This window comes from Schistocerca gregaria, chromosome 4 (assembly GCF_023897955.1).
Source record: "Schistocerca gregaria isolate iqSchGreg1 chromosome 4, iqSchGreg1.2, whole genome shotgun sequence".
In the NCBI taxonomy this organism is placed as follows: domain Eukaryota; kingdom Metazoa; phylum Arthropoda; class Insecta; order Orthoptera; family Acrididae; genus Schistocerca; species Schistocerca gregaria.
The window spans coordinates 52447088-52519176 of record NC_064923.1 but is presented as its reverse complement, the minus strand read 5'-3'; positions in this window follow the sequence as shown (position 1 = coordinate 52519176).

The following is a 72089-nucleotide window of genomic DNA, read 5'->3' as shown; positions in this document are numbered from 1 at the left end:
TCTGACTGTGAGGAAATGATCGTTGTCATACTTCGTCATAGTTCCATATGAAATTCGCGATTCTTCGCCACTTTCGTTTCTGATCATTTCTCCCGTCGTTTTTCCCTGTTGTGGTAGATCAATTGGATATTGTCCGCTGTAACTTTCGCCTACCCTTGCGTAGTATCGTTGGAGTCGTAAGCAATAATTTTCTTCCATCGGTTGTGAACGTGTAGCTGAACGCATTGCACTGTACTCTTCGCGACCTGGCTTTCCATTGTCACGTATTGGTTGGGTATCTTGTCTGGCTAACCTTGACGCTTCATTGCACGATCCAAACTGTCTTGAAACATACATTTGTGGTTCCGCATGTGTTTGTGATGACGTTTGTTCATCAAGAAATTCGAAACGTGTTTGTTGCTGGGCAGGCTGTCTGATTTCACGTACGTTACTTTCCGCCTGAGATTGGAATAGCAAATGCGTAATATCTTCGTTAATTACTTGTTTTTCCGGTGCTGTTACAGATACGAATGTGGTGTTCGATCCTGTTCACTACGCTCTTCAATGGTTTGCAACAACTCTGTTCGCAATTTCTAAAATTGTCGCTTCGTTTGCGCTTCTATTTTGACTATACGTTTATCATATCATTTCAGCGCTGCTTTTGTGATACGTTTGTGTAACACACTGTTTTCAACTATTTCACGCGCTGTACCTGCTGCTTGTCTAGTAATTACGTTTATCTGTTTCTCTAATTTCTTGACTTCTCCCTGGGTGTTGTTACGTAATGTTTTGATCTCGTCCTGAATGTCATTACGTAATGTTTCTACGTCCACTTGTACCTTGTCAATGTCTGTTCTCAATTGATTGTGACCTGTTATTAAGTTTCCTATCACTTCTCGAGATTCTTTTGCCTCGTCTTCAATATGACTTAGGTGTAACTGAAGTTTTTTGTTTTGTTCCTTAATCTCACGCATTTGTCTCGTGGTTTCTGCAATTTGTTTCGTCATTTCTGCATTCTGAATTTTCATTTGGTTCGCAATGTCTTTATTTTGACTTGTCATGGTTTCTGTCATTAATTGTAATAATTCTGCCAGATCGGTGGGTCCTATTGCGTTTTCTTCCCACGTCCTACGCTTTGTGTTTTCGCCCAAGTGTTGGTTCGCAACTGATTGCACTGAACTGTGCTGTGACACGTTTCTGCTCGCATTCCTTGTACTCTGTTTTGAGGTAGCTCTGATTACTTGTGCTATGGGTTCTACGTATTCAAGACGCAAGTTAGAATCCTCATCGACTGTCTCTCTACCTTCCTGCTCCTCTGTCGTATGCTGACCCTAGGTTTTCTGTGCCTTGGCGTACATTATCCTCGTTATGGTGCGTTATCTGTCCTATTTCTCGCGATACTGCATCGTCTGTTGTACTGTCCTCTATTCTCTGTCTCATGGTGGGAAGGTACGACATACATTTAGGCATTCTTGTGTTAGTCTGTGGTATTCCATTCGCTCACTCGTTACTCGTATTACTTTGGTTAACTTGATGTCACGATTTGTTCGGAGCTATGTGACATACTACTAGATTTGCTTATTATGTCAGGGTTTTCATGGAAGATGTTGGATTTGCCTGACACCTTACACTTGTGGTTCTTATATGAAATATATTTGATGGCAGTAGATCCATTTTGCAGTCACCTTCAAATGCTGGTTGTCTGTTCTCAGTTGCGCAACTGAAAAAGAACGTTGTTTCCCTCTAGTGATTTCGATTTGAGTTCCCGAAGCATCTCGGTAATACTTGCGTGTTGTTCGGACCTATCGGTACCGTGACAAATATAGCAGCTTGCCTCTGAAATGCTGCGGTGTCTTCCTCTAATCCTACCTGGTGCAAATCCCGCATTAGTGTCTTACATGCAATCTATTTATAGATCACCCCCACCTTCCTAAAATTCTCCCAATAAACCTAAGTCGACCATTCGCCATCCATACCACAGTCCTTATATTCTCATTCCATTTCGTATCGCTTTGCAACCTTGTATGTAGATATTTAATCGATGTGACTGTCGAGCAGAACCCTAATAACGCTATGTTTCTGTATTAAGGGCTTGTTTTTACTATTCATTTGTATTAACTTATAATTTTATACATTAATGATAGCTGCCATTAATCTCACGAACCAGAAATTTTGTCTCAGCCATCTTGCAACCATCTACACATCATACACCGCAGTATCGTCATCAAACTGCGCGGACTGCGGCTTACCCTGTCTGGCAGATAATTTATGTACATAAAAAATAACAGTGGTCCTATCCACTTACATACCTGTGAACCTATTCCGCACGTTTGCGCCTTCGATAACTGTCTTCAGTGTGGCAACGTGTCAAATGCGTTCAGTCTATCTAGGAATACTGAACCCTCCTGTTGCCCTCCATCCATGGTTCCCATGATTTCATGTTAGAAGAGAACAGGTTGATTTTCGCACGAGCAACGCTTTCTAAAACCGTGCTAGTTTGTGGGCAGAAGCTTTTCCCTTTCAAGGAAATTTATTCTATTCGAAATGAGAATATGTTACAAGATTCTGCAGCAAATTGATGTTAGAGATATAGGTCTGTAATTTCGCGGGTCCGTTCTTTTACCTTTCTTATACAGAGGAATCACCTGCGATTTTCTCCATTCGCGTGAAACTTTGGGCTGGGCGAGGTATTCGCCATATATGCAGGCTACGTGAGGGCCCAGTGCTGTAGAGTGCTTTTGATATTCTATAACAAAATAATGTTCATTGCTGATGGTGGTAGATGGCGGTCCATGCCTCCAGGCACAAGGTGAACTCGGTCGGTGAAGTGTGCTTGAATGAGAAGCAGCCTCTCATCATGGCCAGCAGCCGGTGGACGGGCCAGCTAAGGATGAGGATATCATGATTTTACTGTTTTTTCCTACTCTCTGTATTCATAAGTCTTTCGACTGACTTGATGCAATATTCCTTTTCACTTCGTGAGACAATTTCGAATTCCTCAGTAGTTAATGTGATCAAAAAATTTTTCAATAATTACACATTGTCACAATACTCTTCTAGCGAATATTCCACTGCCAAATAAAGTATTCGTCCATGACTTTACAAACATCCCTGTCACCTTTACCCCCTCCGACGATTTTCCTTATTTATTTCTACGTAAGTCCCTTCATTCTCTGTGGAACGAGTTCACATTATTTCAAAATTTGTTAATTGTCCCACATTTCAAATATTTCTGCTGCATTTTTCACACGATAAACTTTTCGCTTGCATAAGGGTTTGTCCTCTAGATTCGCAGTTTATTAAAAATGTTACTTGCCACGCGGGGTAGCCGCACGGTCAGGCGCGTTGACACGGTCCGGCTGCCCCCGTCGGAGGTTCGAGTCCTCCCTGGGGCATGGGTGTGTGTGTGTTGTCCATAGCGTAACTTAGTTTAAGTTAGGTTAAGTAGTGTGCAGGCTTAGGAACCGATGACCTCAGCCGTTTGGTCCCATAAGACTTTATCATAAATTTATAAATATTTTACTTCATTTCCTTATTAAGCATTTTTCTTTATTAGGCGTCAATATATGGCAAAACTGGAAAACATTGTTTGAAGGAAACTACCAAGCTATCGACCATCGACTCCATTAATCTATGTGTCACATGTTACGGTGGCTGCGAGTCAACCACATTCCTCCAATCAGCAGGGTTTCCCAATACATTTTTTACTTCTTTAAATCTTCAACAAATGAAGAGTTTATTTCAATAGTTGTACAAGTCCATTTTCATTCGTTCTGAGACTAAACAAAAATGGACTTGTACCACTATTGAAATAATTCGTCCTGGGAATGAATAAAAATACACTCGTACCACTATTGAAATAAGCCCTTCAAATGTGAAACAACTTTGGGAATTAGCAGTAGTTACTCATCGGTAAAGAAAACTAGGGTTCAGTCGTCAGAGACGAAACACTAACTAGTATTGGGGAAAGAATCTGTATGCGGCCTTTTAGGAGGCACCATAGCGGCATTTTTCGGAAATGTTACTTGAATTGTTCTTGGTGAATAAAATCAGTGACAGTTCGAGCTTCAAAATTTTTTTGTTTGTATACAGACATCTACGTCCCGAGTTTTAGGACACTAATCCCATCTCAAGGTGCTTTACTACATCCCACTAAACTGTAAAAGTTACTAAAAAGATTAACAGATTTATCCACTAGTATGAGAGTGCCTGCAGCGGATTTTTCGGAAAACCTGAATCTGGTTGGCCAGAGAAGTAATTGAGCCGCCGTCCTCCTGAATGTGATCCCACTGTCGTAACAATAGGGCGCCCTCGCCAGTAACGTTAAGCATCAATTGTTCTTAATAATTTTTCAAACTAATCACAGTTATTTGTCATTACTGATATTTACCATGTACCTACCACGGTGTTTCATACTAAGGGCCAGCAATATTCTCAACGATATGAAAGACTCTTGTTAGGAAAATTCAGCCACATGTGGTTAACAACGAAGCGTCACTTCACATGTTAAAATGCGATTGCAGTCAAAGTTCACAGATTTGCACAGCAGAAACTCCTTGCGGAATACTTTAAGAGCTCTTCCACTGTGAGAAAATTCGTATAAAAGGTGAAAGGAATTTTGTAGTTACACATCCCGTCAGCAATGAGGTCATTAGAGACGGAACACAATCATCGACTGGGGAAAGGTCGTGACATTTTAGAAGCTATCCCGGAATTCACCTTCATGGAAAAAAAAATCTGGATGAGCGGGCAGCTGTTGGAACCATCTTTCATAAGAATACGAATCATGTGCGCTGATCTCTGACCCACTTGAATCGACAAATGTTTGCTGTGCGATGTATGATATACTTTTTGGTTTTCAAGACATTGACAGCTAGGAATGTCTTAAGACTCTGTAGATGCACTGAACTACGAGACAATATTCGTGAATGTTTCGAGGAGGACAGAGTTCAGTGCTAAATACTGCTTGCTTCTTTGTCCGAAATTCATCCTTTGATATATTTCAATAACAAATTCGCCACCTTCCTCGTCTAGTGTGACAGTATCTGGCTTCATTACAACATATAAAAATTAAAAAGAGACAGAAATCAACATTTTAGAGGCTGTGTGGCCGGCCGCTGTGGCCGAGCGGTTCCAGGCACTTCAGTCCAGAACCGCGCTGCTGCTACGGGTGTAGGTTCCAGTCCTGCCTCGGGCATGGATGTGTGTGATGTCCTTAAGTTAGTTAGGTTTAAGTAGTTCTAAGTCTGAAGGACTGATGACCTCAGATGTTAAGTCCCATAGTGCGTAGAGCCATTTGAACTATTTAGAGGCTGTGTGACACGAAGGTTAATACTGATATTAAAATCTAGCTTAATATATAATCCTGCGCAGTACAATGAAAAGGGAAGGTGAAATGAATAACTGAATACTACTGCGATAACCAGTAGTTGTATTTTCCCTTTGGTAGGGAGCATAAACGCTTCGTGTTCAGAAAGTGACAATATTTTCATCTAGCGACCATCTGATGCCTCAAATCACGTTTTGTCATTACTGGGTTCCACGCATTTCCAACACTCAATACGTGATATGTTAAAGAAAGAAAGAAAAAGGAGAATAGCAGAACATGAGGAAACTACATAACATAGCAAATAAATTTCTATTCAACAAAATCCCCGTTTTTCTTTATTTTTAAACCGACCATCGATGATTAATAGGTAATAAGTTGAAACTGGCAATAATGTCATTAGACTGATCTGATGTTGATATAGTGTACAATAAATAATAATAATACTGTGCTTACCAAAGACAGCATGCATAGTTTGTATGAGTGTGTGAATTGCTTGTTTTTAACACATTCGTGGGATTAACATTGCACTATGTTGCAAGCTGCAAAAGATACTGAACTTAACTGGTTAAATAATACAGAGAACTAGTTGTCAAAAATGTAGCAAAATCGTAAATAAGATGAGAGAAATCCAAGGAAGAAATAGGCAAATGAACTGACTTTGTCGTAACCTAACTGCTGAAGATGAAAAAACGATGAGGTAATGATGGAGTAGGAGAACGACAAGGGCGGCTAAGAGGCAATCTGTTTGAAATGGAACATTGATAAATAAATTGATATAACGGATTGAGTGGGTCAATGCGCTCTTTTGCATGTCAGTTCTCATGTTCGTCAATTTTATAAATATTTTATGTCATTGCACGGTGGTAATAGGTCCGATAAGGTAATTCTAATGAGAGTATTTGTACTGAGAGCTCAAACTACTTTTCACTTGATTGCTATGCGTCTTGGGACCTGTATGTGGTCTTGTTTTCAGTTTCCTCTGTTACTTCCCTGAGTGACCTGTTGCAAGGACGCGGCACACTGCGTTTCAGGTGGGGGGCTGGACTTCGCGAATACTGAGAGGGTCGGACATCAATTGGAGGGACGACCGACGTCGGTCGAGTTTCGCGTATTGCAGGCAGGCCGAAACGACATTCGAGCGGCCTGAGTGTCGCCGCAGTTTACGTCTTTACCATTCCGGCGCGTCTGGAACGAAGACTGCCGGCGACGACTGTCTGTATTGTCCTCATAATTCTAAGAACACTTGTGGACCATGCCCTGCTGGGCGCGACTGTCTGGCGCCAGATGGGCGGTGGTCAAGGCAGGTTGTTTTCGTAGCCGGTCAAACCACAACTTCATTCTCCCGAGCTAAATAGCACAGGCTTGACTGGTCAACTTAAACTGAGTCCAGTTTACGTCATAAAGGTCTGCTCGACATTGGAGGGAACGGTAACTATTGGCATGAATGATGTTCTGAGATGTTGTTGTTGTCGGCTTCAGTCCTAAGACTGGTTTGATGCAGCTCTATCCTGTGCAAGCTTCTACATCTCCCAGTACTTACTGCAGAGCACATCCTTCTGAATCTGCTTAGCGTATTCATCTCTTGGTCTGTTCTTGTCTAAACTATTTATCGTCCACGTTTCACTTCCATACATACCCACACTCCATACAAAGACTTTCAGAAACGACTTCCTAACACTTAACTCTATACTCGATGTTAACAAATTTCTCTTCTTCAGAAACGCTTTCCTAGCCATTTCCAGTCTACGTTTTCTATCTTCTCTACTTCGACCATCATCAGTTATTTTGCTCCACAAATAGCAACACTCATTTACTACTTTAAGTGTCTCATTTCCTAATCTAATTCCCTCAGCAACACCCGACTTAATTCGACTACATTCCATTATCCTCGTTTTCCTTTTGTTGATGTTCATCTTATATCCTCCTATAAAGACATTATCCATTCCGTTCAACTACTCTTCCAAGACCTTTGCTGTCTCTGACAGAATTATAATGCCATCGGCTAACCTCAAAGTTTTTGTTTCTTCTCCATGGATTTTAATACCTACTCCGAATTTTTCTTGTGTTTCATTTACTGCTTGTTCAATATACAGATTGAGTAACATCGGGGAGTGGCTACGACCCTGTTTCACTCCCTTCCCAACCACTTCTTTCCTTTCGTGCGCCTCTACTCTTATAACTGCCATCTGGTTTCTGTACAAATTGTACATAGCCTTTAGCTCCCTGTATTTTACCCCTGCCACCTTTAGAATTTGAAAGAGAGTATTCCAGTCAACATTGTCAAAAGCTTTCTCTAAGTCTACAAATGCTAGAAACGTAGGTTTACCTTTCGTTAATCCTTCTTCTAAGATAAGTCGTAAGATCAGTGTTGCCTCACGTGTTCCAACATTTCTACGGAATCCAAACTGATCTTCCAAGAGGTCGGCTTCTATCAGTGTTTCCATTCGTCTGTAAGGAATTCACGTTAGTATTCTGAGACAGTGTGGGGAAATTTTGATATCAGCACTGGATGCTGGTTCGCGGTTTTCGAGGGTAGTGGCGAGATCAGTAATGTTGGCTTGGCTCTTGCATTACACGGGTGCAGGGCTTTCGGGATCTGATCTTCGTCGGAGTCGCATTTTTTCAGCAGAACTTAGAATTTTCCGACAGCCTTAGAGGCCAATTGCTGAACAGCAGAAGTCGGAGCCTACTTAATCAGAACGCTGCTTACCAACGAAGTGGTGCAGGTTTCAGGTCTGGTACAGTATTTTGCGGCTGCAGCATTGTAGCACCTATGATTTTTATACTGAAGTCCTCAGCGGCACGAGCGCTCATTCTGTTACAAGCCCACCTTGCTTGTTTCTCCATGTGATCCCATTTGAGCTCTCACTACTAATCGCAATACTGCATTAGAGTCGGGGGAGTAATATTTGACTCATTAGGACCTCAACTCGTTATCGTTAATCTACTGCATCACAGAGAGCAGGAACCCCATGTTCTCGAGCCCTTATTCTCATAATATTTCAGTACAACCTACCTTTTAGCCTACTGTCTCTATTGACAATCAAGAACCTTTGTGTTCTGATTTATAGTAAATCACATTGTAGTATTTAATCCGCATATCATTTCATAGCTAGATGTAGAATCCCATTTCCTGTCGTTTATTATGATAAACTTCCCCTTTTTTACTGAGTAGATAATGATTTTTATTAAATTATTGTCCGGGTGCACTCCTTATTTTACCAACTAGCAGGGTCCACCACGAATTCCTTTCGTTACAGTTGTGCACATAATCAATAAGGTGGTAGGTAAGGAGGGGTCGAATGCATGTCCGGTTCTTATGCAGAATGCGACTCAATTAAAGAGATAAAAACCCTTCTCCACCCCATTACCTCGCATAATATGGCGACCCTTGCCTCAGTTCTTTCCTGTGAATGTTGGGACGCTGTCAGGACTTGATCGATAACATTTTCTGATTAAAGAAAAATATCATAATTAATTTCCTCGGCTGTAATCAGATTTCGAGCTGGAAATTTTTTTGCGCTGGGCATGTAATATCCAGTGATTTTGTTCATTTACATAGTAATTTCATGTTGTTTTGTTTGTGTGTGTCGGTTTATGTGTGTGAGCTCTGTACCACATCACATTCTGTTGAAATTGAGAGTGTTGCTTTAGCATTGAAATTATTTTGGAGGGGCTGCCTTATCGAATCCTGCCTCGGGCATGGGTGTGTGTTATGTCCTTAGGTTATTTAGGTTTACGTAGTTCTAAGTTCAAGGGGACTGATGACCTCAGATGTCAAGTCCCATAGTGCTGAGTCATTTGAAGCGTTTTGAACGAAAACTTCCGGGAAAATGGAGGCTCAGTTTACCTAAAAATTTGGATATTACAATTTTATAACACGCTACCAATATCTTGGCCATTGCCAGTAACATTAGAATTAATGTGCGAGCATATCGAGGGCACGACAGTTGAGGAAATGGGCGGAGTTGCATTTATATTCCCAACGTACTAACAATTCACCGACGCGTTTCTCGGAACGTATTCGTCGCGTGAAATGCAAGACCGAATAAAACAGGAAATCATTTTGTGTCCAAATCTGGAGGCGTGAGGATACAAGAGCCCCAAGAACCTCTTTGAAGCTTTAATTAAAAACAACCAATTTCTTGATGTGGCACATAGTGATGGTGAAATAATTAAGTTCCGTGTGCGAAAGTGCCAAGCAACTACGAGCAAGCAGTTGTAGGATTGTGCTGATCGAATATTGAAAGATTCAATAGCCTTCTGCGCGAATTGGAATTAATTTTTTGAAATAGAGGTCGAAGGAAAGGACAAGATAACGGTGTGTAGATAGTGATTTTTATTAAATTTTTGTGAGTTTGCACTCATTATTTTCCAACTAGCAAGGTCCACCATGAATTCCTTTCATTACAGTTCTGCACATAATCATTGAGGTGGTAGGTAAGGAAGGGTCGAGTGCATGTCCAGTACTTATGTAGAATTCGGCAAAATTAAGAGGTAGAAACTGTTCTCTACTCTGGAACATCACAAGATAGAGATGCCTCTTACAAAACCATGTACGTAAGTCAGGCTCAGATTACAGACGTACTAGTGTGGATGTTCCATGACAAGATGTACAAGACAAAAAATTGTTAGTTGTGATTCGACTTATTGCTGTGCGATATTGTCCCAGTTTTCTACCACTATTTCGTGTCTGTTAGTGGGCGTATTTGCACGAGACGAAAGTTTTGCCGTTTCTTTGCTCTGAAAGGGTGCTGATGATATGGTCTCTTAGATCTGGTTAGTCAGCAGAAAGTGGTCACTGAGTTTCATTAGAAGGGTGGAGCATCCCCGGAGAGTTAAGCAGTGTTCAGGGAAGTGGTACCACGGCCCACTCTATACTTTTCTTGACGGGAGCCGGAGCCTGTCGTCATCAATTGCGGGGACTGCGGGTCTGCTAGTGCTGTCCTCATACAATAACTGAGCATGAGATATTTGACTTATCGATATGGATAACAACGGGTCACCCTGGCGCCACCAGAGCAGCGTGGAAAGGTAGGCTACTTCTGCTCTAGATTGTTGGTATATTCAATCAAATGAGCCCTGACTCACCCTCGATGCGAGGAGATTGACATGTCGCTAGCACACTGCTGTGGCCAGAATCAAATTCTTGTTTGTTATTGTGCGTCTTGTATGTCTAGAGTGGGAAAGTCTTTGTCATATTGGCAACTGCATTGAGTCGTCCCCTCCGTGTAGAGTTTTTTGGAAAGTTGGCAAATGGGCTGTTTGTGTCTGGGCCCCCTCTCCGGTATTGACCTGCGCACCTTAGCAAATTTTTGGGGAAACGTTAGTGTTGCATTTTCTGTGGTACAACCCATACTCCGAGCTGCTCAAATCTTGTTATGCTAGGAAACTTGTCTTGCCAGTTTGATTATAATTTTTTCTATCTTTTCTTTGATCACCACTGAATTCACGAGCTTCCCAGATGGTGCGTTTTCTCCACAGAGCTTTCCATAAAATGTGGTAACTTAATACAGGGTTAATGTCACTTTGTGTTATTCCTATTGAGGTTTTTAAAAACTTCGCTCTCTGCCAATTTAATTCGCTCTGTGCACATCATGAGGAGCAAATGAAAATCTATTATACTCAGATGGGACTTACATTTTAAGGTACCTTAATTCTCCAAGACCTTTTCTGTGGTTAGGCGTCCCACAAATAACAAATATAACTTGTTGCCTACCTAAAATGTTCTTCTCACAGTGACAGTATACCATCACGTTTCCGATAAAGGTCGGATTATAGCCTATCGCGATTGCGGTTTATCGTATCGCGACATTACTGCTCGCGTTGGTCGAGATCCAATGACTGTTAGCAGAATATGGAATCGGTGGGTTCGAGGGGGTAACACGGAACGCCGTGCTGGATCCCAACGGCCTCGTATCAATAGCAGTCGAGATACAGGCATCTTATCCGCATGCCTGTAACGGATCGTGCAGCCACGTCTCGATCCCTGAGTCAACAGACGGGGACGTTAGCAAGACAACAATCAGCACGAGCAGTTCGACAACGTTTGGAGAAGTACGGGCTATCAGCTCGGAGACAGGGGCTGCAGTTACCCTTGATGCTGCGTCACAGACAGAAGCGCTTGCTATGGTGTACTCAACGTGAACCTGGGTACACGAATCGCAAAACGCCATTTTTTCGGATGAATCAAAGCTGTTTACAGCATCATGACGGTCTCATCCGTGTTTGGCGACATCGCGGTGAACGCCCATTGGAAGCGTGTATTCGTCATTGTCATACTGGAGTATCTTCCGGCGTGATGGTATGGGGTGCCATTGGTTACACGTCTTGGTCACCTCTTGTTCGCATTGACGGCACTTTGAACAGTGGATGTTACATTTCAGATGTGTTACGACCTGTGGCTCTACCCTTCATTTGATCCCTGCGAAACCATACATTTCAGCAGGATAATGCACGACCGCGTTTTGCAAGTCCTGTACGGGCCTTTCTGGATACAGAAACTGTTCGAGAGCTGCCCTGGCCAGCACATTCTCCAGATGTCTGACCAATTGAAAACCTATGGTCTATGGTAGCCAAGGAACTAACTCGTCACAATACGCCAGTCACTACTCTTCATGGGCTGTGGTATCGTGTTGAAGCTGCATGGGCAGCTGTACCTGAACACGCCATCCAAGCTCTGTTTGACTCAATGCCCCGTATCAAGGCCGTTATTACGGTCAGAGGTGGTTGTTCTGGGTACTGATTTCTCAGGATCTCTGCACCTAAATGGCGTAAAAATGTAATCACATGTCAGTTCTGGTATAATATATTTGTCCAATGAATACCCGTTGATCATCTGCATTTCTTCTTGCTGTAGCAATTTTAATGGCCAGTAGTGTACAACCGAGTTAGAGAGACGCACCACTGAGTTTCACAATATGCAAATGTAGTCGGCTTCTGACACATTTTGAGCAAGATAATATATGCCACTTCTAAGTCTGCTCTTATCAGTTTTAAAAGTTTTTGGGTATGTGTGCGCGGGACACCCGGTAAACAGCTGAAGGCGCCGGCAGCGGCCAGAAAGAAGCGCGCGTGTAGTAGTGGCGGAGCATGAACCTCTGCGGCCGACACCTCCCCGGCCCCGGCCGCTCCTCCTGTGAGGACGCGCCTTTATTAAATTCCGCGGCCTGCGGCGCGCCGCCCCCGCCCTGCAGCCCTGCTGCGGTCCTGGCGGCGGTCCGCCCCCGCTGGCCGCGGCGGCCATTCTCTTTGAGGAGGACGCCTCCCGCCTGCTTTGATGGCTCACTCACTCCCGCCGACCCATATGCGCCGCCTCCGCACGGCGCTAATGGCTTCTGCCTCTGTCACCAACAAATTCGGATGTCCACTCCCGGGTCCATCCACCACTGGAGGAAGCTTGACCGCCATTCTGAGTGTGTACAGCCAACATCGCAAAAGCTACCTTATGACCTTTATATAAGTACTCACCTTCATCCCCATACACTTTACTGAAATGATCACTCCAAAGGAATCCTTCGGTTAAATTTGGAGAAACAAACATCAAACGAGTTCACGTAACGCCCTATCTTGGGGTACACATGTATCAAAAATTGAATTTCCACGAACACATAAGACTCAACGCACACCTAGTTCATATATCAGCCGATAGAGGAGAATATTGGATATGGGGACTCTGATTTTAGTTTCGATTGTGCACACTAGAGTCAACAAAAGTAATAGATTCAAATGGTTCACATGGCTCTGACCACTATGGGACTTAATAGCTATGGTCATCAGTCTCCTAGAACTTAGAACTACTTAAACCTAACCAACCTAAGGACATCACACAACACCCAGTCATCACGAGGCAGAGAAAATCCCTAATCCCGCCGAGAATCGAACCCAGGAACCCGGGGAAAGTAATAATATGTTTTTCTTAAAATTGAAACGCCCCCTTTGAAAAATTTTACATAACTGTGCTTAAACTGACACACAATAGTTTTTAGCGTAACGCAATCTGACTTTAAAAAAATCCCTACGAAAGAATGGCCCTGACTAACATTAACCTATACGTTTCACAAATCACTTACCTCACAAAAATCTTCGTTACTCAAGCTACTGCAATACAGCGAGCGACACTACTGCCAGCTAAATAAAAGATTCAAACTGCTGAAGGCACTAACTACTGATAGGCATAGTTAGCAAATGAAAGATTTTAATAGAGAAAAAACAATGTATTTACCTCTCTAGTCATAATATATATAGCAGTTCATGACACCAATTCTTACAAATTTCAAAACTGCGCCATCTCTCTCCCCACGTCCACCACTGCTGGCGGCTCACCTCCAACTGCGCAACACTACGCGCTGTTGGCATCCAGCTGCCGCTGCCCAGCACTATAATGGCGAGTATTACAACAATGCCAACCAGCCACAGACTGCACACGGCACAGCCAGTGATTTTCATACAGAGCGCTACGTGGCGGCGGCGTTACCAACTAGAAAAAAACCTAAACAGCCTACTTCCGTAGCCCTCATGCTCCCCACAAAAAATTTACAAATTGTTTTGGGCAGTGGCCAATACAGATTTGAAAATTTTTTTCATAATTACAATGACAAAGAAATGAAATGCACACACTTATCGATACAATGTTGGCCAAAAACTAAAATTTTCTCACAGTCCATAAAGACAGTCCTGATCATTCATCAAAGTAAAATAGCAGTGTTTTTCTCAGAGACTGAGCAATAAAAGAAAATGCACACAGAAGTAGTGAATTTCCATGCAGTCTTGAAGAAGTAGTGTTGTCCTTCCAACGGAAAGACAGTGCTGACTCTTGACATGCAGACAGATAATGGGCCACAACAGAGCGAACCCACGGCAGAGTCATTCGAAGTTTTTAAGAATATTGGTAATTAGGTCATCACAGAGTAGACCCCTTGTAGTCCTGGTAGAGATTACGATATTGGTGGGCCACCAGAGATGCAGACCCACTGAAGACCTTGTAGAAATAATAGTATCGGTGGGTCGTCAAAGGTGTAGACCCACTGTAGTCCTTGAGGAGACGGCCAGCAGCCATCTGTTTGACTGTGCAGGCGCACAATCACCATTGAAGTGTCTTGCAGATAATATAGCAAGTCCATAACCACCACTTGTGCACTCACAAAAATTGTTTTTGAAATGTTCTACAACCAGCAATGCTGTTATCCAGTCCCTTACTGAATTATTAACACACGTGCAAACACTATCAGTCCCTACTTCTCACATATTGTCCATATACTATGACCAACAGAAACGTGTGCAGTGAAATGTAATTTACAAGTTACTTAACTTGATGAACTGGTGTCAATTACAATTTTATAACATGAGAATACAATAACAAAGGTACAAAAAAATATTATTAAAGAACATAATAGTACAGATAACATTTGCAGTAATACAGGCTTTACAAAAGAATTGAAATAACAAATACATCAGTGTTACAGGAATTATAACATAAGTACATACATAAAAAATCAGAATAATTATTGAAACATCAACTTCACACATTAGCATTAAAATAAAAGAGAATAAATAATGTCTAAACATCAGAAAAATTCTACAATGTAAATATTATTAGCTAAACACATAAAGACAGGAAGAACACAAATATACAAGAGTACACAAACACATAGCGGAATAATAGAAAGGGAAAGGACAGGGTTTGTTTTCAGTGTAACATTTGGTACTGCAGTCCAACCCAAAACGTCATTCTGTAGATTTTTCGTCTTATCTCAACATTTGTTTCCACCAAAAATATCATATTCAAGCATGCTTTATGTATTTTGTACACATCCTCTTTCAAAAATAGTTTTCCTCCACTGTACACTACTTTTTTGGCCAAATCATTTTCTTGTAGCTTCTCAATGCATTTCTCCCAATTCCTCATAGTTAGTTTCTTATTTAGTCTACCCCCTCTTAACCTAACTTAAACCTACTGAGCTAAGATGCTAAACTAAGGGACGAGGCAATGCAGCAGCACAAAACAATTAATACAAATAGCAATGATAAAAAAAATGGAAATTGGCAAAAAAAAGGCAGCAATATTACAACTAATATAAGGCAATGCGCAGCAAACAAGAAAAAATAAATCAGTAGTAAAACTGGCTTAACAGAGTAATGCAAAGTGAAATTTAGTAGGACTATGCCTAACAAACAGCAGCAGAAAATGCAATAACTTATATCTAAACATGACATAGCTCAAGCAGAAAAAAATATTACAGTAAAAACAACAATGCAGAAAAGGGAGATGTCAATTCACAATTAATGTCTATATAATTAAAGTGGTGCACCACAAAAATTTATTGTAAAAAAATATTACCATATACTTGAAAAGACAATTCTGTATGCAATTTCTGTGAAGGGAAATGTCTTTTTGTGCTACTTCGTTTTTTTAAGTACATCATAAAGTTATTATTTACTGGATCTGAAGGCATAAAATATTTATATTAGTACATCCATAAAATTTATTTTAACCAATGCTTCAGTGCAGTTAGAAACTAGATATTAAACAAAATGAGTAAATAAATGCATAAAGCATGCCACATGGCATTTCTCTCAACTAGCAGGACAATAGCCATGAAATGTTTCTCGTCTTTTCATTAGGCATTTTAGTAAATATCATAAATTAAGAGCTCCACAGTGTAATCATATGTTTTCAAGTTTGGGCGTGTAGTATATGCGATGCTTTCTACAAAGGAATCTCAATAGCGAGGATAATGGCCTCTTTTTTTTTTCCTCCACCTGTCCCTCTGACAGGCACACACTAATGGCTTTCTTTTGTCAGGTGGTTGTCGCGCAGCTGGGTGCCCACGACGCATTACATGCAGGTGGTCACTTAACTGTCTTATCGAAATATTTACGACACCAGTTTCCGCTACAATGGCAGTCTCATATAAAAAAAATTCACAGGTCAACAATTTGCGTTACAAATCTGTAGGAATAAAATCATTTAAATATAATTGTGTCCAAAAAATTTTCGCCAGCATAGTGATACATTCACGCATATACACTCATTTCATAACTCTTAAAGTACGATTCTCGGTTTCCAACATCTTTTTTCACAAATCAGAGTCCCTAACCACTACTCTTTATTCCTTACCTTATTCGTCGACACTTCTTCAATAATTCATCATAACAGATACATAGCATAGTCAAATAATTCATATAGAATCAGCTTATTGACCATAAACATACCACAACAGCATAATACACATAGCCATCGTAATAATATCATAACATCTCAGTCAATTCTCAAAAACGTTGTAGCTTCCTCCAATAATTTAAAAATCTAAAAAAAATTCTCTGCTCATGTCAAGTGTCATCTGCCTCAAATGTACTTTAAAAATCATGATCCCATACCAAATACATCATTCAAACCTCTCATAGTATCATAATGGTTCTGAAAAAATATGAACAGTTCACAAAGTACAGACGAAATAGAATTTCACAAGTGTGAAGTTATCGACCTGCGTAATTGCTTAAATATGTGTCACTGACGTAATAAAAAGATGTTTGTTTCTCTATCAAATAATCAGATAGCTGTGTAATTCTGTGTTAGAGAAATATGGTACCGATGTGTAAAGTTGTATAAGCAAATACCATATTAGCTAGGGCTCCTTGTGCTTGCCAAACACATGGTACACAAAGTAAGCGTGTACCCCCCTGAGGATAAAAGCAATTATCATGTGATTACGTCGGTAAGGAACACTGGAATTTTGCTCAAGGTTAGCTTATGTTATTTTCTCTGAGCCAGCCGGCGCACTCGGCTGCCTGTGGTGCGAGTCATTGTCTGTTTCTTTGTTGGCGCGCGTCGTTATTGGGATTAGGAGACCTAACTTCTACAAATTCACCTTCCCGAGAGGGTCCTGCTCTGTCTGAATCCCGCCAGTTCAGATGCAATTCAGGTCTGTCGTTACGATCATATCGTCTGTCGTCATGTCGGTAATTTATGTAATTAATTTTTTGTCGGTCACGTAGTGGAGAATTTCTCCCTGAATCGTAACTGCGCGCTGGACCGTTGCGTCTGCAGTTACTCCGTCTCCCTTGATAATAATTATTTTGGTCCCCGTATTGACTGTTTCTCTGATTGCCTCTGTGATATTCATTACCGCGGAGAGGTGACCTTTCCCTGTAAATATTACTGCTCTGCCAACGGTTGTCATACGGATGGTGTCTGTTTTGGTCACGATTTGTATTGTGAGAATAGCCTTGTCGTGTCCAGTTATTATTTCTTTCATCGCGGAATTGCAACGGATGTGACCTGTAATTGTTGTGTTCCTGTTTTCGCGTTCCGCGATTGTCAGTGTCAATTTCTAATTCTTGTAAGAGTCCCTGAAAAGCTTCAATGTCGTCTTTGCAACGCCCTGCCAAAATAATATGCCGTAAATGTTCAGGCAATTTGATTAAGCAAATGCGGATGAGTTCTGACGGGCTGTATGGGTTTGACAGGTACTGATTCTTGTGCAACATGTCTTCAAAATATTTCACAAGACTGGAAAATTCAGATTGTTCGAAATGTTTCATCATCATGGTGCCATGTTTTACTCGGTCTTGTGTGGCTTGGGACCAATATGCTGAGAGGAAGGCATGGTAAAATTCTCCTTCACTGTGGCAATCGTGAATTACCGATCTCATTCTTACAGCTGGTTCATTCTCTAAGTAGCCACACATAAATTCTAATCTGTGCTCTACTGACCAGTTGGGAGGAAAACAATGAGAGAATTGATGGAGCCACGCTTGTGGATGAATGTCGTTGCCAGAATTCTTAAATGTTTTGAATTTACGTGTAGTAATGAACAGCTTATAGTCAAAATCATCATGTCGGCGGGTCGCATATCGGTCATTGTTACGTAGTTTCGGCGGTTCCATCTCAAAATTCGGTGTACTTTGCCAATTTCTTTCATAATCTCCAAAGTGCCCTGTGTTGTTATTTTGTGGCAGTTCCGTATTTTTATGTCCCTCTTCCTGTATTGGAGTGCGAGTGTCCTCTGAAATACGTAATTCTTGTATTACTTGTGTCAACTGATCTTGTACTTCCCGGATTTCTCTTTGGTGTTGCGTATTAATTTGATTCTGATTTTGTTTGATTTTCCTAATTTATTCGAACTCTTCTGTGTCATTAAAGACTACCAGTTTTGTGTCATTCAGATTATCATCTACCTTCGTAGATAAATTATTTAGCTGATCCGAAAGTTCAACTACTTTCTCTGATAATGAACTAATGTCCTCCATGTGTCTTTCTGAACCAATTTTCAGAGTATCTACTGTGTCCTTTAAGTTTTCTTGAGTTTTTGCAAGTTGCGTAACCGAATCGGTGGATGCAACTGAGTCAATTTTAGCTTGCAAGGTCTCATGATTTTCATGAACAATTGTTTGCAGTTCTTTTATGGCTGCTTCGTGATTCTGTAATGCATATTCATGCCGCGAAAAAATAGGTTGGAAATGCTAACAAATTTGTGTTTTTACGTCATTACAGACTTTTTGACATTTCGATTCGATTTTATGTAATTCAGTAGTTAAATCTTCACGTGTTTGTTCAAGCGTATGTTCCACTGAGTCTAACTTTTGAAGCTTTTGCTCCATTGCATCTAACTTTTGCTGTGTTTGTCTCTGATTTTGTTCCATTGTGTCTAACTTTTGAAGATTATGTTCAATTGTGTCCAACTGTTGCTGTGTTTGTCTCTGATTTTGTTCCATTGTATCTAACTTTTGAAGCTTTTGTTGTGTTTGTCTCTGATTTTGTTCCATTGTGTCTAACTTTTGAAGCTTTTGTCCCATTTGTTGCATTAATTGTAATAACAATGCACTGGTGTCTGTAACATGTTCCTTAGTGGTATTCGGCAATGCATTTGAACCGGCAATATTAGCAGTTTGAAAAACAGAAAATGTGTCTTGACTTATTTGAGAAAGCGGTGAGGACGCAAAACCTGAATGTACAGTATTTCCTAGATTGTGTCCTGTCGTTTCCGATTCCTGACGCGAGCTGTTGCCGACCGATCGATCGATAATGCTTCCCTGTTCACTAATTGTTTCACTGTCTAGACCATTATTTGCAGCCCGCTCCATTTCCCTATGCACTATTCCCAAATTACTACTTTGAACATTAGTTAATTCATTACATGGTGGCGTTAACATACTGCTTTCGTCTTCACTGTCATTTCTCAGTTTACTTTGGAGCCTAGTATTACGTTTTTCACACGCCATTATTGTCACAATATTTCACACAACAACACAGAAAAACACAATTCGAAGAGCAAAAATAAGAGAACACATTAACATAGCACTGAAAATAATATCTAGTTAATTGCAAGCGCAGCTGCGAAATACTTGGTGCAAATCTACATGTATGCCACAACTGTTTTACTGTACAACAATGAAAGACTACAACTACAAAGGAAATTCTCTCTATGATTACGCGCTAGCAATAAATAAAGGCTACACTAACTGCACAAACTACAAGAAAAAATCAGAAGATTCCAGTGAGGTATCCTTGGCTAAGGGTCGACATATGAAACGTCCCCTTTGAAAAATTATACATGACTGTGCTTAATCTGACACACAATAGTTTTTAGCGCAACGCAATCTGACTTTAAAAAATCCCTACGAAAGAATGGCCCTGACTAACATTAACCTATACGTTTCACAAATCACTTACCTCACAAAAATCTTCGTTACTCAAGCTACTGCAATACAGCGAGCGCCACTACTGCCAGCTAAATAAAAGATTCAAACTACTGAAGGCACTAACTACTGATAGGCATAGTTAGCAAATGAAAGATTTTAATAGAGAAAAAACAATGTATTTACCTCACTAGTCATAATATATATAGCAGTTCATGACACCAATTCTTACAAATTTCAAAACTGCGCCATCTCTCTCCCCACGTCCACCACTGCTGGCCGCTCACCTCCAACTGCGCAACGCTACGCGCTGTTAGCATCCAGCTGCCGCTGTCCAACACTACAATGGCGAGTATTACAACAATGCCAACCAGCCACAGACTGCACACGGCACAGCCAGTGATTTTCATACAGAGCGCTACGTGGCGGCGGCGTTACCAATTAAAAAAAACTTAAGCAGCCTACTTACAAACTGCTGTAGTATTTTTATAAAGCGTTATTAATGTCTTTTTGTCTATAAAATGTTATAAATGTGTTTTAGCAGTATGAATGATGCGTGACCTTGGTTTAAGGTTAATATGAAGATAACTGTTTAACGATTTATGTAGCAGAATTTGGTGTGGAATCTTTTCGAAGAAGTATGGATATGGACAAAGGGGATTTTTGTAAAATAGATTTGTAAAGTATGTTTATGGTAAAGGGAAAGTTAATTCAGGTATAAATAACAATAGCAAATAACTTTACGCATAAGCAAAATTTCACCATATTAGATAATTACATCGGTAAAAAGTGCAGTCGTTAAATTCACTATTTTGCGATTGGTTAATGATGAAAAGCGCGGAATGACGTGGGAGAATGTTGTTTTGCTATTGGCTATTGACCAAACTGACCAATGGTAAAGCAATATTCTTCGCGCACCTTTTCCCTGCTGGTAGAGTATTCTAGAGAGGAGTCGGAGCCTAGTCATGAAACAGTTCGGACGTGTGTAGTAGTAGTTCCGATGGAAAAGATAAGTTGCTGGATCTAGCAGTGTTTCATACATCAAAAGTATTGTAAAGTGACGGCATAATTATTCCGATGGGTGTGCAGGAAGTTCGGAATTTTTAACATAATTTTGTGACGAGAAAAGACATATCTTCCGAGAGGCATATTGAGCAGGTCGGTGGCTAGAAACTGTGACTGCATTTGGTACCGACGGATTTAATATTTGGAGAGCATTATCAATCAAAAACAATCAGTAATTTTGTAGCTATTACGTTGTCGGGAAATGCAACACCACAAACTTGCTAACGTGATAAAAGCGATTGCGAGTGACTAGCACGGGCTTGGCAGTTATACTTCAGAATATATTAATTGAGGACAAAATTTCCAACCTTTCATTTGTGTGAAAACTTTCTCCCGAAACGTAGATTAGTGATTTAAATTGAGGCCTGGTTCACGTCGAAGTACAGTAGGTTTCACTCGGCTTTCCTACTGATGATCTGCTGAGACAATGTTCACAGGCAGGCGCAGGTCCGTCATAAAGGGACAGAAAGAACCGCGCCACCACACACTTTGAGCTCTTCGAATCAGTACTCAGCTTCGCAGCTAGCACGTGGGCACATAGACTGAGCGTGGTCACCAAGAAAGCACCGGTCGGACGAGGGCAGAGAAGTGTCCTACTTAGGCTATCTGGAGTCTTCGGTACCACCTCAGCGGATGCACTGTGTGTGGTTCTCGGAATATACCCCATAGATATCACGATCAAATACAGAGCTGCAAGGTACTGGTTAAAGGTGGGGAGACTACATAAGGTACACACAAAAACCGGTGTGCCGATAGAGACGATACGTCACCTTAATAGTTGGCGTATGGATACGTGGCAAGGTGAGTGGGATGTAAGTGATAAGGGACGTAGACTGCACGACTTCCTCCCTGACATAAGGGAGCGGTTGAGAATGAGACATATCGATCCCAGCCGCAGTATGGTACATTTCTTAACCGGACAGGGACCTTATTCCACGCATTAAGCCGCATGAGTCTGACACCTACATGCACATGCCGGGAAGAAGGTTCCCCAGAATACACTGCCTTTCTCTGCTGGCAATACGCGAACAATAGACATACACTACACTTAGACCACACAGATACGTACATAGATATATATACAGCAATAAGAGATGAAGAACAATGGGCACAATTAAACGCACTGCCAAACAGTATTTAAAAAACAACACATGAAGCGTACATGCGGACACGACATTACAGACTTGCTTATGTGCAGCGTAACAACAATCTCAAGAGGGTGGACAGCGATACCCACAGTGACAGCAAAAATAGTGACAACGAGGAGGAACAGAAGGAGGAAGCTGAGAAGTGACAGTAAATTAGCATAAGGTGCTGGCGATCTAGCCAAGAAATTACCAAATGCTGTACATGGATGGGCACCTAAAGTAGTTAATACATAGGATTAGTGTAAGTAGGCTGTTTAGGTTTTTTTATTTGTAACGACACGTAGCGCTTTGTATGAAAATCACTGGCTGTGCTGTGTGTAGTCTGTGGCTAGTTTGCATTGTTGTCTGCCATTGTAGTTTTGGGCAGTTGGCTGTTAACAGCGCGTAGCGTTGCGCAGTTGGAGGTGAGCCGCCAGCAGTGGTGGATGTGGGGAGAGAGAGATGGCGGAGTTTTGAAATTTGTAAGACTGGATGTCATGAACTGCTATATACATTATGACTTTTGAACACTATTGAGGTAAATACATTGTTTGTTCTCTATCATAATCTTTCATTTTCTATGCCTATCAGTAGTTAGTGCCTTCAGTAGTTTGAATCTTTTATTTAGCTGGCAGTTGTGGCGCTCGCTGTATTGCAGTAGTTCGAGTAACGAAGATTTTTGTGAGGTAAGTGATTTGTGAAAGGTATAGGTTAATGTTAGTAAGGGCCATTCTTTTGTAGGGATTACTGAAAGTCAGATTTCGTTGAACTAAAAAATATTGTGTGTCAGTTTATGCACAGTCTTGTATAATTTTTTAAAGGAGACGTTTAATAAGTAATAAATAGGATAAGCAATATTATTTCTCTACTAATAACCATATGTGTACGTGTGTGTGTGTGTGTGTGTGTGTGTGTGTGTGTGTGTGTGTGTGTGTGTGACTGGCGGTAAACGGCTCGAAGAAACTGTGGTGTCACCGCCAGACACCACACTTGCTAGGTGGTAGCCTTTAAATCGGCCGCGGTCCGGTAGTATACGTCGGACCCGCGTATCGCCACTATCACTGATTGCAGACCGAGCGCCGCCACACGGCAGGTCTAGAGAGACTTCCTAGCACTCGCCCCAGTTGTACAGCCGACTTAGCTAACGATGGTTCACTGACAAAATACGCTCTCATGTGCCGAGACGATATTTAGCACAGCCTTTAGCTACGTTATTTGCTACGACCTAGCAGGGCGCCATATTCAGTTACCATTGGTATAGTGAATTATGTACTGTCACGAGCGATGTTCATCATTAATGGATTAAAGTTAAGTATTCCACCATCTACGTCCTTTTTTCTCAATTCTAATTCCCTTGTCATGTTCCAGACCTCACGCCAGCCTGCGTGAGCTGAAATGCGTGCACTTCGGCCTCCTTTAGTAACACGGTGTTGGCTCTCCTGCCAACTACAACAGAAACCATTCCGAAGTATTCACCGACAGCTACATTCGGTGATGATACTAACAAATCTCTCCTCTATCCTATCATCTTTTTATTTTCTTCTTAAGAAACAACAAAATTTTATTTATATTTCAACCTTAAATTATTGTTGTTTTAAAAATTATCATTCTTTGTAAATGTTGTAGATAAAACAACAGAAAAGAAAACTCTGAAAAGATGAAATACGAAAATTGTAAGATGTACGACCTGTTTTAAACATCAGGTACCAGGTCTATAATTTGGCAATAAATAAATAAATAAATATTCATCCCCAATTATGTAGCTAGTAGTCACTTAGTCACTAATAACATAGGCTACCACAGGTGCATACACGGTCGAGTCATATTAACGGTTAGCCGTGGGTGACCTATTGTTCCGGCCATCGTGTATTTTAAACCCTGTTTTTAACTTACATCCACCTTACTATTTTAATTTAAATTACTATTGTCACTGAGTTGCTGTTTTCCTTACCGTGAGTGGTGTTAGCAGTGCGTATCATTATGTCCCCTCTCGTAGTATCTTTGCTTGACTGCTATTACTTCCCGGTCGTTGTCTGTCGTAAGTGAGTTCGGGTCGCGAGTTCTCATCTGCCAGTCAGTTGGAACTCGTCTGTAGTGCAGTCCGGACCTGCCAGTCGGGGAGTTGCAATGCGGCACTAGTACAGTCGGGTTGGAGCAGCAGTGAGGTCTGCGTCGACATGGCTCGCCCGGTCTTGGTAGATCGTCGATTGGTCGTCCTACCGGACGACGCGTTTTGGCTCGCCGATCGTTTATGAGTCGGCTGTGTGTGTGTGTGTGTGTGTGTGTGTGTGTGTGTGTGTGTGCGTGCATCGACTCCCGATATGTCTTCGTGTGTTCTTAGTTGCTGTTAGGTATCGTTCATGTCTGTCAGGTTATGTGGTTGCGTGTGTCGTTGGCGTTATTTCCAATTACGACTATTTTAGATGTTGTCGGCATTCTTCAGGAGTCGGTCGGTTGCTACGGACCAGGGGTGTTACCCCCTGCGGTGCAGTCCGCTGGGTCTGCTGGCGGTCCCTGCGCAGTGTCGGAGCGTGCGTGGAGCTGTCCGATCGCTTCGAGCTTCGTGGTTCACCGACCCATGACGTCGAAGTTGAGTAGTGGTTTCAAGTACCCAAGCCACGTTCATCTGCGTTGTGTGGTTCGTTTAGGTGGTTTGCTGTTGGGGAGGTTTCCCTGTGAGCAACAATGAGTGTTTTTATTGCTGAAATTTAGCCGCTGGTTGATTACGATTCCAGTGTGCCAGCCGAATTTTCTGCCTTGTAGCTGTTAGTGTTCTGGTTACCTGCTCTGGCCACTAACGTAATTTCAGGCAATCTCCTTTCCTCACCTAGTGTCGCTGTCCAATACAGTGTGTAGTTTTGACAGCTTAATACATATACATATTTGACTGTGGACAGTTACATCCGTAAGATATTGGTGTGTGAGTTGTCATGTACCGGTTGGATCCAATGGATCAAGTGCAGTTAGGCTCATCACCTGTCTCACCTAAGTGAACGAGGGTGGACCGACCCCTGGAGGCTTCTGAGTGCTGTTGGCTTTACTGTCTTTCTCACCAGTGTTTAATTGTGTGTTTATAATCTATCATAGCCAATGATAAAAGAAAAATTCTTGGTTTTACTATGTTTCATGTGAGTAAGTTTAAATTCTGACAAGTGGATATTTGCTGAAAAGTTATTGCCATTGTGTTGACTTTTCTTTTAGTCTGGTTTCAGACTTATGGCTTATGATTTAAATTATTTTAAATTGTGGAAAATTAATTTTGGACCTTCAGCTTTGGATCCTTATTCTTAAAATCACCTTTCAAGTTTAATTATTGCGGTCTTCTGCCTTCGAAAGTTATGGTAATTTATTTTAAAATCTTGAAAATTCTATTGTGGGCTTTCAGCCATTTGTATTGCATCTTGTTTGTGGTTTTCTATCCACCCTTGCGTTGAAGCTTTCAGCCTATCTGTTCTATTGTCATTGTAACTGTGTGTTTTCAGTCACTTAAAATTTACCTTGTTGATTTTTTAAGTTTCTTGTTTGGAGGCCTTCAGCCGTGAAAGATTTGGGTTCTGAAACTCGTAGTTGTAAAGTTCGGCTGTGTGCCACTTTGGTTATAAATATGTTATTAAATTACAATATATTACAATTTTAAGGTGAACTGACCCCCAAACTTATTTGGCCCTTTGCACAACCATAATCACTTCTGCCCAGCGGGTTTAGTGGGCGTCTCAAACGTGATCACCTCTGATGTTGGACGTCATATTGCAGTGACGACTAGCAAAAGGCAAGGGGCAGCACTAGCGGTGGAGGGTTTATAAATCATTTCTGGGGGACGTGGAAGACAGTGCAGTCTTTGTCGTAATCAGGAAACGGAGCGATTAATCTGACGTCCAGTAGGGTGTGATCATCGGGTTTCGGGCCAAGCTTTCAAAATGTTGCGTGGCGGCATGGTTAAAATATACTCTTAATGGCAGAAAGCAGCCATTCAGAACTGGCGCCGAAGCAACTGTGGTGCACGACGGTACATTCATGACAGGGCAGAACGTCGCTTTGGAGAAGATCTATACTGGCGAATGGACGCTGAGCAACTGACCGCCCAAAGGAATGAAGGGGCTTTCAGCAGCGTCTGCTCAACGATCGTTGCGGCCTTTGCAGAAGACACCTGGTGTATGCACCAATGCTGACGGCTGTTCATCTTCTATGAAGTCTGCGATTTGCACGCCAGTACCGTAAATGGGCATCCACTGGGTGGAGGCACATAAGCTTTTCAAATGAATCTTATGTTCTACCACACTGAAACCAAGCACCCTGCACCAATCATTGGAGGCTTCAAGGTCGGAGGAGGAAGCGTTTCGCCGGCAGCTGTGGCCGAGTGGTTCTAGGCGCTTCAGTTCGGAACCGCACGACTGATACGGTCGCAGGTTCGAATCCTGCCTCGGGCATGTATGTGTGTGATGTCCTTAGGTTAGTCAGGTTTAAGTAATTCTAAGTTCTAGAGGACTGATGACCTCAGATGTTAAGTCCCATAGTGCTCAGAGCCATTTGAACCATTTTTTAGGAAGCGTTGCGGTCTGGATAATGTTTTCGTGGCCTTTCCTGGATGATCTCGTCATTCTAGATCTATCAATAATGTATATGTTCAGTCTAGCGAGCATTTCGGAAATGCAAAACCCGATTAAATTGTCTACCAGTTGTGATTCCAATCCTCAAGTTGAAACCACAAATGTCAAGTAGAACTGCTAAAAAGTAAAGTTGTTTGTTGTTGTTGTTGTTGTTGTTGTGGTCTTCAGTTCTGAGACTGGTTTGATGCTACTCTATCCTATGCATGCTTCTTCATTTCCCAGTACTTACTGCAACCTACATCCTTCTGAATCTGCTTAGTGTATCTATCTCTTGGTCTCCCTCTACGATTTTTACCGTCCACGCTGCCCTCCAATGCTAAATTTGTGATCCCTTGATGCCTCAAAACATGTCCTACCAACCGGTCCCTACTTTTTGTCAAGTTGTGCCACAAATTCCTCTTCTTCCCAATTCTATTCAATACCTCCTCATTAGTTATGTGATCAACCCATCTAATCATCAGCATTCTTCTGTAGCACCACATTTCGAAAGCTTCTATTCTCTTCTTTTCCAAACTATTTATCATCCATGTTTCTCTTCCATACATGGCTACACTAAAGCTGCATGCCCTCAGGAAAAATTACGGCTGTAGTTTCCCCTCGCTTTCATCCGTTCGCAGTACCAGCACAGCAAGGCCGTTTTGGTTATTGTTACAAGGCCAGATCAGTCAATCATCCAGACTGATGCCCCTGCAACTACTGAAAAAGCTGCTGCCCCTCTTCAGGAACTACATGTTTCTCTGGCCTCTCAACAGATACCCCTCCGTTGTGGTTGCACCTACGGTACGGCCATCTGAATCGCTTAGGCACGCAAGCCTCCCCTACCAACGGCAAGGTCCATGGTTCATGGCGCGGGGGGGGGGGGGGGGGGGGGGGGAGTAAAGTTGTTATAAAGTCCCAAATATTTCATTATTTGAGGTAGCTAGAACCACACTCGGTAAAAGTTCCGTAATACCGTGTAACACCTCACCCAGCCTTGATGATGGCCCCATTTCGACGAAGGGACGAAGAAGGCCACAAAGTTCTTCTGGTATGGCATGCCCAGCTGAAGGCAGTTAATTATCATAGGACACTACGGAGGTACAAATTGTGGGGATGTTGATTGCTATATTTCACCCAGTTGTCCCAGTAAACCCAGACATTTCACATAGGATTAAGCTTGGATGATTTAGAGCGAAAATAGAGAGCTGATAGGATGTCTGAATGTCTATGTAAACAGAAATGTAAGCGTGCAGGAAATAATACATACATTGAAGGAATCCACTTGCAGAAGAATTGCGTCAAAAATGTAGTACAGTCTGGGAAGTGACATGCAAATGATCCTTCGCTGAGTGACAAAATATAACAATAATTCAAATCGATGATAATGCAAGGAGACCTTGCTATAATCTTTCACGTCAACGTTAAACTCAGGTTCGATCTGTATGTGTATAGAAACGACGCAATAAGAGGGGGTAGGGGGGGGGGGGGGTTTCGAATGAATAACTTCATCTCACGTCTTGACCAGAGTCATTGTTATATGTGTGCATGAGTTGCTGACGTAGACGCGATATTTTTATTACCATGCCAATCTGTTTCTGTGTCGAACGGCTGCTGTCAGGCTTCATCCCCGTGTTCTGCAGCTCTGAGATGATGATCTGCGCAGCTTAACTCCTCCAGTCTTACACACTCCCATTTTAATAGGACTGGAGGTATATCCACTGACTAGTTGACATTACTATGTTCTAATTCTCATCAAATGGGCACTCATCAGCTCCCAATAATTTCACGGCGTCTGCTGGCCGCAGTTATTAGCTTGCTCGAGGGGTGTCATTGTTGTATTTGGAAACTGAGATCAGATGAAGGAAATATGGTCGAGTGCTTAAAGTTCCAAGGAAGAAAGACCATCCGATATTAAATGGAAATGAACACTCAGTTGATAATAGGGTGTCACGCCTTTAAAACGCCAAGTCAGAAAGTTTCACGCAAAAGCGTGCAGAAATCAATTAACATAGACATGCGAATTCCCTGAAAGGAATCACCTTAAGACTCTTGAGTTACATCAGAATAAACTAATGATCCTTGAATCACAGCTCCACAGCGTGGACTTCGGATACTCTGACTGGTCGATTCATCTTACACCTCCAGCCCAACGATTGAGCCATCAGACCGAAAAATCTGGCTCAATGAAGATCGTTCCTCATACTCTCCAAACTGATTGCTCACTAATCACGAGGCTGCCTCCACTTAAACATTTTGTTAATTTTCACCTACTCTATCTCCCAGGGTGCTAAATTTCCCGTTAAATGATATTTGTCACTGTCAGGCTCAGTTTGCACTCTCATCCAGTGAAAGATCAATGACGGATGTGTAGCATGGGTTCTTCTGCGTCGTTCTCACGCTGGCGGTTCCCACTGGTTGCTTATGGTTCCTTACCGACATACATGAAGAAGTTTGTTTGAAAACCACTAACGAGCCTTTCAGGTGTCTCACTGAGTTTCTCAGATGTCAAGAAAGCTACAGCTAAACAAGAAGTCAGCTTTTTTGTAACGGAAATGCCTGTAGGCCTCAGTTGAAGTTCCCCAGACGCTCGGAACCAGTCAGTCTTTAATTGGGGTAGTCTTTCAGGGCAAAGCAAACACAGCAGTTAAACCGTATCAGTCCAACTTCAGCGCCTTTCGGGAAAATGTCACTAAGTCCACGTGCGGCTAAGATGAATCGTCCTCAGCATCTCGCAGCGAAGTCTTGCCAGCCCAGCGAGCACGGCGTTACACATCTTGCTGGACGGAAGTGTCCACAGAATGCTCATCATGAAGAAAAGACAACACTTTTCCATTAACAATGTCGAAAGACGCATCCCATTTCCTATCCACGGTAACCTGAATGAGTGGTGCGGAAAACACCCCCATAATATGACAGAAGCACCTCCTGTCTGAGCTCTGCCTTCTGCACGCTGTCTAGATAGTTCTATATTTATCTTGACAACATAATATGTTTGTCTCTGCTATCCTGTACGTTCACACATCTTCATTTGTGATATGCTATACTTGCAGCAAGCGCGGTCGGAAAAAGACGCGATATTTGTACTGAAATCAGAGGAATCGTTTTAGTATTTCGTATATTTTTAACAGATAGACTAGAATGGTGTTTAAATGCCTTCTTGACACCTATTTTGGATTGAGTGATTCGCTACATACCGCTTTTACACGATACACGAGGAACTGTTGCACATGAGGACGATGTGCTGTTAACAGGAAGACGTATTAATGCGTTTCGTCACGAGGAAATGACCGTTAAAAAGAATAATGTGTAAGCAGGAGTACTTACTCGTTCACATCACAATACAGTCTTACATCGTTAACCCAGATTAGCGTCCAAAGAGGCCCTGAAAGTATGAGCTGACTCCAGGCTCCAGCTTCAAACTTGGTCCGCACAAGCACACTATCAACGAAAATATTTTCGTGAACAACAGCGTACACTTTACCGTTACTGAAACCTCTAATGATTCCGGTTTAATAAGCAGACCCCTACTTCAGAACTTGAGTACTGCTGTGTACTAGTCTGCGAGATGACTTGTGTCGGAATGTGACTGTTGGTCTAAGTGTGTTAAACGTGCGTCATTGGTACACTGCTGAAAATTTAAGCCACAACACTCCGAAGAGTGGGATTTCCAGCCGATCATTACATAGGAATTTAACTTTTTTTACTTTACTGTGCAGGTGATTAGAGTTCCCCTGCGACTGCACAGTGCAAGTGATAGTTACAAAATATTCATTATGTACATAAGAAAAAATTACGCAGCAGATTTCTCATTCAGAAATCGCAATTAACTGTCGGTTGTCGTGAAAAGAGCATGTTATGCTTCGTCTCACAACGAGAAACTTGTACTGCCACGTGTCTGGATTCGAAATTGGAAGGATCTTGGTCTAAAGAGACTATATTTTATCGTTCACCTACATTCCTGCTCGTATTATTTGAGATCCCAATACTGTCATCCGACTGTGAAAACGATGAGTTCAGGAGGGCCATACTCAACACCGTGCATCGTCCCAAGAGTCCCTCACGAAGTGCACCCGAGGGAATACGGACTACCTGATCAAAATTTTCCGTAAATGTATTTGTGTAAATTAATACGGGTTCTGTCCAACCTTCGCCTTTATGACGCCTTGAACTCTACTGGGGACACTTTCAACAGGGCGTCTGAACAGCTGCGGACGACCAGTTGCTCAGTCATTTTAAAGAGGTAGTGAAGTTGGACGCAGTGGTCTTGAGATTAGTCGACGTCTTATATCATCCCAAAGGTGTTCCATTGGGTTGAGGTTGGGACTCTGAGGAGGCCACGCCACATCAGGAACGTTGTTGTCCACAAACCATTCCCTCACCGCTGCTGCTTTATAACAGGGTGCATTGTCGTGCTGTTACACTCAGTCATTTCCTCCGAACTGTTGCTCACCGTAAGTAGTATAGAATGCACTTGCATGTGTTCCTACCCTTCTCGGTTTAGCATTTTGTGAAGCGCGATAAGATGATTACGCCCTACGTACGTAAAAATCCCCCCATACCGTAACACCACTTTCTCCATACTCAACTGTTGGCGATACACATATGGCAGGTGTTACCATCGAAGTCAAAGACGCTTTGTTATCAGGAGGTGCAGCGAAGGGTGGAATAGTGTGATCCTGTAAAGGGCTGGGTCGCTAATGAAGCCTCATTCATCATCGACAGTTTTGAAGGTGTTGCGTATACTGTCTACCGGACTCCAGGTGCCAATTACTATATGAACAACAAAGTAGAAAACGAGTGGAAAATTTTTAAAGTACAACTTCTTAGCTTCATATCTCGACCCTGCGGAAGAGCGGACTAGATTTAATTGTAATTTCAGACATTTTATATCTTGGAATTTGAAATTTCGATGCTGTGGATGTTGTTTAAGTTATTTTAGCTGTTGATTACGGAAATAAGCATTATACTTTGATGTTTTGTTACGTCGCATGTACAATGGCAGTTTCTTCCAAAGTAGTGATTATCTCGATACTCCTGTGAAATCTGTTGGTCCATTAAGCTTGAACACATGTGAGAAAGTCTAATTTCTTCTGTCACGTTTCCCGTTTTCTAATACATTGCCTTCAACGTTCAAGTGATTTGTTTGCATTAAAAGAAGCCACTGCCATTCTGACAGTCCTTGTCTGTATTCTTCTCCTCACGTAAAGTGTAGTGTGGTGTAGTGTGAGCTTTAACCGAAAGCGGTTTTTGGAAGCAAAATTGGGTCTATAACTATCCTGGTAATTTCCGTGACACTTCAAACGTGGCACTGAAATGAGTTATTAAAATAAAAAAGTTCGTGGTGGGTCGCATCAAATCAGTCAGAAGAATGAAGATTCCTTTTCCTAACTTCCCACTGAAGACACATTGTAGAATCTTGATGTGATATTTAAGGATTTAGTTCGTGATCTCTTCAAGATGTTTGCAGAAGTCTTCTGTTACCTACGCACCTTTTCTCTTTGTACATGGACAGTAACCAGTGTACGCCTGGTTGATTTTATTGACATGGATAAGAGCTTCTCTGTAGGCGATATGATGAATATCAGTGACTTTAGTCTGTGCTGGACTCGGGAACGCAAAACCTGTACCAAATTGTTCGGTCCAGCACAGTAGGTTTTTCTAGAAGACTACGCTTGTCTTTTGCTGATGGCATAGCTATATTAACGAACGATACAACAAAGATGAATCCAAACTAGCACTTAGATAAAGTAAATGAGTGCAATATCCAGTAAAACTGGACTCCAAATTTCCTGAGATAAATTCAGAATTTTGATACGAAGGGGAAACTCCCACTGAAAACACAGTATGGAGAAACCTCACATATCATTCACTGTAAGTACTTTGGAGAAACAATTCAACCCACAGTACTGAACACAATCTGCATCATAGAAAGAATATTCAGCCTGCAGAAGGAGCACAAACAATCATGGAACCACTAAAAATAGAAGAGCAATCAATATCTTGTAATGCAAATCTGCGACACTACAACACCGTTGTTCCACCAGAAGTTTCGTATGCACGAGAAACTTCTGCAATTAAGGGGCTGAAAAAAATTAATGACACAGATAAACAAACGCAAAATTCATAGACGAATTTAGAGCTCTGTTCTCTCAGACAGACCTTGGGTCAGACAGCTGCGAAAGAACTACGAATTCACGAACAACATCAAAGATAAATGTAAGAAAAGACGCCTATCATTCTACGGATACCTATATATCCTGGATAAAAATATACTAAGAAAATTTGTAACATCGTTAACTCAAGCAAATTAAAGATCAGTTGTATGAAAGAAACACAAGAAGACCTCGAACAACTTAAAGTTACAGAAGATGAAATTGAGGACAGAAAATAATTCAGTAGTAATATCAGAAAAAAGAAACATGAACAAGTCTCGACGGAAGAAACAACAAGGAAAACCTGGACAGACGAATGGGAGGGATAAAAATGGTTCAAATAGCACTGAGCACTATGGGACGTAACTGCTGAGGTCATCAGTCCCCTAGAACCTAGAACTACTTCAACCTAACTAACCTAAGGACACGACGCACATCCTTCCCCGAGGCAGGATTCGAGCCTGCGACCGTAGCGGTCGCGCGGTTCCAGACTGTAGCGCCTAGACCCGCTCGGCCACACCGGCAGGCGAATGGGAGAAAGACACGGGGAGTTAATGAAGGGATTTTGGCAAGAAAAGAAAAAGAAAAAAATAAGCTGTAATTGGGTCAAAGGAGAATTTTTCAAGTTTCCATACCTTACACATATTTCCTGTTGAGACCTCCCTGAACTGAAACAGTATTTAATGGGTAGCTCTACCAGGCGATTACACATTTTTATGGTTTCTGGAACACTTGTCGTCACTACTACTCTTCAAAGAACCCGGAAATACTGCACGCGTGGATCTTTACACAAGGCACAAAGCTTAAGAAATGTTACAGTACTGATTGTTACGGTTGTATTCAACTCACCTATTCTTATTAAGTGATGTTTCCTTCATGTAACACATTAAAGCAGTGTCTCTTCAATTCTCCGAAACCTACACACAGTAATTTCCGCCAGATGAGCAGTTGACAGTGGTTCTACCTAAAAGAACCCATTGAAAAATTGAGAAATGTTTGCAGCTTACTTTGTCCCTGGCATATGTAAAGAAGCAAATGCCACAGTGATTATGTAAAACGTTTTCAAAATTAAAATGTTACATACTTTTTGCTTTTGTTACAGTCTTCAATCCAAACACGCTCGAAGCACCTCTCTGTCCTAGCCTATCTAGCGCAAGGCCTGTATCTGCATAGCTACTACATCCAGCATAAACATGCTTACCATCGTGAAGTGGTAGTATCCGTCTACAGTTTTCAACCTCACATTTCTCTCCGTTATCAAATTACGCCTTGATACCTCAGAATGCGACCTATCATCGGTTGCCTTCTGTTAGTCCAAAGTGTGCCATTGTTTCACTTCCGTCCACGTTTCACTTCCGTATAAGATTAAACACTAGTTGAATACTGTCAGAAGGGTCTTCCTAATGCTTAAATTCGTGTTAGACATTAACGTTCACTCTTTTTCGGTAAAACGTCAATTATTTTGCTCCCCAAACATCAGAAGTCGTCTACCACTTTAAATGTCTCTTCCTAATACAATTTTCTCTACATTACATGGTTTATTCGATCACATACGATTGCCCATGCTATACTTTTGTTCTCAACACACTATCTATTGAGTTCACCAAATTTTTCCTTGTAAGCCTCTGATTTAATCACAATTTCCTCAAACATTTTTGTTTCTTCTCCTAAAACTTTAGTTCCCTATGCAAACGTCTCCGATTTCTCCCTTACTGCTTGCTCAAAGCTTAGACTTACTGGTACTGGGGATAGACTAGAGCATTCTATTAACCTCATCTCAGATGCTGCCTCCTTTTGACGTCCATAGACTCTTACAATTGCAATCTGGTTTCAGTACAAATTATTGCTAAACTTTTCCTCAATGTGTTTTATCCCTAATACTTTAAGATTTTAGAAGAGCGTATTCGAATCAACTCTCCCAAAAGTTTTGTCTAAATCTACAAATTTATCAACGTATATTTGCTCTTCTTCTACCTGTATCCTAATGGAAGTCCTGCCCTTAGTATTACCATGCGTGTAACAACACTTTTTTATGTAAAAATTTATCTGTCTAAGTTGGCCAGTAGCACCTTTTTCCTTCTTCCGTAAATATGTAGTTCGTGTTAGTATTTTGCAGACATGAATAATTGAGTTGGTGGATCGGGATTACACTTGTGGGTACCTCTCTTCTCTGGCATGGAGATTATTACTTTCGTCAAAGAACCTGTTCTGTTCCGACAGTCTTGTCATCTTAAATATCGGGTGGAATACTTTTGTCGTGATTTATTCCTCCAAATGCATTGTTGTTGTGGTCTTCAGTCCTGAGACTGGTTTGATGCAGCTCTCCATGCTATTCTATCCTGTGCAAGCTTCTTCATCTCCCGGTACCTACTGCAGCCTACATCCTTCTGAATCTGCTTAGTGTATTCATCTCTTGGTCTCCCTCTACGATTTTTACCCTCCACGCTGCCCTCCAATACTAAATTGGTGATCCCTTGATGCCTCAGAACATGTCCTACCAACCGATCCCTTCTTCTGGTCAAGTTGTGCCACAAACTTCTCTTCTCCCCAATCCCATTCAATATTTCCTCATTAGTTATGTGATTTACCAATCTAATCTTCAGCATTCTTTTGTAGCACCACATTTCGAAAGGTTCTATTCTCTTCTTGTCTAAACTATTTATCGTCCACGTTTCACTTCCATACATATCTACACTCCATACAAATACTTTCACAAACGACTTCCTGACACTTAAATCTATACTCGATGTTAACAAATTTCTCTTCTTCAGAAACACTTTCCTTCCCATTGCCAGTCTACATTTTATATCCTCTCTACTTCGACCATCATCAGTTATTTTGCTCCCCAAATAGCAAAACTCCTTTACTACTTTAAGTGTCTGATTTCCTAATCTAATTCCTTCAGCATCAACCGACTTAATTCGACTACAGTCCATTATCCTCGTTTTGCTTTTGTTGATGTTCATTTTATATCCTCCTTTCAAGACACTATCCATTCCTTCAACTGCTCTTCCAAGTCCTTTGCTGTCTCTGACAGAATTACGATGTCATCGGCGAACCTCAAAGTTTTTATTTCTTCTCCATGGATTTTAATACCTACTCCAAATTTTCCTTTCGTTTCCTTTACTGCTTGCTCAGTATACAGATTGAATAACATAGGGGAGAGACTAAAACTCTGTCTCACTCCCTTCCCAACCACTGCTTCCCTTTTATGTCCCTCGACTCTTATAACCACCATCTGGTTTCTGTACAAATTGTAAATAGCCTTTCGATCCCTGTATTTTACCACTGCCACCTTCAGAATTTGAAAGAGAATATTCCAGTCAACATTGTTAGAAGCTTTCTCTAAGTCTACAAATGCTAGAAACGTAGGTTTGCCTTTCCTTAACCTTTCTTCTAAGATAAGTCGTAGGGTCAGTATTGACCCACGTGTTCCAACATTTCTACGGAAGCCAAACTGATCTTCCCCGAGGTCGGCTTCTACTATTTTTTCCATTCGTCTGTACAGAATTCGTGTTAGTATTTTGCAGCTGTGGCTTATTATACTGATTGTTCGGTAATTTTCACATCTGTCAACACCTGCTTTCTTTGGGATTGGAATTATTGTATTCTTCTTGAAGTCTGAGGGTATTTCGCCTGTTTCATACATCTTGCACTCACCAGATGGTAGAGTTTTGTCAGGACTGGCTCTCCCAAGGCCGTCAGTAGTTCCAATGGAATGTTGTCTACTCCGGGGGCCTTGTTTCGACCCAGGTCTTTCAGTGCTCTGTCAAACTCTTCACGCAGTATCGTATCTCCCATTTCATCTTCATCTACATCCTCTTCCAATTCCATAATATTGTCCTCAAGTACATCGCCCTTGTATAGACCCTCTATATACTCCTTCCACCTTTCTCCTTTCTCTTCTTTGCTTAGAACTGGGTTTCCATCTGAGCTCTTGATGTTCATACAAGTGGTTCTCTTATCTCCAAAGGTCTCTCTAATTTTCCTGTAGGCAGTATCTATCTTACCCCTAGTGAGATAAGCCTCTACATCCTTACATTTATCCTGTAGCCATCCCTGCTTAGCCATTTTGCACTTCCTGTCGATCTCATTTTTGAGACGTCTGTATTCCTTTTTGCCTGCTTCATTTACTGCATTTTTATATTTTCTCCTTTCATCAATTAAATTCAATATTTCTTCTGTTACCCAAGGATTTCTACTAGCCCTTGTCTTTTTACCTACTTGATCCTCTGATGCCGTCACTACTTCATCCCTCAAAGCTACCCATTCTTCTTCTACTGTGTTTCTTTCCCCCATTCCTGTCCATTGCTCCCTTATGCTCTCCCTGAAACTCTGTACAACCTCTGGTTCTTTTAGTTTATCCATGTCTCATCTCCTTAAATTTCCACCGTTTTGCAGTTTCTTCAGTTTTATGCATTAATAATTAGAATACTGTAACAAGAAGTCATAAGATGCCAGCATGGCGTTTAAACCAGAAAGGACAATTTTTTTAAAGGCACACCAAATTGAAAGTAACTAAATAACACAATTTTGGAGTTATACAGTGATCAATTAAACTTGAAATATCAAACTGTAGCGTTTCGCCTCACTCCGTTGTTTCTAATTGTACAGGGTGGACCATTTCAATCCATAACCGGGAAGAAATAGGTATAGAGCTCAGAAAAATATTCTGGATAAAAGTTGTAGCTGTCAAACAGGGTCACGCAGTGCTGTCAACGGCCGTAGCCATGAATGTGGTTTTCAAGGTGATTTGGCGGTAAAGTGATTTTTGAAACGGGAAAGCTAATATTTGATTTAAGATTTGAAAAGAGTAGCAAATTTTACATAAAAAATCATACATAATTCAATGTCGTGACAAGGTTCAATGAAGATCCAGTAAGCGAATATGTTTTTAGTTCTAGTGAGAATTAACTCGGAATGGAGAAGAGATATAGCAAAATACATTGTTAGATGCAAATTGACATAAGGGGTCACGTACCATTACCAATAACAGTGATCTTAAAGGTATTTATCGAAGTTTGAGTTTAGTTTCATGAAATTCCCTATTTGTGACGTCGGATTTGGGAAGGTTTGAACTTAAAATTTTAATTAACGTTATTGTGGCATTGAAAGACAGAAGGAATATAAATGAAACGTGGAGCACTGATTTACAAGTTTCTGAGTGAGTCGCCTCACCTCTCATTTCTCGGCATGCGTCTTCCATATTGTATCCATCATTGTACTTTGTTGTGCTCCTTCTCTATTCCAAGTTAATCCCCACTAGAACCGTAAACATCTTTGTTTATTTGACTGTCACTGGCCCTAACTACGATCCTCAATCATGTTTCATTTTTCATTTTATACGTAAAATTTGACGCTCTTTTGAAATCTCAAATCAAATATTAGGCTTCCCATTTAAACCTCCCATTTAACCTCCAAATCAACTTGAACATCCATCGCGTTCATAGTCACGGCCATTAGTAGCAATGCGTGACCCTCTTTGCTACCTACAACTTTTATCTAAATCATTTTGCAGTATCTCATCTCTATCCCGAGTTATTCCCCGTTATGGATAAAGATGGTCCTTCCTGTAGATTACAGAATGTACGGTATGAACTAGAACAGAAAAAAATTCAATTAACTAGTATTCAATAACAATAATTCTAGCATCAATAAACATTTAGTTATGAGATCAGAACTGGCAATGAAGCCATAAAAAGCCTCTGTGAAACAAATGTGCAATGATAGAAGTTGTATAAATAATGTTTAAAGCAAAACACGGAGCTAGTTTCAGCAACAATTAATACTATCACCCATAAATAAAAAAGTTGGCACTAATAACACGGACAAATTACGAACTGGACTCTAACCGATAGACAGAAATACATGTAACAGAGACGGACAGAAAGCATTATCAATATACAGAACATGATTTTAAACTTGGATTATGGAGGCTTAGTCACAAACAAGTGTATAAATAAAATTATGTCATTCTCTGATCACGCACTTATGCTGATTTCACTGTAGATTACAGAAGAAATTCAGACAATATTTATAAATTATCAATGGACCTCAAAATCAGTAGTCAGAAATAAAAGTGCTACATATATAGGTCAGTGTTATCGGTAAACAATTTTTAAATAATGTTGCCTTTAACTAAAGCCTAAAACGCGCAGTATAAAGCACCCTGTGGCACCGCCGATAGCTCCAAATAACGGCTCGTTCAGTCTACACTTCAAGGTGCTTACCAAAGAAATCCGTAGGGCGATGTCATTAGACATTGCTTGTGTTCTGTGTGGATCCAAACAGCAGATGCAATACCAAATTCGTCTCTTAACTTCAAGCAGTAATTTGTAGCGTCCATGTCCCGTGCAACTGCCAGCACTTGCTGTTGCAAGGCCATCCTCCAGTTGTCGGTGGGTCGATGACTCAGACCAGTTCATACAGGTCTCTGGTGGAATGTGTTCGTTCCAGACGGTGAGATATAGCAACCGACAAAGAGGTTATATTGCGTTTCGATTGCCCATCGAAACAGTGCACGGGACCAATAATTCAGAGGGAATCGAATCTCATATCGACTTAAACATTTAATACATGTAGTTGAATGTAGAAAGTGAGTTACAAGAATGATTCGTGAATAAAAAGACGCAAAACGGGAGCCACATAATAAGATTTTAATTGGAAGAATTGCGAACCAGCATAAAAAAATTCTCATTGATGCGACTGTGTAGTCATTTCAGTATCTTCCGCAATTTTAGAGGATGAGTCAAGCAAATGATATGTAGCTCATGTTGTGAGATGGATAAGTTGTGTTTATAGCTGTGCATACCCCTGCGATAAAAAATTAAGGTCCCTGTGATTGGAAAGTGAAGTGAAGCTCCCTGTTCAATCACGCGAATTTACTTTTGAAAGGAGATTAAGCAAATCACGCAACGCATAAAGTGTTATTAAATCGGAATTTACTATAGGAGGGCTCACCTTTAAAAGTTAATAGTGATGTATGAAATGCACCAGTAAACCAGCACTCGACACGACATTTTAGTTAAGGGAGGCATCTAACTACTGAATGGAAATGCACTCTTACAGAAGATGCAATTTATTTCCCTTAACGTGCATTCAAGTGGTAAAATCTTCAACAAGATAACTATGAATGCTAAGTTAAAGATCCGATCTTGGTAGCAATTTTGGGATTGCGTAATGAAAATTACCAACGATCGAGCGAAGACAACATCAGCAAGTGCTAATGAAAAGTAAATTCGGAAGGAGAAACACTGTTCACAAATGCAAATTGCATCCTCAGAACCAAACAACTAAATGCTGCCATCAGTTACCGAAATGACTAATTCTACAAAGTGAATAAATACTGCGCCCCATGAACAATGCTACCTAAAAGCATTGCTGGGCGAACTCACCAAACACACTTCCAGTACTTGGCTGCGTGCTCGCCGGCCGTGAGTGGTAGTTAATCGTCTACTGGACCCACCTCCGTGTGTGTTGCCTGCGAGGTTGCCAGCTAGACCATCGTTCATGGCTGCAGTAGACAGAGAGTCATGTCTAAAATCTTTACTTTTCCCTCGAATTTTTGAAAACCCTCGAAGTCCTTCAGGAATGACGGTAATGATTCCGAGTGCCGTCCAACGTCTAAGCAAGTTTTGCCGAGACCGTGACCACTAATCCAATGAAATTTCAGTATTTCGACACACCGTCAGCAAGACTCACACCTTTCGTTTGCTTTGTGGGCAGGTACTCAGGCAGAAGCTAAACCGTATTTCTAGACGCATTCCAGGACATTCGTCTCCCACAGCAAATTTCCAACCACAACTTCGTTTCAGTAGAAGAGACATTCATCCATGTAGGCATCGCGCCGTTTTATTAATACTCTCTAGCCGTCCCGCCCATCACTTACCGTCGCCTTGACATGGCCAGCCACAAATTTGGGGAAGCACGGAAGTGGAGGGAACATCAGACCTGAAGACCACTGAAAGCTACATTTTTATAGCTGTGGCAACCTTCCAATGCTTGCGTCGCTCCGCTGCCTCTCTCTGCAAGGCCGCTACGCCGAACAAACGAAAAATACAGCTTTGCACCAAGCTAACTGAGCAGCTAATTCAGTTACCAAGTCTACCACAGGCAACGTGTAGAATTACATAAGCATTTTGCCAAAGAATGTGGTATAGGCATGCGTATTCAAATGCAGAGATATGTAAACAGGCAGAATACGGCACTGTGGTCGGCAACGTCTGTATAAGAACAAATGTCTGGCGCAGTTGCTAGATCGGTTACTGAGGCCACAATGGCAGGTTACCAATATTTGAGTGGGTTTAAACGTGATGATGTAGTCGGCGCACAAGCAATGGGACACAGAATCTCCAAGGTAGCGATGAAGATTTTCCTGTGTGGCCATTTCACGAGTGTACAGTGAAAATAAAAAATCAAGCAAAGGATCCAATCTCTGACATCGCTGCGGCCGGAAAAAGATCCTTCAATAACTGAACCAACGATGACTGAATAGTTCAGCGTGACAGAAGTGCAACCATTCCTCAAATATCTGCAGATTTTAATGCTGGGCCAATCAACAAGTGTCAGCGTGAGAACCATTCAACGAAACATCATCGACATGGGCTTTCGAAGCCGAAGGCCCTCTCGTGTACCGTTGATGACTGCACAACACAAAGCTTTACGCCTCGCCTGGGCTCGTCAACACCGACATTGGACTGATGATGACTGGAAACATGTTGCATAGTCAGACGAGTGTCGTTTCAAATTGTATCGATCGGATGGATGTGTAAGTTTATGGAGACAACCTCATGAATTCATGGACCCTGCGTGTCAGCAGGGGACTGCTAAAGCTTGTGGACTGTTAATGGTGTGGAGCGTGTGCAGTTGGAGTAATGTGGGACCCCTGATACGTCTAGATACGACTCTGACAGTTGACTCGTAATTAAGCGTTCTGTCTGATCACCTGTATCCATTCATGTCCATTGTGCATCCCGGCGGACTTAGACAATTCCAGCAGGACGATGATACACCCCACAAGTGCAGAATTGCTACGGAGTGGCTCCAGGAACACTCTTCTGAGTTTAAACACTTCCGTTGGCCACCAAACTCGCCAGACATGAACGTTATTGAGCTTATTTGGGATGCCTTTCAATGTGATGTTCAGAACAGACCTCAATGCCTTCGTACTTTTAAGGGTTTATGGACAGCCCTACAGGAATCATGGTGTCACTTTCCTCAAGTACTACTTCAGACATTAGTCGAGTCCACGCCATGTCATGTTGCGGCACTGAGGAGTGCTCGCGGAGGCCCTACACTATAATATGCCCGTGTAGCTGTTTCTTTGGCTTTTCAGTGTGGTTATAAAAATTACATGTCATATATCCATTCATTGAGTTAATTGACCTGCGGTATACCATTAGAGCATAAAAACATGAATAAAATATGTAGGGTGATGGTAGATGAATAATTGAACCAACTTAAACGTATGTCCCGAATTATTGTAACCAGTAAAACCCCGCGTGTCCATGAAGACGTCACGGAATAGAGGAGCACGACCTTAGGCTCGAGAGCCGTCGTGAGGCGGCTGCCACGTGCCGCACACGTGTGGCCACCGCGGAGGAGGCCGTCCGCTTTAACCGCCGGCCGATAGATCATTACCGCCGGCAGCTTAAGCGCGCCCGCACCGCCGATTAACAGATCCATAACAGCGCGCCGCCGCCACCATTTTATCGGACCGTGATTGTTAATTAAACACGCCGCGCGGCCAAACAACGCCAATTCTGAACCCGCGCGTGCCAAGGCCTGCTTCGTTTATCGGGAACGTGGCGGAATTTACAACGAGGCAGAAGAGCCGATTAAAGAAATATCGGGGACGCTCTCTGATCTGTGATACCACGCATGGCGCGAGACGTGTCGAAATAAGCAATTGACAAATTGTTTACTTGATCTGGTAAACGTTTTCCTATACGAGATTGCTTGCGACATCTATATTCCGTCGAGGGAACATTCACAAACGTTAATAAACGATCTTGACGAAATTTGGCGAGACGGCTGCCGCACACAGCTGGGACTTCTGCAATGTTGGAACCTGAGAACACTCAGCGAAAACTGTACCTTCGGGTTTTGGCCGGTGAGACAGGAAGACTTATTGGTGTTACGCTTGGGTACCGTGTCGCAGTGCCAGTAGTTGCCCGTAGTACGACCATGTGAGAATAACGTGTCTGCAGCACAAATTTCAATGATAGGTTCCCACCCTTACTGATTTACCCCGCCTTGCGGCTTTCTTAATTTAACTGATTAGTCCATATTAAAATTGATACATGACCAGCATCCAATGGTCCTGCACCTAGCCAACACAAAGAGGAAAATTAATGTTAATCTATAAATTTGCTTCCAGAATGAGATTTTCACTCTGCAGCGGAGTGTGCGCTGATATGAAACTTCCTGGCAGATTAAAACTGTGTGCCCGACCGAGACTCGAACTCGGGACCTATGCCTTTCACGGGCAAGTGCTCTACCAACTCAGCTACCGAAGCACGACTCACGGCCGGTACCCACAGCTTTACTTCTGCCAGTACCTCGTCTCCTACCTTCCAAACTTTACAGAAGCTCTCCTGCGAACCATGCAGAACTAGCACTCCTGAAAGAAAGGATATTGCGGAGACATGGCTTAGCCACAGCCTGGGGGATGTTTCCAGAATGAGATTTTCACTCTGCAGCGGAGTGTGCGCTGATATGAAACTTCCTGGCAGATTAAAACTGTGTGCCCGACCGAGACTCGAACTCGGGACCTTTGCCTTTCGCGGGCATGTGCTCTACCAACTTTTTTTTACTTTTATTTCATTTTATTTTTATACAAATCTATAAAAGGAAGGCCGTTCCTCTTCGGCTACATAAACAGAATAATAGGAAGTCGTCCCGTTACGACAAAGGATGCTCCATACTATAGCCCGCTGCGAATTTTTCGATGACTGTCTTCTCGTTGCTGTGTTGTTTCCGCTGTTTGTTCAAATCTCATAAAAAAATGGAACTGGGAAGAGGTGCTATGGTTCTCATCTCATGTCATCGATAATCCAGCTGCGAGGCGGATTATGGAATGCGCTCCAAAGGAAATTAGAAAAATATTGCCTATATTTAGGGTTCTTGACGATCGCACAATGTCGTTCGTTGAGGTAATACCAAAAATCGGGTACTGTCTTTTCGCCATTACCGTAGTGAACAGCGTGGCCGCTGATCCACGTCACAGAGTTCGTTTTTGCTCTTGGGAAATAAATCTTATCGGGGAAAAGAAGTGATCGGGTAGTCATCCTGTCAGGAGTCGTGCGTGTGAGAAAAGCCAATATCTGACGCACCAAATACCATACGTCCTTTGCCGACCCGCATTCGAAACGATGTTCATCTGTGTCAATCACTTGGCATGTGGCACACAAGGGGGAATCAGCGAGGTGGATGCGATGTAGGCGGGACTGGCACAACTGTTTCCCATTAACAGTTACGTACCATGCGGATTGCACGTCAGTATCAAGGGTGGTGGCATTCACTGCCTGCCACACAGCGCGCCACTTTGTATTGGGGTGTTTGCTTTCAATCACATTCGGCGTCATGTTCATTTGCATGGCAGCATATATCGCCCTCGTCATCATCAAGCGTGTGGGTAGTATTGCAGTGCGGATGTAGCTTAATTCAAGGAAGAACTGGCTAATGTAGAAGAAAGGTGCTGGGATGTCCGATATCATCACAGGGGGTGCGACTGAGATTGGTCGTAAGGCCTCCAGTAAGAGACTTGTGAGGCACGTCGGACTTCGTCGCCACAGTTGCAGGTGACAGCTGACGAACAGGGCCTTTGCTCTGTTCTGGACATGACAAAGGCCTAAACCCCGTCTGCTCCTCGGGAGGGTGAGGGACTCGTAACGAATCTTAAATAACATGCCCGTATTAACAAAGGATCCCAAAACCGCCAACATGCGGTGAGCCAGGGTAGGTGGTATGGGGAGTATCTGTGCAAAATGGGGGATACGTGACGCCAAATAGACGTTAGCATATCGTGTCCGTTGCAGGAGGTCTAGATGCCTCAAACGGTGGTCACTTATTCCTGCTCTCATCTGATTCAATAAACGCCTGTAGTTAAGGGCTGTTGAACGTTTCATGTCGGATGTGAAATCAATGCCAAGACAGCGGATTGTGTCACTGATTCGTAGCGGTGCGACGTTCTCGCCGGGTAGGCCTCTGCCTATAGACAGAACGTGTGATTTGTGGAGATTGAGATGGCTCCCAGATGCCGCGCCGTAGGTCGCCACCCACGCCAGTGCTGCACGAACATCGTCATTATTGCGTAGAAGGAGTACCAGATCATCTGCATAGGCAGTGCAGCAGAAAGTGTGTCCACCAAGGGACATCCCGGTCAGGCGTTGTCTGAGGCCGCAGAGGAGTGGTTCCAAGACGAGGGCGTACAACATCGCCGAAAGAGGGCAGCCTTGTCGCACCGATCGCTGGATCTGTATCGGCGGCGTAAGACGGCCATTATATAACACCTTGGACGTCGCGCCGCGTAGGAGACGCATCAGTACATTAACTATGACGTCCGGATACCCCATGTGTCGCAATACCTCCATCAAAAATGTGTGGTCGACTCTGTCAAAGGCCTGGCTAAAGTCGAGTGAGGCCAAAAATCCTGGCAGTTGGCGAGCTTTGGCTAGTGCGATCATATCTCTATATCGGCACAATGCAGTGCGAATATTATGGTCACCACCTAACGATGCCTGGTCCTGCGACACAACACATCGTACTGATCGCTTTAGGCGTGCCGCCAGAAGCCGGGTGAAAATCTTCAAGTCACTGTTGAGTAAGGTCAAGGTCCCATAGTCACTGATCCTGGATCCGCCTCGTGGTTTGTGTATGGGCACTATCAGTCCTTCTAGGAAAGCCCCAGGTATCTGCGTCGTGGGAGACATAAGATCGCGGCAAATATCAGTCCACGCTGGTGCCAGCAATTGTTGGTACGTCCGGTAAAATTCCAGAGGAAGGCCATCAGGTCCCGGGGAATTATGAGCGGCCCCAGCCTGTATTGCTTCAATGATTTCCTCTTCCGTTACATCAGCAGTCAAATCCGCCGCCGCTGCCGGAGAGATCGAGCCATAAGTGAGTTGAGAGACTTCGGCGATCACCTCTGGGGGATGTCGATGTTCCGAGTACAGCATAGTGTAGTGAGCATTAAGGGCGTTTCCTATGTCACGCTGCGTATCAAGGCGTCGTCCGTCTTCCGTCGTGATAGCTTGGATCAGTGTCCTGCGTCGGCGCCGTCGTTCTGCAATGACGTGGTACATAGACGGTTCCTCCTGTGCCACTCTGTCTTGAGTGCGCGCTCTGACGATCGCACTCTCAAGGTGGCAACGTGTTAATCTGATGATCTGTGCCTTGGCACGGTTCACCGTCACCTGCCGTGCAGGAGGGTACTGCAGTATTGCACATTCCCTTAAGATGCTGTAGTAAAAGTCCATGGTATGTCTCTTCCATGCTGCAACATCTCGGCCGTAGCCTATCAAGGTCTTCCGGATGGCTGGTTTGGCGCAGAGTAACCACCACGACAGTGTAGACCGGTAGGTGCCACGCCGGCGGCTACAAGAGTCCCACGTGTTCTCTATAAGGCGGCGGCATTCCTGAGAAGCTAGGTGAGCGACGTTCAACTTCCAAGGACCACGGCTGTGCCATATCTTCTGGCGGCCGAGGGTAATAGCGCAGATGTAGGCGTCGTGGTCAGAAAAAGCTGTGGGCCAAACTTCGGCAGCTCTTGTCCCCACAGCTATGGAGCGCGAGATGTAAATCCGGTCGATGCTGCTGGAGGAATGGCTGGTGTAGTGAGTAAATCCGGGCCGATCGCCAAAAACATGTTCCCACGAGTCCACCAATTGAAGATTATTTATAATTGTCGTAAGTTCTGCGCATGGAGAATGATGTGGTAACTGATCCTTAGGTGCTTGGCTACAGTTGAAGTCCCCTCCCATTATCAAGACGTCCTGACGGCCCATAAAGAGGGGCGTGATTGTATGAGCGAAAAAGGTGGATCGTTCGCGACGCCGACCAGATCCTGACGGTGCATAGATGTTAATAAGTTTGACTCCTTGGATAGTAAGAGCCATGCCTCTGGCGTCAGGGAGATACTCGACGTCTTCTGCGGATATACCGTCGCGGAGGAGGAGCGCCACACCACTGCCATTGGCAGACGCATGTGAGACCCAAGTCTGGTAGCCATAGGGTCCCTTGAAGTCGGCGACATACACCTCTTGAAGGAGCGCAATGTCGATGTCTGCTGCGTTGAGTAGATCCTGTAGCAGCGCTAGTTTATGTCGGGCACGTATGTTGTTGATGTTAATCGTCGCTAGACGGTATCTTTGGTCAGCCAGGTCGGCAACTGGGTTGTGTAGGAGGCCAGGTGTGGGCGGCAGGGGCGGCCCCACAGAGGCTGACGATACAGCCGTAGTCACTGTTGTTGGCTGGTGCTGGGTACAGCCGAGGGAGCATCTCTGCCTTCGGCATCCTCCTGGTGCTGTGGCTCATCCTCGATATCATCCGCCCAAGAATCAGATGCAGCAATTGGTAACTGTTGATTAGTGCTGTCAGTAGAGCGCTTGCGCGTATGTTCAGTAGCAGAAGTGATGTTGTCAGACCGAGGCTCAGAAATTGTATCCGCCGTAGCATCGTGATGGGAAGGTTGAGTTGCGGTGGTAGAGTCCTGAGCGTCGTCCGACGCCGGATATTCGTCTGGGTCGCACATCCGAAGCAGGCAATCATCGGACGGCGTATGGCGCCGTTTCTTGCGTTTTCGAGGGGACCGTTGTTTCCGGACATGTTGTTCTGTGTCAGAGTGCGGGCGACAATCATCTGAAGCGGTCTCCATTGGTAGGAAGCAGAGGTCGGGACAATTTTAGTTTCTACTTCCATCTTCTCTTTAGGCTCGTCTTGGTGGCACAATTGATCACCGTCTTGAGGCAAGTCTGCCGAAGGCGTCGTAGAGGGGGATATTCTGTCCGCCACACGGTCATCGACCACTGACTGCAATATGGTGCTACGATCCTGGGCAGGAACAGCTGTTGCGGTTGCAGCCCCTGCATACGTGATGGGGAGTGAAGTAGGCGTCGCCGGGGATGGAACTTCACCGACCGGTGTCTGAGTCAGTCGGCGTTGAATGCATGCCGATCGGACATGTCCTTCCTGGCCACAGCCGTCGTACATGACAATGGCTCTGCAGCCGCCAATTACGAGATAGGATGGCACTTGCTTCGTCAGTTCAATCTTAATTTGTCTCACTCCATTTAAGACGGGGTACGTCTCAAACGTTTGCCATTTTTCAGCCAAGTGGCTTAGCACGTTGCCGTACGGTTTGAAGGCTGTCATCATAAGATCTGGCGGGACTTCGAATGGCAGCTCGAAGACCCTCAGAGTGCGAAGGCCTAATCCAGCGTGGTCGATCGTGACAGTTCCTATGTGACCATCAGAATGCTTAAATTTAAGTCCATGAGCGTGTCGGCACACAACATCAGTGCACGCCTTTTCATTGATCATTTTTATGTAGACGACACTTTGTGTTATAGAAAAGTGGATCCCAATGATGTCTTGAGGTGCAATATGCAGTTCTTCTCGGATGAAACGTTCAACGTCAAGTGCTCGAGGTCTTGCGTAGTCCGCTTGAAATGTGATCTTAATTGTGGACTTGCGATACGAGTGCGCCATGGCACTACCGAGACACGGACGCGTGACACTCGCCGCAGCGGGAGGTAAACAGTAAACACTGGCGCGCGGTGCGCTAACAGGGGGACGCGGGCACGACGACCTCGCCCCACCGCTGCTAACAGCGGACTAGAACAGGTCGTCTCACGAATAAGAGGACAGGGTCCGTATTGAGTGTGCTGAGTCTCACTCCAAATCTGTGCACCTGTATTACATGTGGAGAATGGGTTCATGATTGTCGTGTAACTTTTATAAATATTACACATCCAACAACTGCAGCTGTGATAACCAAACTGAAGGTGTCATATCAGAATAGACAATTTTGATAATATCCTATTACTAGTAATTTGTACAAAAAAACCTCTTTTGTAAAATAAATTTATTATTAAATGTGAAGATCAGGAGTGCGTGCTCCTGTTGTTAGCGTTGCTGACTCTCGATCATTGGCTAACAGATTCGACTCCCAGCCGAGTCGGGGATTTCCTCCACCTGGGACTGGCTGTGTGTATTGCATTATAAAGTATTTCACATTAATATAACTCTAAAAACCTATTGATCAAATATTATTAAAAATGCCCCATTCTCAGTTTCGTATTGATCTGTGACTGGAGAGATGATTATTACGTAATTAAACACCCTTTCTTTGTTTAGGAATGGACTGCTCAGCTGCTGAGGTTACTGCACGTTTGTGTGAGATACATTCCTTAGTGAACAGTCTCAGATTTACTTCATGTTTGTCTTTGTCAGTGAACACAAATTTCTACTTGGTAATAAATCTTCAGCAAGTATTTATCCCATTGGTTTTAGTTGCGTTTTAACAACAAAACAAACACGGAAACGGTATGTCACAGTGGTACACAAAATACCGTCTGCCACGCATCATAAGTAGTGTACGGAGTACAAATGTAGATCCCAGCAAATGATGCACACACGTAAGAATATTAAAGCAGAACACGCAAACTGAATAAAAGTGATATAATTACTTTATTTTTTATGTCAATGGGCCTGTTGCAGTCGTAAGCTAAGGGTGTAAAGAGAAAAATAAGATCAGAAAATCTCTTGCCACTATATCACTGTTACTTTCTTGGTACCTTTAACATATCTGAGTTCGAAATCCGAGACTCAAAGACTAGCCTGGCATGTAGTGTTTCTGGTTATGACTCCGAAACAAGTCGGTCATATAAAAATTTAAAGAACATACGATGATTATTCCATCAGTCATCAAGCATCTGGGATATCAATCACTCCTCCACTGAAATCTTGGCTGAGAAATGTTCAGTCATTCTCAAGCTGAGCCAGTGGCTAACGCAACAGCATAACATGTTCCGCCTACACACCAGAAAAATGATGGAATACGCTATTCACTGGAATACTTCAAGACCCGTTCGTGTTATCGAAGTTTGAAGATCTATTCTTTTTGTATAGTTCTCATTATCTACACTGTTCCTAGTTTCCTGGTCACTCTGATATAAATTTTCTTATGTGAGTGGCCCACACATTCTAGAAATGAGAAGAAAAATAATTAAAGACTTGCATCAAGCTGCTGTTAAAACCGTTGAGACGGTGCAATGCTCACGGCCTCATTAAGTACCCTACTGCTGTCGCAGGTGGACCGTTTGAATTGTCTACTGTTGGAACAACAACGGATTAATTCATTGTCTTCCACGGAATTATTATCATCAGTGACGGCAGCGGAGTGAGTGAGAGCTGCACATCCCGAGAACTTCAATTTCCTTGAGAACAGTGGAAGTCAATTTGGAGACGGCCCGCCGGCCACCTTTCACACCCAAATCACGCGCCGAATATATTTTAGGGAGCAGAGGGTCCGCCTCCCCAGCCCAGGAGTGATTCTGATCGTTTTTCAATGGGCGCCATGAATATTTCATCGACCTGCTATTTCCGCTCTCCCGAGTTTGGAGAGTGAAACTATTAGACTGACTTTGGCCGACGATCTGATCCCCTAAGATCGCTGCGTGCTGCAACTTGATTCCTGCCTTACTCACAGCTGGCACAGAATGATAGCCGTCATTTGTACCAGTGAGCAAGTCAATAACGTGGCGCTTCGTGCTGCCCGTAAGTGCGACACACCGCGTAATTAACGAACGCCACTTCCCACCAGTAACTAATGAAACCGGCGACAAGGCTGATGGTTATATTTCCAGGAAAGAGTGGTACTCTAAGGTAACGACTCTGTGTTTTGCTATTTATCTCAAGCCTTCGCTATAAAATTTTAATGTTGATTACGTCTTATATATACTAAAAAAGTCACGGAATAGATATGCAGGGTGGTCCATTGATCGTGACCGGGCCAAATATCTCACGACATAAGCGTCAAACGAAAAAACTACATGAAACGAAACTTGTCTAGCTAGAAGGGAGAAACCAGATGGCGCTATGGTTGCCCCGCTAGATGGCGCTGTCATAGGTCAAGCATATTTTAACTGCGTTTTTTTAAAATGGGAATCCCCATTTTATTACATATTCCTGTAGCACGTAAAGAAATATGAATGTTTAAGTTAGATCACTTTTTTCGCTTGGTGATAGATGGCGCTATGATAGTCAAAAACATATGGCTCACACTTTTAGACGAACAGTTGGTAACAGGTAGGTTTTTGAAATTAAAGTACAGAACGTAGGTACGTTTGAACATTTAATTTTGGTTGTTTCAATCTGATACATGTACCTCTGTGAACTTATCATTTCTCAGAACGCATGCCGTTACAGTGTGATTACCTGTAAATACCACATTAATGCAATAAATGCTCAAAATGATGTCCGTCAACCTGAATGCAGTTGGCAATACTTGTAACGACATCCCTATCAACAGTGAGTAGGTCGCCTTCCATAATGTTCACACATCCACTGACAATGCGCTGACTTATGTTGTCAGGCGTTTTCGTTGCATCACGATAGCAAATATCCTCCAGCTTTCCAGCAGAAAGAAATCCGTGTATGTCAGATCAAGTGAACGTGCGAGCCATGGAATGGTTCTTCGACGACCAATCCACCTGTCATGAAATATGCTAATCAATACCGCTTCAACCGCACGCGAGCTGTGTGCCGGACATCCATCATGTTGGAAGTACATCGCCATTCTGTCATGCAGTGGAACATTTTGTAGCAACATTTGTAGAACATTACGTAGGAAATCAGCATACATTGCACCATTTAGATTGCCATCGATAAAATGGGGGCCAATTATCCTTCTTTCCATAATGCCGCACCACACATTAACCCGCCAAGGTCGCTGACGTTCCACTTGTCGCCGACACTGTCCATTTTCCGTTGCCCAATAGTGCATATTATGCCGGTTTACGTCACCACTGTTGCTGAATGACGCTTGGTCGCTAAATAGAACGAGTGCAAAACATCTGTCATCGTCCCGTAATTTCTCTTGTGCCCAGTGGCAGAAGTGCAGACGACGTTCAAAGTCGACGCCAGGCAATTCCTGGTGCATAAAAATATGGTACGTGTGCAATCGATGGGGATGTAGCATTCTCAACACCGACGTTTTTGAGATTCCCGATTCTCTCGCAATTTGTCTGCTACTGATGTGCCGATTAGCCGCGACAGCAGCTATAACACCTACTTGAGCATCATCATTTTTTGAAGGTCGTGGTTGACGTTTCACATGTGCCTGAACACTTCCTGTTTGCTTAAATAGCGTAACTATCAGGCGAACGGTCCGGAAACTTGGGTGATGTCGTCCAGGATACCTAGCAGCATACATAGCATACGCCCCTTGGGCATTTTGATCACGATATTCATACATCAACACGATATCGACCTCTTCCGCAATTAGTAAACGGTCCATTGTAACACAGGTAATGCACAACGAAGCAAATACCGTCCGCACTGGCGGAATGTTACGTGATGCCACGTACTGGTACGTTTGCGACTATTACAATGCAATCTATTACAAAGCGAAAAAAGTAGTCCAACTAAAACATTCATATATCTTAACCTACTACAATAATATGTAATAAAAATGGGGGTTCCTATTTAAAAAAACGCAGTTAATATCCGTTTGACCTATGGCAGCGCCATCTAGTGGGCCAACCATTGAACCATCTGATTTCCCCCTTCAAGCTAGACGAGTTCCGTTCGTGGTAGTTTTTTCGTTTGATGCTTATGTCGTGAGATATTTGGCCAGGTCACTATCAATGGGCCGGCCGCGGTGGTCTAGCGGTTCAGGCGCTCAGTCCGGAACCGCGCGACTGCTAGTGTCGCAGGTTCGAATCCTGCCTCGCGCATGGATGTGTGTGATGTCCTTAGGTTAGTTAGGTTTAAGTAGTTTTAAGTTCTCGGGGACTGATGACCACAAATGTTAATTCCCATAGTGCTCAGAGCCATTTTGAACCACCATCAATGGACCACCCTATAGACACAGATACAGGTGGCGGTAGTATCGTGTACACAATGTATAGAAGCGCAGTGCATTGGCAGTGCTGCCAATTGTATTCAGATGTTTCACATACAAAGGTTTCCGACACGATTATGATCACACAGCCACTGAACGCGGAATGGTACCTGGAGCTACAAGCATGGGACATTCCATTTTGGAAATCGTTGGGGAATTCAGTATCCCGAGATTCACAGGGTGCCGAGAACAGCAAATTTCAGTCGATATCTCTCACTACGGACAACTCAGTGGCCTTCATTCAACTGCCAGGAGCGGCGGCGTTTGCGTAGAGTTGTTAATGCTACCAGACAAGCAACACTGCGTGAAGTAACTGCAGAACTCGATGTGCAACGTTCAACGTACCCGTTAGGACAGTGTGGTGAACTTTTGCTATGGCGCCAGACGACCAACAGCAGTGCCTTTGCCATCAGCATGACATCGTCTGCAGCGGCTCACCTCGGCCCGGGGCCATATCCCTTGGACCTTAGACGACTTGAAAATCGTGGCCTGATCAAACTAAATCCGACTTCAGATGGTAAGAGTCCATGGTAGTGTTCGAGTATGGGACAGATCCTACGAAGCCATGGACCCATATTTTCAACAATCCGCTGTGCAAGCTTTCGGTGGGTCCATAATGGTATGGTCTGTGTTCGCATATAATGGACTGGGTAGTCAAGGTTTTCGGCTACTTGTAGACGATTTTCAACCATTCATGGACTTCATGTTCAATGACAACGATGAAATTTTTGTGGATGATAATGCGCCATGCCAACCGGCCACAGTTGTTCTCCATTGGTTTGAAGAACATTCTCTATAACTTGAGAGAAAGGTTTGGCCACACAGAGAGCCTGACATGGATCCCATCGTTAGGTGAATTCGTGCGCAATATTCTGCACCGGCAGCATGGCTCAGTATTCCTACAGGGCTTCCCACGACTTGTTGAGTCCATGTCGTGTTCCTACAATACGCCGGGCAGAAGCAGGTCCAACACGATATTATAAGGTATCCCATGCTCTTGTCACCTCAGTGTACATTGACTATGAAACGTCTGAGTAACTTAAATAATGTGTGAACAATAATTTGTTTTATCGAAGCAATGTTATAAATCACATTGTTTACTTTACTAATACTTTACTAATAGATGCAAATATGTCTGTAAATATGTCTGTAATCTCTTCCTGCGGCGATGCTAAACCAAATTGCTGAACGTGGCCTTCAATCCCAAAAGTGGGGTATGTATAACATCATTTCGTTTGGCGCTTTTTTCTTGCCTTGGTGGGCAACACGAAAAGAGATTAGCAGTCACTCGCAGACAGACGGTAGTGCAGTGTACTCGACATTTAGTGCGCATAAGGAGCAGGTATTTTACTGCAGTAAATGACATTTGTCAATGTTGGCTGGAGACATCGATTTCCTTCACTACCAGTGATAGGTCGTCTCAGTTCTGAGACTGTCTCGAATGGAAGAATTTTTAGAGGCTAAATAGATTTGAAATCGTTAGCACGAAAATCCAGCAAACATTGTAGTCAAGGAATACAATACGTAGAGTAGCAGTTAAATCATTGATAAGAGACGTGAAGGCACGGTTGCGTGTTAACTACTCACTCTTTGTGCATCTGTACTTCACTCAAATTGCGGGACGGTTTTTTATTGTAGTTTTATTGTTACACATCGATACCTTTTATTAGTATAAGCTGTTGTTACTAGTATAATGGCTCTAACCACTATGGGACTTAACATCTGAGGTCATCAGTCTCCTAGACTTAGAACTACTTAAACCTAACTAACCTAAGGACATCACACACATCCATGCCCGAGGCAGGATTCGAACCTGTGACCGTAGCAGCAGCGCGGTTCCGGACTGAAGCGCCTAAAACCGCTTGGCTACAACGGCCGGCTGTTACTAATATAAACACCACGTTACCATGGTCCATAACAAAGTTCTGTTAGTATTACCTGAAAACCGATAATTTCGTTTCTCCTATATAATTTTCTAAAGTTATGTTGTTGACTGAAGAATAGTTACACGTAGTTTAAATATTTGTGCAGTAGCGTTAACATCACGTAAAGGAAGTATTAATGGGATGCTTTCAACATTTGGTAAAAGTATTTTGTTAATGTCTTATTACAAACTGTTGTTGTTTTGATAACGAAAATTATCAGAAAATGTAACAGTTCAAAAACCAAAAAAAGATTTACTTATTTGATTGACCGGCCGCTTTGCTAATATTCACAGTTAATTGACTATTAATGTTTTGCAAAATTATCGTAAAAAAGTCAAACTTACTGCTTATGAAATTCATAACGTCGGTACTGCTTTTAGCAAACATAATAAAAATTTGGTTCCTTGCTTCATTTTTCTGCACTAAAGTCAATAGTGAGACCTCATGGTAGATTCAGTTAATGAATCTGACAAATGATTCGAAATACAATTTTCAAATGTGACGCATTAGAACTGGTTTCATGGATGGCTCGAAGTCATTTGAATTTTGGTTAAGGTACGGGATGCACTGTGTGTTTAAGTGTTTTAGAAGACGATCCAACCTAGCTTATTCTAAGCAACTGCAGAATAATACCATCGCCTTTATAGCAATTCAGTCAGGTTTAAGTACTGCTTAAACACATTCAAAATAAAAAAAAATCTTTAAAAGTTTCATTAAAAATAAGCCACATTGTTGTCAAAGTGCCGCAGTACTAATTTCTTTTTACGTTCGCTTTTGTACTGTTACGCAAGTGCAGCTGGATAACATGAGATCAAAGATGCGACACCACCTTTTGCAGTTATAGTTTTGTCCAGAATTCTTTGTATCTCTCTTGGATGCTTCTTGGATACAGTATGGGTGTGGCAGTGACCCAATAATCTCATATGGACACCGAGATGAGCCAGTATTCAAGAGAATGTTACGAAATCCTGAGAGCTACATATCATCAGTCTTATGACAGTGCTATCTACGTACGCACTGACACTGAAGATATGCATTTCAGACATTCCGATAATAAATATCTGTAAGCCTCCAAAAGGTAAGTCACCTGTGCAGTTTCTTCCCATTTACTTACATCCCTATACGCGAATCGGACAAGCATCATTATAAAAACTGGGCCGTATATACCAGCATTCGTCTAGTTTTTGACTCGAGATACAAGAGGACATTTAAATCTACAGCGTGGAAGAAGGATTTCAATTGATCTGCGTTTTGTAACCCATTATTTCCAGTGTCAACCCCTCAATACAACAAGGACTGTCCTTGGAGGCTTCCCAAATGGTCAACACTGACCAGTTGAAATATCCATAATTACTTAATCTCTAGATTAAGATGGAACTTTTCCGAATAGCTTTATAAATGTTCAGTTTCATTATCGCATTAAACCAAAATGATAGATTTGTTGTAGCAGTTTTATCAACAGCGAAACTATCCGTTCATAGTGCGGGAGTAATGACTGTGAGGAATCTATATTAGACCAGTTCAATCACCGGTGACTGTAAACTGTTCAGGAATTGCTTAATCGTCTTGCAAAGGCTTGCAGAAAATGGTAGTAACAAAAACCAGAGCATCTAGATTTTAAGGGAGCAAGCACCTAGGCCTCCACTGCAGAGATTGTGTAGTAACACCAGACGAAATTACAAAAAGAATAACTTTTCTCTCCAGAACATATAGCAATGGTTAAGAGAGGGCTTAGTAACCTCAAGCAGAAGGTACCCAACAGATCGGAGTATTCCACAGACCTCACCTTAACTGCGATCAGCGCAGCATTGAAAGAAATCTATTATGCAAAGCTCCAGAATTGGATGAGACGCGCCCGTAATTTCTCATCAAAATAAGACTCGTAAGTGGCCTCTGAGCTTCGTCATCAATATTATGTTATTTTGTAAAGTTCCAAAAGGCTTCAATAGAACAAAAATCATAGCTACTCAGGAGCCTGATTTTCCAGCGATTGAAACTGGTAGCTGTTGTCCAGTGGTCTCCTCAGCTGTTGCTGCGAGAGTTTAGAAAGACTCACGCGCAACAAAAAAGCTCTAAAGATCCATGAAGCTACTTCCGTAAAACACGCAGGATTCAGATCTAACAGAAGGCGTACGTATTAAATAATCAGATTAACCATGCACATTGTAGCTTGGTTTTAATAATGACTGAAAACATCTGTGACTATTGTTAATCTTTCAGTTGCCTATGATACGATGTTGAAAGGGAGACTCGCAAGCACAGCCACAGTTAGGCTTCTAAACAATATGTTTTGTGCGCGATATTTCCAAATGGTCCTCGGCAGTCAATAAGCATACAGAAGAAACTTAATAATGGTGAGTTTCAAGGTTATCTTTTATCAACAATTGTGGTCAGTTGATACACACGTGATCTCCCGGTAACAGTGCCTAGGAATTTCATTTGTGTAGATGATTTGACCATTCCATAGGCAAAGTCTTTAGCGTGGTAAGGAGATAGTCCCTGCATATCTAAGTACAAAGGAGTGGATACTTCAAAATTTGGAGGTTAACACCAAATCAATGAAGACGAGAGTACAGTAAGTGTGGGAATGTACGCGGAAAATCAATGTTATAAACTGTTCACAAGTTCTATATCAGCTCGAAGCCCCGATGCGCTACTGCCGAAAAGATTGACCCACACATTACGCAGCACAAAAACTTCAATGGGTTCCCCGAAATGTGGTCGGAGTTACAAAATTGGCGAAGTTTCGTCTATGTGGTGCCAACTCTCATTCGTATCAATGTACCCAATGTTCCACGAAAGTATTTAATACAATGCAGGCAGGATTTGCTATGCAAAAATCACGTATATACGTACATATTTCTTAAAGTTTCACAAATTATCTCTAACACGAAATTGAAAAATCTAAATTCACGGTAGACAATAAATTAATATCAGAGATTTACCGAGTTCCTTAAGATCTTCAGGCAGTTGAAAGTTTCACAGAATCTCAAACTATAAATTCCGCAATGCCTACTCACTGAAACTTTATAAGCGCGGCTTGTATCACACGCAACCGGAAAAATAACAAGTCCACTAGAAGCCGAAAAATTTCTGTGTTCGAAAGTAGGAATTCTGAATAATTCACACTTTATCAGTATCAATAGAGCCTGTGCCAAAGTGCGACAACAGCTCCAAGCAACCTAGACGATGTTATTCACAAAATAGAACGGTTAGTTCCAAAGTTGATGAATTTTGAACAAAAAGAGCACAGATTGCGTGGCACTCATGAGTCACTATGCAGGGCTACTGAAATACGTCATAACGTGTAATGAAACATGGGTTTCCATGTATGTTGGCAGAGATAAGTTCAGTGGTCCCAGTGGAAGCATTCTGGAACCCAAAGAGCGAAAAAACACAGTAGCTCCAGTCAAATGTGAAGGCTGCGCTTACCATGCTTTTAGATTTTCACGGCATAGCGTACCAAGAGCCCTCGCCAGAAAGTAGAACGATAAGTATGGAGTACTGCTTGCTCATTCTACACCATTTGCATGAAGCAGTCCGAGAAAAAAGAGCCCTTGGTTATAGCCGAAACCATTCAGGGCTTATGCACCACTATAATGCACTTTGTAACGCTCTGCTGATAAAGATCTTAATTTTATTTACTAACCTGTCCTACTCTCTAGTTGTCTCGGATGTCGTATAATACTGAGGCAGCTAGGAAGACAATCACCGTCCATAATGAAACGAATTTCTTCGTCTAATTGTAATGCAAAACCGTTGCAGCAAGAGCGGCTCACCTCTGCGTGCTCCTCTACCGTTGGAACGGGCCACTAACAGCGTCAGTCAACCCCGCGGCGAGAATGAGCCAGCGGCCAAAGATACATGAAAAATGGCATGAGTCCTATTCCTCCCATTAAGGAGATGCAGGCTGCATATCTATAAGGCTGCTGTGAGAGTGAAACCGCTGTGCACTAGTAGGCTTCTAAGAACAACTAGATAAAGGATAGCATATAATGTAAAAGAAAATAACGTGTGATGTGTTTAACAGCCATCTACGTGCTAAAAGATCCAGGTAATCTCAGGCACATGGAACTCGATCTCTGACTGTAACCAAAGTGATGTGAAAGCGGCCATACACTCATGATTTTGCAACCAATTTTTAGTTTAGGAGATTCGTAATTTGGTAATTTTCAACATTTATAGACTCCCGGGAGAAGGCTTTTCGCAAAATTAAATTGAGGTTCTTTGAATTCAAGAAAAATAGCTAAAGCGGTAAGTTTACTTTTAATGCATTATACTGGCGAGATGGTCAGTGAAGAAACGTTGATAAGTTGAAGGCTGGGAGCAGTGAGGAATAATGAGGCTTAAGTAAAGAAATTAAACAAATGGTTATGGCTGATTGTGATGTAAAGTCACAAATTTTTAGTTTTGATTACAGGTTCGTTACCTATGTCACATCTACCAATTCAGTAGAGATAGCTAATGCTGATAACGAGAGAACCGTTAACGGCTTCAGAAATGGAGTATTTCAGCATTCATGCAAATACTCGAAAGGACAGGCTTTAAGGTATATCGTCACTTAGCTGCATTTCCAAAAACATAATACGGAATAATTAATTTTCCTTTATTGTTATGTCATTCATTCAGCCAAGAAACGTGAGGAAAGGCTGCCATTGGAACAATACTCCACTATTCAGCCACAACAGTTTAAAATAAACAATTATGGGAAAAAGGTTAGTAGGGTGACCTATTTACAAACATAAAAGAAACTTTTCACTAATGATACTTGAAATAACACATACAAAAACGCTTGACATGAAAAAAGTGATAATAAGTTACAAGAAATTTAAACTTTTCAGTTGCACTTGATGAGACTGACCTGCAGTTGGTTGGTGTAATGATGAGAGTGACAGTGGACTGACCCTTTGAAATAGTCAAATATCTTATGTAAATACTTGGTTCAGGTGTGGTGGTTTGTGAAGCTAGTTATAATGCGGAAGGGTAGACTGATAATAAAACACTGTAATTGGAATACAAGTCGCGAGTATGACCCAAGGTTAAGATGGAGAACGTAAGGGAGGGACAGGAAGGAAGTGAGTCCTGAAATCAGAAAGGGATTGGAAGGAGTGTGTCAAACCTGATAGGAAAATTAGCTCTCAGGGGGAATTTCATTGTCATGGAATAAGAGTCTGTTAAAAGTGGAATGGAAGAGGATATAGAGAGAGTGTAAATTTAGAGTGTATGAGATGACATAGGGGTGACAGTACACTGGGGTGTGTAATTTGTGGGGGAAATGGGGGTTTGACATTTGTCTTTTGGGAGTCTAGCTTACTGGTGGGGTAGACTATACGAAGAAGTTCAGTATATACAACAGAGAGTGGAAAACAAATTGCCTGGTAATGGATTGTTATAGAGGAAGATAAGCTGATTCAGAACTCAAGGCGAAGTGCATGGCCTTAAAACATTTGGAGTTACTGATGGAATGTAGGCGTGGCAGCTATCCAAGTGACATTTTCATAATGGAGAATATGTCGGATCAGTGCTTTGTAGGTGTAGAAGGTGGTGGAGGAATACGTTCTCCATGTTAGACTGGTTATTAGTTTTAGTCTACTACAGGCTTTCTGTTCTATGATTAGTAGTTGGCGTTCTCATGTCAATTTGTGTTCAATGATTTCTACCTGAGTCGAAACAAGGCCCCAGGAGTAGACAACATTCCATTAGAACTACTGACGGCCTTGGGAGAGCTAGTCCTGACAAAACTCTACCATCTCGTGAGCAAGATGTATGAGTCGGGCGAAATATCCTCATACTTCAAGAAGAATATAATAATTCCAATCCCAAAGAAAGCAGGTGTTGACAGATGTGAAAACTACCGAACTATCAGTTTAATAAGCGACTGATGCAAAATACTAACGCGAATTCTTTACAGACGAATGGAAAAATTGGCAGAAGCGGGCATCGGGGAAGATCAGACTGGATTCCGTAGAAATGTTGGAACACGTGAGGCAATACTGACCTTACGCCTTACCTTAGAAGAAAGATTAAGGAAAGACAAACCCACGTTTCCAGTGTTTGTAGACTTAGAGAAAGCTTTTGACGATGTTGAATGGAATACACTCTTTCAAATTGTAAAGGTGGCAGTGGTAAAAACAGGGAGCGAAAGGCTATTTACAATTTGTACAGTTATAAGAGTCGAGCGGCATGAAAGGGAAGCAGTGGTTGGGAAGGGAGTGAGATAGTGTTGTAGCCTCTCCCCGACGTTATTCAGTCTGTATATTGAGCAAGCAATAAGGAAACAAAAAGAAAAATTCGGAGTAGGTATTAAAACCCACGGAGAAGAAATAAAAACAGTGTAATTCTTTCAGAGACATCAAAAGACTCGGAAGAGCAGTTAAACAGAATGGATAGTGTCTTGAAAGGAGGGTATAAGATGAACATCAACAAAAGAAAAACGAGGATAATGGAATGTAGTCGAATTAAATCGGGTGATGATGAGGGAATTATATTAGGAAATGACACACTTAAAGTAGTAAAGGGGTTTTGCTATTTGGGGAGCAAAATAACTGATGATGGTAGAAGAAGGGAGGATATAAAATGTAGACTGGCAATGGCAACGAAATCGTTTCTGAAGAAGAGAAATTTGTTAACATCGAGTATAGATTTAAGTGTCAGGAAGTCGTTTGTGAAAGTATTTGTATGGAGAGTAGCCATGTATGGAAGTGAAACATGGACGATAAATAGTTTTGACAAGAAGAGAATAGAAGCTTTCGAAATGTGGTGCTACAGATGAATGCTGAAGATTAGATGGGTAGATCACACAACTAATGAGGAGGTGCTGAATAGGGTTGAGGAGAAGAGGAGTTTGTGGCACAGCTTGACGAGAAGAAGGGATCTTTTGGCAGGGCATGTTCTGAGGCATCAAGGGATCACCAAGTTAGTATTTGAGGGCAGCGTGGAGGGTAAAAATTGTAGAGGGAGACCGAGAGATGAATACAATAAGCAGATTCGGAAGGGTGTAGGCTGCAGTACATACAGGGAGATGAGGAAGCTTGCACAGGATAGAGTAGCATGGAGAGCTGCATCAAACCAGTCTCAGGACTGAAGACCACAACAACAACATTTTAATGTATCGTCTGAGGCGATTTTAGAACCGGAAACTGTACTGGCGCTCGCTGCATTCACGTGAGGCAGAACATAACACAAGGAACAGAAAGGAGAGCGCAAAACAAGAGCGTCAGCAACAGGGCGGCACCGTGTGCCGGGCCGTTCCTTTGTCTGCACGCAGCCAGCGGCCTCTGCAGTGCGGTCTTTGTGGCTGCCGGCGTCAGCAGCTTACAGCGGCGGGACACGCGAAAGCGCTGCACGCGCCACCGCGGCATCTGCCCTCTGTGGACGGGTGGCGGGGCGCGAGCTCAGCACCAAGCAGCCAGCCCAGCCCTACCTCACTGTGCGCCCCGGCGACTGCTCTGTTCATGACCGAGGCCAACGTTCCGCCCTGTATACTTCAGTGGCTTCCAGCTTGGGAGTAATTGGTCTCTATGGGGTAAAATTGAATCATCTGAGGGACGAAAACTTAAAGCTGATGGGCCCAATAGTCCACACCATTTCATTGCAGTGCAGTGAAGGACATTTTCAAACAACTCTGACTAGTGTAACATTTTCGTCTCTTGCAGGTATGATTACTTTGGTTCAAAGTGGTTCAAATGGCTCTGAGCAGTATGGGACTTAACTCTGAGGTCATCAGTCCCCTAGCGGTAGGGCGGTTCCAGACTGTAAGGCCTAGAACCGCTCGGCCACCCCAGCCGACTATGATTACTTTATTGTCATTCAAAGCAGCTTACATATTCTAGCGAACTGCTGGCGTCAGAAGGAAGTATTGATCGGTGTATGCGGCCAGGGCCGTGAATGCGGCCAGGGCCCGCTCTAGTGGTTACGTCGCCCCGGACAAGAAGACTAATTGACGCCTCTTAAATCAAATCATTTCAATTAAATTTTAATGAAAAGCGCATTTTTAGAAAGATACTTATGACATAAAATAACACTGATAATCACACACTACAACACAGTACTAATTAATTAAGAAATACGTATGTCTAGCAAGAAATTGTTAAACATGCAATTTCTACATTTTTAAATGCCATTATTTTGAAAATAAAACAACGTAACATCAACTAATCGCAATAAAGCTTTTTCTTCCTTTCGGGTCTGTAAACTCTTATAACATCTTCATTTTTTTAAATTACTTGATGAGCAATTTCATCTGAATTACCGGAACGGCCATACACTTGAGACGATTTTGTTCAGTCGGAAGTAAAAAGTTTTTGATTAATTATAACTTAGACAAACTCCTTTAATGACTTCCTCTAGTTATCGGTGTCTTTAGCGATATTGGTAAAGGAGTAGTAGGATTTGGGTCAAAATTCAACTTTGTTATTAAATTCAGTACGTTGTTTAGGCTTTCGTTTTTTCCCAAAGGCGCAGGTCGGCTGAAATTTCCTCTACTAATCCCACCCCATTTATGTCAACAGAACTGTCATCGATTAAAGCACATTGTAAATGCTTAGAATGTTTTAGTAGCATTACTTTGCCGGCTGCTGCGGCCGAGCGGTTCTAGGCGCTTTAGTCAGGTTGAAATGGCTCTGAGCACTATGGGACTTAACATCTGAGGTCATCAGTCCCCTAGAACTTAGAACTACTTAAACCTAACTAACCTAAGGATATCACACACATCCATGCCCGAGGCAGGATTCGAACCTGCGACCGTAGCGGTCGCGCGGGTCCAGACTGTAGCGCCTAGAACCGCTAGGCCACTGCGGCCGGCCTTCAGTCAGGAACCGAGCGACCGCTACGGTTGCAGGTTAAATTCCTGCCTCGGGCATGGATGTGTGTACTGTCCTTAGGTTAGTTACGTTTAACTAGTTCTAAGTTCTAGGGACTGATGACCTCAGATATTAAGCTCCATAGTGCTTAGAGTCATTTGAACCATTTTTTTTGCATTTATTTGCTCATAGTATTTATCCGTATATATTAAATAAGCACTCCGTCTTCAGGCCACAAGCGGCCCAGCGGGACCATCCGACGGCCATGTCATCCTCAGTTGAGGATGCGTATAGGAGGGGCGTGTGGTCAGCACACCGCTCTCCAGGTCGTTATGATGGTATTCCTGACTGAAGCCGCTAGTAATCGAACGAGTAGCTCCTCAATTGGCATCACGAGGCTGAGTGTACCTCGAAAAATGGCAACAGCGCATGACGGCCTGGATGGTTACCTATCCAAGTGCCGACCACGCCCGACAGCGGTTTACTGCGGTGACCTTACGGGAACCTGTGTAGGCACTGAGGCAAGGCCGTGTGTATATTAAATAAGAATTGAAAACAGCTACCATGATTACTAAGTCGCTCAGATCTGGCATCTAGAGAATGTGGTGCCTGGTCGACTATAAACTAAAAAAAAAAGTATTTTGTTTCCTCGTAGCGAGCGGAGAATCTTCGCCACCGCAGACGGCGACGAAAAACAGAGGCTCTATCGTGCAACAACAGGCCCCGCATTGAGAGACGTCATAATAATTCATGTAACCGACACTATGGAAACCACTCAGATCAGTACTATTTACATTTTGTGTTAGCATGCGGTAATATTTTTCTATTACTGAATATTGAATAAATCAATACTTTTCACACACTTGCAGCCAAAATGGCACCGTTTAATTTTGGCGCACCGGTCAAATGTCTGGATTGCCCGCCCCTAGAGGGGACCCTGACGCGACGAAGGAAAGCTAATGCCACCTGTCGATTTGCGCACGTAAACAGTTTGGTCAGTTGCTGCAGTTGCCGTATTTTACGGACGGTAAGACGCTCATTTCTCTTCGAAAAGTGGCCTCCGAAATTCAGTGGGTCTTTTGATCGACATTAAGTTAAAAATGTGCAGTATTTCATTTAAATTACTCGGCTGTCTTAAAAATGGCCGTATATTCGCTGCAGTGGGAATCCTAGCTCTATGTGGCAACACTGGCTTCAAATGGCTGTGAGCACTATGGGACGTAACTTCTGAGGTCATCAGTCCCCTAGAACATAGAACTACTTAAACCCAACTAACCTAAGGACATCACACACATCCACACCCGAGGCAGGATTCGAACCTTCGACCGTAGCGGTTGCGCGGTTCCAGACTGAATGTGGAAATGGTGGTTTCCACTGGTAGGAGCGGTGCACCGATGTTACGAACATGAGTTACGAGGATACACGAGCTTGCTATCACTGCCTCTCTCCCATCGCGCCGTCACAGACCCAGAACACCGTCTATTTTATGATGTATCGTCGCAGTGTACTTGAGTTGAAAGTAATTCATGTTATCGGTCAATAGCTGGTTGCGTAATGGAAAAAGTAAAAGGTATTCATTAAAATGATGCGGGCTGCAGAATGAAAGTAATATCATATGCAGAAGAACATGGAAACAGAGCAGCCGAGCGGCATTTCGCCACACGACCAACAGAGAAAACCATTCTCGATTGGCCGACTAGTAAAGAAGAACCGAAAAAGGGAGGAAGACTAAATGTGCGAATAAAGGACTGAATGCGAAATGGCCAGAACTAGAAGATCACAGTTCTCAGGAATTTAAAAGGTCAGTTCGGTTTTTAAAAGTAAGATTTGTTTATTAGTCTGGCTTTGCAATCTAATAATAAAAATCGTAAGAAAATTGTTTTATAAAAAACTATTTAAAAATTGAGGTTTGTCTTATAGTCCGTAAAACATTAGATGACAGGGAAATTGCGGGACACTCCTACGCCCTGACAAGGTTTCTTGGCACAGCTGATGTGCAAAGCCTTATAGCTTCAGTACGTATTATTAGTTAAACAGCAATCAAATAGGAATTTGCATCAGGGTAAAGAGTTTTGTCATCAATGTAGTCATTAGTACAAACTTCTAAAGTTCATCTGAGCATAATATTCACTACCGGCAATTAAAATTGCTACACCAAGAAGAAATGCAGACGATAAACGGGTATTCATTGGACAAATATTTTATACTACAACTGACAGGTGATTACATTTTCACGAAATTTTGGTGCATAGATCCTGAGAAATCAGTACCCAGAACAACCACCTGTGGCCGTAATAACGGCCTTGATACGCCTGGGCATTGAGACAAACAGAGCTTGGATGGCTGTACAGGTAGAGCTGCCCGCGCAGCTTCAACACGATACCACAGTTCATCAAGAGTAATGACTGGCTTATTGTGATGAGCCAGTTGCTCGGCCACCATTGACCACAAGTTTTCAATTGGTGAGAGATCTGGAGAATGTGCTGTCCAGGGCAGCAATCGAACATTTTCTGTATCCAGAAAGACCCGTACAGGACCTGCAACATGCGGTCGTTCATTATTCTGCTGAAATGTAGTGTTTCGCAGCCATCGAATAAAGGGTAGAGCCACGGGTCGTAACACATCTGAAATGAAACGTCCACTGTTCAAAGTGCCGCCAATGCGAACAAGATGTGACCGAGACGTGTAACCAATGGCACCCCATTCCATCACGCCAGTTGATACGCCAGTATGGGGATGACGAGTACACGCTTCCAATGTGCGTTCACCGCCATGACGCCAAACACGGGTGTGACCATCATGATGCTGTAAACAGAACCTGGATTCATCCGAAAATATGACGTTTTGACATTCGTGCACCCTGGTTCGTCGTTGAGTACACCATCGCAGCCGCTCCTGTCTGTGATGCAGCGTCAAGGGTAACCGCAGCCATGTTCTTCTAAAAGATACTCCATGCTGCTGCAAACGTCGTCGAACTGCTCGTGCATATGGTTGTTGTCCTGCAAACGTCCCTATTTGTTTCGATCCGTTACGGCCATGTGGACAAGATGCCTGTCATCTCGACTGCTAGTGACACGAGGCCGTTGGGATCCAGCACTGCGTTCCGTATTACCCTCCTGAACCCACCGATTCCATATTCTGCTAATAGTCAGTGGATCTCGACCAACGCGATACGATAAACAGCAATCGCGATAGGCCACAAACCGACCTTTATCAAAGTCGGAGCCACATAGGTTTAGTCGAGCGATCTAGGCGCTGCAGTCATGGACTGTGCGGCTGGTCCCGGCGGAGGTTCGAGTCCTCCCTCGGGCATGGGTGTGTGTGTTTGTCCTTAGGATAATTTAGGTTAAGTAGGGTGCAAGCTTAGGGACTGACGACCTTAGCAGTTACGTCCCATAAGATTTCACGCTCATTTGAACATTTCAACATTTGATCAAAGACGGTACGCATTTCTCCTCCTTACACGAGGCATCACAACGTTTCACCAGGCAACGCCGGTCAACTGCTGTTTGTGTGTGAGAAATTGGTTGGAAACTTTCATGTTAGCACGTTGTAGGTGTCACCGCCGACGCCAACCTTGTGTGAATGCCCTGAAAAACTTGCATATCAAAGCATCTTCTTCCTGTCGGTTAAATATCGCGTCTGTAGTACGTCATTTTCGTGGTGTAGCAATTTTAATGACCAGTAGTGTATGTAAAATAAGAAAAGTTCTGAACTGCACAAATAACTTTGCACATTGTGAGGTTGTCGCGACCAATGCCCCAAGGAAGTGATTGATACTGGTACCAGTGATACAGAGCTGACCTTGCTGGCAGCCATTGAGGAGGTATGTTGGTCGGTTGGGCAACTAAAGTTGAAGACCTTCATGCAACTAGTAAAGGTTTATTCCAGAGTGACAGTTTGCCACCATTGTAGACCAGTTACATAGTAGGAAAATGATTTATTCGTCTGTGCATGAAAAGCATATTTGCAACATGTGTGGGTGTGTCAGTTTTAGGTAGCGTATCAGTGTGAACGTACGAGTTTGTGACCACTGTGATTTTGGTATTTTAACGAGGGCTAATGACGTGAGCAAAATGAGTGACACCCCATGTAAAACCTTTGCTACGACTCATCTGTCTCAGTCTCAATAGCCGAGACACATGCAGTAGCAATCCATTTCATCCGAAAGTGCCTGATTACTTCCGACACCTCGAAATTCGCTGAGGTGTTTCGTTATTTTCATCATGGCAGCAACACCAGCAACCGTTATGAAATTGTCTCAAAAGAAAAACAGCCCACACTTGCTCTAATTACGTTTATTCTAAACCTTGACCATGGTTCTTGCTATATTATTATAGCCAAAAACATGGTCAAGGTTCAGAATAAACGTAATTAGTGCAAGTGTGGGCTGTTTTTCTTTTGAGACAATTTACTAAGATCAGCCAATTTCCTGGAGCGAAGACGCTGGATCAGTAGAGTCCATAAAACTTTGAAAGCTGGTCCTATGTATAAAGACTAACTGCGGTCCCGACGCAGACTGCAATTTCATTGAAAATGAGAGCAGTGGTGACATGTGTAGGGAACAGTTTATTATATAAAATTTTCAATACAGCTTGCAATATACAACAAGAAACTTTAACTGCGTAACAGTCACAACGTTCTATAAATCTGAACATGTGTAAAATAAAATAAAATTAATAACAAAAATTGTTTTTATCTCTCAGGCTTTCTTGGCGCAATTTACTAATAGTGTGCTTTCATTTGATCGGCTGAGTTGTTCAAAATGGTTCAAATGGCTCTGAGCACTATGGGACTTAACATCTGAGGTCATCAGTCCCCTAGAACTTAGAACAACCTAAACCTAACTAATTTAAAGACATCACACACATCCATACCCAAGGTAGGATTCGAACCTGCGACCGTAGCAGTCGCGAGGTTCCAGACTGTAGCGCCTAGAACCGCTCGGCGTGGAGTTGTTGACTGCATTATTATGCACAATATTCCGATGATCAACCCGGTTATGGTCTTTAGATGCTGCGAGGTGTGCTATAATGTATACTACCGGCCTACTATCCATTTGAAAATAATTGACTCCTGAGCTCCTATTCTGCTTACATTCCATGAGGAACACCTGTGTGTAGTACCTCGTCGGAATTTTTGAAATGTCCACTTCCATTCCATGTATGAATATTACATTTTCGTTGAAAAGGGGGCAACATAACGCGGTAATATTTGACGGAAAGCATGTGTTTTCGAGCATTTTTTTGGTGAGTGCCAACTCTGAGTAGTCGGGGATTTCAGACCGCGATTAGAAGACATTTTGTTTCTTTTATTTGCACAGTTTAAAGACATAACTATTCTTTAGTTATAGGGGAGCTTTCATTTCTTTATGATTAGACGTTTTACCCTAATAATGGTGATGTTGATACGCATTAATAAGACGAAACATGTAAACGCATGCGCTATTGTTGCATTTCAGAGGTATGTTTCTATGCACATAAGTCTACAAAAAGCGTTAATATCACATCTTTCATTTATTTGGTTCAGTGTCTCTGAGCACTATGAGACCTAACATCTAATATCAACTTAGAACTACTTAAACCTAGCTAACCTAAGGACATCACACACATCCATGCCCGAGTCAAGATTCGAACCTGGGACCGTAGCAGTCGTACGGTTCCGGACTGAAGCGCCTAGAACCACTCGGTCACTACGGACGGCTTCATTTATTTGCTTATGCTCCTTTATGCGTCACGTGCTCGGGTATGCTATATTGCGGAACCTCTGAACCATATTTCCACTATATGGTTTATGGTTTCAGTGTTAACATTGGGGCTTCTCGTCTGATACGAAACACTCCTGCTCTTATTCGTTGTTGTATACTCGTGAGAGACACTCCTCGTGATATAATTTAGTTGCCTTTCATCTGTGTGCGAACGGCCTGCCCAAGGTCAGATCATCCGAATTTAAACGCTGTCTGGCTGGACTAGCAATGGACCCTCGAGGGTCTGCCGAGCGATGTTGACAAGCGGGGCGCACTCAGCCATTGTGAGGTTAATTGGGGAGCTACTTCATTGTCAAGTGGCGGCTCTGATCACGAAAACTGACATCGACCAGGAGAGCGCTGTGCTGACAATATGGCCCTTCATATTCACAACTAGTGAAGTGAGTAGGGGCCGTCCCACGTACCGTTTTAACAGCGCGATTGAGAGCCACGCATCTGCGTGCGAACCTGAATGCGTACTGAATCGTGGCGAACAGGTGTGTTGAGTAAAGCTGGCGATCTCGTTCTTAACTACGCGCAAGTTGGCGTTCAAAAGTGCCACGCGCAAGTATCTGCGTGTATGCTGAAACCCTCACGCAAGTACGTGCACATGCGTGTCGTTTGAAGTTTTGTCAGTTCTAAAATCTTGCGTGGTGTGTGCGCCGCAAGTACGTTAGTTGTAGGCATTTTCCGTGAAACAATTGATCGAGCACGTATTATTATCGGCACTACAGCAGCAGGAGTTCAGCTATGAACATGAAAGTTAACCAAAACGAAGTGGTACTGAGGTTAAGGAGTGGAATGACCGCCACAATTATACTTCTTTGATTAACGAGCTGCAAGACAATTGCCCAGCTATCGAAGGTGTTGAAGAATGATTTGTTGGTTGCCATCATCAAGGACAAAATCAGTTATGTGAAAACTGAAATTGAAATTTGTGGTAAGGTCTTATGGGACCAAACTGTTGACGTCATAGGTCCCTACTTAATAAAGCTTAAACCAACTTACGTTATGGACAACACACAGACACCCATGCCCGAGGGGGCAAGGGCAGGGACCGTGACAAGGCGCCCTAGACCGCGCGGCTACCGCGCGCGGCAGTAATGTGGAAGAGCGTTTCTGTAGAGGATTGCTCTCAGATTATTAGCATCGGGTCAGTCCCTGAATGATTTAAAAATCTCCCGCAGCCGTTTCCACATCATCGCTATGTGATGTAATTCCCAAGACTTGCTAATTACTTTATGGGGCATGCGGCCAAAGGTGATGAAGTCAAACATTTAGAAGTATTGGTTACTGTATTAATACTTTTAATAAGAAATGACTGAAAATATAACGGAAGAAAATTCATGCACACATCCAAGTAAGTTTTTCAAATAGGTCACTTATTAAAGACAAGTAAAAGGTGTCAAATAATACGATATTGGTGGTAAAATGTGTTAAGGGAAAGAGTGCCTTAATCCGGAACATAAATGTGAGACTTTCAGACGTAGAAGGAAACGAAACAGAAACGGTGATGATTGCTGGTAAAAGCCTCACTTTACACATCTTATTGTCACTCAATTCAGTTTGTGTAGTCAACGTTTTCAGCAACCCTTGGCAGCTTTTGATCCACAGTAAATAAAAGGAAGTCGTAGTAACAGAAATCTGGTACATAAATGTAAACGAGAGACCTGCCACTAAACTTAGGTTTAGAAACTTTCTTCGCTTACTTTGTAAATGAAAATCGAAAGCTTTTTATTTACTTTTTCTCTTTATTCCAACGAAACCACGGTTCGCTACGAGGGAAGTTGGTTTCCAAAACGCAATTGTTTTATCGTAGGCTTCAGGCTTTAAATTAGTATTAATATAGTTTTTGGATCTCACTTATCTCACTTTCCACGAGCACTGTTGCTCTTTGTATATATTTATAAATTCCGTAAAAAACACCTCGGTGCAGCAATGAGAATCCGCCATAATCATGTCGTATACTGTAGGTTACTCGTAAGAATCTGCAAAGGAGTACACAACTCTCCCTTTGCATACTGTAGGCAATTGACAGAAGAATCGGCGAGAGAGTGGAAAACAGCATGTGTGACAACGCCACATGTGCTGGCTGCTCCACTGACGAGCCAAAACATTATGATCACCTGCTTACTAACTTGTTTGTCCATGTTTTAAAAGAAACATGTCGCTGATTCTGCGTATCAGTGATCCGACATCATGTTGGTAGGTTTGTGGATCTACGTGGCACGTAATTCCCGTAAATAACGGCCCGCTATTTTTGCGTACGTGGTGATGGCGTCCGATAACGACCCAGATGGATTCCATAGGATTTACATCAGGTGAATTTAGTCGACGAGACATCAACGTGAGTTCACCATAATGCTTGTCAAACCAATGTAGCACAGTTCTGTTTCTCAGACAGGGGCAATTGTACTGCTGAAAGATGTCATCGTGAAGTCGCCGTCGGCGACGACTTCACGCACGGAGGGATACGCGTGAGTCGCAGCTGCCAGCACGTATTCGATTACCACCACATGTGCCGCGCAAGCGCAGGGGACTGTCTCCCATAGCACAGTACTGCTTCCGCCATTCTCAATCCGTGGCGCGCTGGAAGTTTCGAGCTGCCGTTCAC